This window comes from Furipterus horrens, unplaced genomic scaffold, assembly GCF_987537825.1.
Source record: "Furipterus horrens unplaced genomic scaffold, mFurHor1.1.pri manual_scaffold_1, whole genome shotgun sequence".
NCBI classification, from domain to species: Eukaryota; Metazoa; Chordata; class Mammalia; order Chiroptera; family Furipteridae; genus Furipterus; species Furipterus horrens.
The window spans coordinates 124,828,473-124,900,561 of record NW_028327171.1 but is presented as its reverse complement, the minus strand read 5'-3'; the positions used below and the strand labels follow the sequence as shown (position 1 = coordinate 124,900,561).

Sequence of the window (72,089 nt, the reverse complement as noted above, 5' to 3'; positions counted from 1 at the left end):
GGGGAGGGTTGGGGAGTGGGCAAGCGCACTTCTGCGCCTGCGCTCCTCAAGAATGTCCTATCACCCCCAAACTTTTCCCCCCTCTCCGCAGTTCACAAGAGAAAAATACAAAGGAAAAATTACGTTTTCACTTGTACAGCAGCACGCTGTCTCCCATATTCCAGCATCAATGCCACCTGGTCGAGTCCCATCTCTGCCAGCGGGCAGAGATCCGCTCTCCTCCCAATTCCTCTCTGTGGAAGCCTCTGGTCTCCCAAAAGCCTTTGTGTCCTTCCAGCCGCAGCTTGGGTAGCCACCCCAGTCAGGAATCCCGTTTCGTCCCCTTTTTCTTCCGCTATCCTCACTAAACATGTTGTTCCCAGATGGTTTTTCTCTAATCCAGCAGTGCCCAGGCTCGACTCCTGCCAGTGTCCAGCTGCTCACTGAGATGTTCTGTCTGCAATTAGTCCAAACTGCAGATGGGTCTCGGGAGCCTGAGAGCGCAGCCTCCCCTCACTCCTCTGCCATCTTCCTCCTAGGGTTGTGTTTTACCTTTTTAAATGTACTTGACTAAGGTTTAATTCAGATTTTTTATTCCTTGCCATTTGTAATTCATTCTTTATTTCTTAGATGATTTTATCTGTTTCTCAGTTTTTCTTCTATTTAATAAATCTCATTAAATATTTTTCTTTTTGTATATGTACTGATTGTTGTTCTTAATTTTTGAATTTCTGATTCTAGTGTTTTCTTCATTTTTAAATAAATGTATATCTCCAAATGTTTGAGATTTAGTTTAGTGTATACTGCCATGGTACAATGTTCTGCTTCAAAGCCATTTTTGGGGGTACTTATGAAATAATATTTTGTAATTTGAAATTTTTTATATTAGATTATATGATAAGTAGGAGAGACAGTATATAAAATGGTAGTAAAGTTCCTCCATCTCACCTATTCCTCCTGGTATATTTGTTTAGTAAATAAAGAAAAAAAATTATTACCAAATGTCTAACTAAATTAAGAATTATATTCAACTTTTTGGCATTTCGCGCAATGCTGCAGCAGAGAGACGTGGACCTGTTGCCCAGACGCTTGAATTAGCTTTAGCAGAAGAGATATGGAGGAGCCATAGAACATTAAGGATGAATTCAGGAAGACCCGAGACAATGGAGAACTTGCCTGCTCTCTACACTATTTTCCAAGGAGAGGTTGCTATGGTGACAGACTATGGAGCCTTCATCAAAATCCCAGGCTGTTGGAAGCAAGGTCTGGTCCATCGAACTCACATGTCATCCTGTCATGTGGATAAGCCCTCTGAGATAGTAGATGTTGGAGACAAAGTCTGGGTGAAGCTTATTGGCCGAGAGATGAAAAATGATAGGATAAAAGTATCCCTCTCCATGAAAGTTGTCAACCAAGGGACTGGAAAAGACCTTGACCCCAACAACATTATCATTGAGCAAGAAGAGAGGCGGAGGCCGTCCTTCCAGGATTACACTGGCCAGAAGATCACCCTCGAGGCCATCCTGAACACTACCTGCAAGAAGTGTGGCTGTAAAGGCCACTTTGCGAAGGATTGTTTCATGCAGCCAGGTGGGACCAAATACTCTCTGATACCTGATGAAGATGAGAAGGAAGAGGCAAAGTCTGCAGAGTCTGAGAAGCCTGACCCCACAAAGAATTCTAGAAAAAGAAAGAAGGAAAAGAAGAAAAAGAAACATAGAGACAGGAAGTCATCTGACTCGGACAGCTCAGACACTGAGAGTGATACAGGCAAGAGGGCAAGGCACACAGCAAAAGACAGCAAGGCAGCAAAGAAGAAGAAGAAGAAGAAGAAGAAACACAAGAAGAAGCACAAGGAGTGGGAGTGCAAGGAGTAGAGGGGGTGGTTGAGAGGAGGAGGAACCAGGAGCCTTGTGCCCTGCAGCCCTGGCTCCTAAAAGACCCAATAGTGAGAATATGGCCTCCCACCCCATGACTTCTCTCCCATGGGAGACAGTTTCCCCTTAAGCCGCAGGCAGGTTTGGGAGTTACATGTTAGAAGCATCTGCCTGAATGAGTTGTTTCCTTATCACTCCTGGTCCGTTTGCAAGTGACCCCTGCAGCTCACCCATCCATTCACCCAACCTTTTATTCAGCAGGAGGTCCTGTTACCCTCTCCAGCTGCCACTGCCAGAGCCTGATTCCTATACAGGAGTCCAGGCTAGAGCCACAGTTACTGCTGTGGAGGTGAGTCTGGCTGTAGTTGGAGAATAGAGCGATTGGCCCCTTCCCATTGGTTTGCCGTGGGTTGATTGGTGGGTGATCTCTGCTGCAGCCAACACAGGGGTAGAGGAAGGGAGACTGGTAGTCTGAGAGAACATGGTAAGAAGTGGTGCTCGCTTTTTCCATTTCCCCAACACGATTCTACTCTGCTAGAAGTGACAGCCTGTGGTTGCAGCCAGAAAACCATTGTTCACAGTGACTGAGCTTCTGTGTGACATTCTGCCAGACCGCCGAACCGGACAGCTCAAGCCAAGATCATCGCTTTACTTTATGTTTACTACTGTATGAGTCAGTTGGTTCCACTTCAGGTTGCTGCTTAAATTCCTGGCACTAAATGGAAAAAAAAAAAAAGAATTATATTCAACCGAGATGATGAATTACTGAATTAGTAAATGTCATGAGTCAGAATTTCTTTCAAAATCAGAATTCTTCTCTAAAGAAAAATGTTCTCAAATTAATAGTTTTCTACCTTGAAGAACTAGGAAAACAAGAGCAAAATATACCTAAATCTAGTTGAAGGAAGAACATAATAAAAGATTAGAGTGAAAGTAAATCAAATATAAAATAGGAAAACAGAAGAGGAAAATCAATAAAATAAAAAATTATTCTTTTAAAATAGCAGTAAAAGTGACAAACTTATAGATTGACCTAAAAGGAATAAAAATGCAAATAAAAACTCAAAATGTTTATTTCATTGTTTGACTCATCTTTTATTTAGAAATGGAAATAATATGGCCAATTATACAGTGTTCTTTATAATTAATGTTTCACACTAAAAACAAAACAATTCTTGCTTGCCAGAGTCAAGAGATATCATTGAAGATCCAGGACATTCCATAGGGACCCCAGAAATGTTATACTTTATTGAAAGGATTAAGATATAGAACGAAGTCTACTATATATCTTAACTAACAAAGCTTAACTAGATGTGAAAGGATTAAGCTGATATACAAGTAACTTAATTGTTTGCCACAAAATTTGACAATGTAGAGTATAAAGAAATACAACAAAATTCAGGCACACAACCTTCTAATATTCACAATATTCAACATGCAATCAAAAAATTGAGATACACAAAAAGGTAGAAAAATGTAACCCATAATTAGGAAAGCACTGGTCAATGGAAACAAACCCAGAAATGACAGAGATGATGGAACTAGCAAATCAGGATTTTAAAACAGCTGTTGTAAATATGCACAAAGACTTAGAAGAAAATTTAAATATATTTTCTCCTGTTATATTGTCTTGTTATGTTTTGATAATATGCATATAGTTTTTTATTTTGATGAAATCAAATTTATCACTTTTTTTCTTTTGACGTTCCTGCTTTTGATGTCATATCTAAGAATTCACTGTTCAATCCAAGGGCAAAAATATTCACCACTATGTTTTCTTCTAAGTTTCATGGTTTTAGCTTTTATAATTTGATCATTGATTATTTTGAGTTCATTTTTATATATGACATAAAATAGGGGCTTAAATCAATTCTGTTGGATATAGAAATTTAAGTTGTCCCAGAAATATCTGCTGAAGATAGTACGGTATATTCTTTACTCGTTGAATGGATTTGGCACCATGATCAAAAAATCAATTGTCCGTACATTTATGGGTTTATTTCTGGACTCTAAATTCTGTTCCATTTGTCTATATGTCTACCTTTATGTCATTACCACATTGCTTTGATTACTGTAGTTTTGAGGTAAGTTTTAACATCAGAAATTATGAGTTGTCCAGCTTTTTTGCTCTTTTTCAAGATGTTTTGGCTATTAAGGCCCTTTGCAATTCCATATAATTTGAAGATTGGTTTTTCTGTTTCTGTAAAAAAAAAAAAAAAAATTATTGGCATTTTGATAGAGATTGCACTGAATCTGGATCTCCAGGAAATGTTTATTTCACAGTTTTCTAGCAATTGCTTTATCCTCAGACTCGTGGAGTTTCACTTTAGTTGTGTGCAGCTTGTACTCAGCCAGAGTCAAGATAAACCTATGAAGAGTCTTATTTCTTCTGGAATTTTCATTTTACACACATATCTACTTTCCAGTATTCTGCCTCACAACTATCAGCTAGATCCACATCTCCAAGCCCTGACATGTGTTTTTCAACTCAGTGTGGCTGCCAGTGTTCGCTCACATTTTGTGTCCCTGCTCCGTAGTCTGGAAACTACCTCCTGGCAGTAAGCTGAGGCCATGACAGGGTTCACCTCACTGATTTTCCCTTTGTTTCAAGGGTCACATCCTATACTACCTGTTGTCTGATATTCTTTAAAAGTAGGTGCTTTGAACATTCTGCCCAATCTTCTCTCTCTCTTTCTCTTTCTCTTTTTGGGGGGTAGGGGACTGGAGGACAAATCTGGTACTGGTTATTTCACTAACGCTGCAAGTGTGTGTTCCTTTTTTGAAATATTATGAAATGACCTGTACGGTTATTGAGATTACATCTTATTCAAACCTTTATTCCTAATGCCTGTTATAGGGCTTGATACAGATTATGTTTCTAATGAACATTTTGAATTAGGTGTTTATCTGCCACATGTATGCAGTATTTTATTCTCCTTAAGAGTATCATTATGTGCTTGGCTCCTTGAACCTGGTAACCATAGACAGCTTATCTGGACCTCTGGGAACAGGCTGGGTGGGGAGAGAGAATAAGAGGGTCCACTAGGGGAAAATAAACTGTGCCCTGGGATTAAAACCTGAGAGCCACTTGTGCACCCAGCCACACCCCTCAGGAACGGAGGTCACAGGTAGAGCACTGAGGGTGTGTCATGTAACCAGACAGTATCTCAGCGAACTGCCTGGGGCTATGGTGAAGACATTTGAGTTTTGTTTCTACATTGCTTAGGTAAGCAAGCATGTGCCTTAAGCACAATCCATCCCCCACTCCAGGAGGTCCTGCTCGTGGCTGCAGATGCCCTGTCCTTCCCTCTGAGGCTGCCCTCAATGCTGCCTGAGACGCCATTCTTGCTGTTGCCTGAGAAGCTATGCAGGGTTTCCAGGGTCCCTTTAATTAGGCTTTTGGTTCTATCACTCTCTGTTGGTGGGTCCGTGTGGGCAACTCCGTGCATGCAGGACGAGGGTGAAGGAGAGGCAGAGCTGTTGGAGGTCCAGGGAGTCTCCCTAACCCAGGGGAGATGGCAGGAAGAGGAGGTTCTTGCACTGAGCACAGGCAAGGCTAGCAAGGTAATTGGATAAAGGGAAACGCCCTGCTACCCGCTACAGAGTACCAGATTGGGGATGAGATTAGTAGAAGGCAGTCACATGCACAATACAGTAGAAGTAAAATGGCAATAGGAGGAAGTGCTGGACCAAAAAAGCCTGTCAGTCTAGCCTGGAGAGAGAAGGGATTAGTTGGGCAATGGACCCACCTGAATATGAGAAAGCACCTGGTCCACCCCACACTCGAGATGATGTAGACCCAGATGAACAAAGAACACTTCTCTTGTGCATCTAGTGACTGCAGTGGCTGGTGCATTCGCAGGGCCTTGTGGTTCTAGAAGCCGCATGGCCAGTGGTGGCACCAGCCCCATACATGATTTCCAAGAGGGAACCTGAAGCCAGACAGCAGCCAGGGACGAGCTAAGATACCTGGATGACCACTTTGCAGTCACCTGCAAGCCCCAAAGGATGGTACTTTAAGTGGGAACAGGAACTCTGGACACTGCCTTTTGTTTTGGTCTGGCTAAAAATGACTGGGCTTTGCCCTGGTTTTCCAGAAGAGATGGGCTTTCAGAAAAGAATCAGCCATTCTCCTAGATTTCTGAATAAAAAAAAAAAACCTCTTTCCTTTCTCACCAGCCTCTGGCTCTCAAATTTGCCTTTTGGTGGTGGTGGGCAGCCGATCCCCCATTTTTGTTTGGTAACAAACCCAAGCTTGGTAGCATATGCGTTTAATCTGATATATTAGAAAGAGATTTTGTTTGTAATAAATCTTGTGTTTTCATGCTGATTCTTCCACAAAATAGGCACCTTGGGGAAGTCAAAATCATATAAGTTTTTAAAAATTCCTATGACAAGAGAATCCCTGCACTGCTTACCTCGGGAGGTTGCCGAAATAACAACAAAGACATGGCTCACTTTTAAGTAGTAAAATACAGAAGATTATAATCTCATTGGAAGTTGAACATATGCATTTATTTTGTTATCCTCCAATTCCACCCCATGTCAAAATTTTGATCAGTTCCCCACATATATGAAGTGCTCAAAAAAATGTCAAATTAATTCGAATGTATGCATAGGACTCAGTGAAATTTAAGTTATGTTTACTGTCTGTCATGTTATTTTGGATCAAAATGCTGAAACTAATGCTTACATAAATTTCCAGGTCCTTAGAGAGACATACTGCAAAAATGAGTGCCTACTAAGATTTTATTCCTAAAACAATCTCAAACAGCAGTGAGATTGCAAAAGAACTTGGGATACATTATTATTTTTGTTTTATTTGTTTTGGTGTGAAGCATTTGTTAATAAGAACATTGCAAAATTGGCCATATTATCCCTATCTCTAAATGAAGACTGAGCCAAGCAAAGAAAATTAATATTTTGAAAGTAGATGGTACTTGGCAATTAAACTTATCCAACCAAGTCAAAAGAACTTAAGAATATTCAAAGGGAAGAGCCATTAGGTCTAACATAGGAGGTGTATGCTTTAGAGACAAAAATGAAATGGCAAAGACTGTCAAGGTGAACTCTCAGAAATATCTGATGGAATATAATTGTTTCTTATGTTACCCAAAAGGGTATTTCCATATTGCTGACTTAACAGCTTTCTCTTCTTTGTTGGAACATTTCAGTGACTCTACTTTTTAAACTATGCAGTTCCCTGGAAACTTTGCACCTTATTGACTTTCATCAGCCTTCCAGCTGGTACTAAGGGGACATTTATCAAAGACCTTCTGTTGCCTAAATTGCTTTAGAATCATAGGAGGTCACTGCTAGGAGGGGCCTTGGAAAAGTAGTCCTTCCTGCTCATTTTCAGTTAAAGAAATGAATACCTAGAAAAGGACACTGGCTTTCACTGTGGCCTAGAGGTAGTAAGTGTCACAGTGAAAACCTAGTTTTCCTGTTATTTTACATTACCCTTTATGTGATAGAGGATGACATAGGATCAGCTATGCTAACACAAACATTTCTTGCTTCACTTTCTCTTTCCTCCTTCCCTACCTTCTTTCTTTCCTCTGTTTTTCCTGTGTTCTTTTTCCCTTTCATTAAATAAAATTATGTCAAATTACTTATTAGTTTTCAAGTAGTTTATGAAAATATTTTGTGTGTGTTTGTATGTGTGTGTTCGTATGTTAAATACATTACTGAGTTTTTGTGATGTCATTACAAGTTACAGAGTTTTAGGATGGAAAATGCAGATATTTTCATTCCATTTAGGGTCTGCTTTTTTGCATGGGGCAATCCTATGAATCAAAACTTATAATGGATGCCTAAAAACTAGTTTTCTTGAAAACTGAAGTGCCTTTTTCTACTTTCAAATTCACTTTACTTTGATATCAAATGAAACCTATTTGGTGTAGAAAATTAAAGTAGCTGCATTTTTCCTCAGCACAGAAAAATCTTTTATTTGCCTCTCACCCATTCCATTTTTCATGACAGTTACTGCATTTTCTTCTCTAAAACACAAACAAGTCAATGTAAGCCTGGCTGGCAGGCTAAAATGATTATGGGATACAGTAATTTGTGTTTGCCAAACAAAACAAAATTAATCACCACTGTTTAGAAACCCACAACAATAAATGACTATGAGAGGATATGTCTGGACTTTCACAAAATAGGTTTATCAAACACAGATAAGGCAGGAGAACATTGAATACCCTCAGGTATGGTTTGTAACTTTTAAATCTGCATAAAAATATAAACTATACATATGGTGGCTTAACTCCACTTTATTAATGCAAACTAAAGGCAGCTTAGCACTGTTGAAATGATCGTTTTAGTTATAGGTTCCCAGTGGGCAAGAATATATAATGAATGCTTATGTAAAGCTTGAAGTAACGACTTCAGAAATGTAACTTGCAGACCTCTAAGGATGGCTGGAAGATAACTTAACAATGAAATGGAAATCAGAAGAGAGTTGAGTTAAAAAAAAGCATATGCTGTATCTCTAGCCATCTGTTTCTAAGTGCATTATTCCTCCCCCCACCCACACCCCACCCCATATCTGAAATGAATACTTCCAAGACCTCTAGTGGGTGCCTAAAACTTAGGATAGTACTGAACTCTATACTGCTTTTTGTTTTCCTGTACATACATAACTTTTTAATTAAGGGAAGCACTTTACAACTTCTGTTTCGCATACCTGAATTGCCAGCATCACCAGTCTTGCTCTTTGGGGCCATTTTTAAGTAAATTTAGGGTGACTGGAACGCGAGGCTGTGATACCGTGACAGTCAGTGTGAAAACTCAGACAGCTACTAAGTCACTAACAAGTGGCGGTCATATTCAGCACGGACACTTCGGACAAAGGGGTGAGTAACATCCAGGGCAGGACGGAACAGCACAGTGTGAGAGTTCATCATGCTACTCAGAACAGCACACAATTTAAAATTTAAGAATTGTGTATTTCTGAAATTTTCTACTTAATATTTTCAGAGAGTGGTTGACCACTAATAACTCAAACTGCAGAAAGCAAAGCCACAGGGAAGTGGGACTACTGTATGAGCAGTGGAGATTGTTTCAGGGGTGAAGTTTTGTGTCTGTTTCCTTTTGTTTGGGGTTATTTTCCCCATCTATCCCAGTTGTGGGCTCTGTTAGGGAGCATATGGTCTATAGCTCTCTGCTATGAGAGGCTCTAGAAATCCATTTTCCCTCAGGGCAGATGTCTAGTTGCCCTAGTTGCCAAGAAGTGCTGCAGAAAATTTGGTCCTAATTTTACTAGTAAGGATTAAGTTAATTTGGGCATTTAAGGATTAAGACTCACTCTTTAGTTTATAGAATAAACTGACTTGTGTTTGAAACTCTTAGAAAAGCAGATGGATCTTTCCAGCTCAGCTGTCTGAAGCTCAAATTATTTTTTCCTTTTTCTCAATTACTTTCAATCTTTCCATGAAATGTGGTTTCATATATTTTATAGCTTGGGAGATCTTTAAAGCAAAGAAAAAAAAATGGTCCCTCCAGGTCAGGTTCCCTCAGAGCAGATCCTAAGATGGATATTTTTGTTTTGGTGAGTTATTAGGAGTGTGTTCACTCTCAGGTAGGAAACTTTAAGTGAGAGAGGGGTAGGGTAGGAGAAGAAGATTGACACCAATGTGGCTTCCCTTTGAGATAAGCTTCAGCTTGTTCCTATAATAAATTCTGAATAGTAATCACACCATATTGTTCTGCATTGAGGAAAGGGGGCTAGTTCATATAACCTGGTAACAGATATTGGCTACAGACAACTATCTCTTAGAACACTGGGTAGATTCCAAGGCATCTCTTTTTGAGGTGGAATCTCTCACTGGCTGAAAGTAATTCTCTGGGGTGGATGCAGCACTGATTGGTTAGCAAACAACATTCACTGTAGTAAAGAATATGTTCAGTGACCCACTGAAGAGGCTGTGGGCAGGACCCCAACATAGTCCACTAAAGAGAAACCAACTGATAGATACATCATCACTTTTTATAACTACATGATGCTTTGTATCATGGTATTTCTTTGAATGAATGTATTATATTTTATTGATCTAGCCCCTATTGATCAATACTGGTTTCTATATTTTTAAATTATTACCTCAACATACTATTATGAATATATTTTCATATTGCCCATATATGTATATATATAGGCCACAGTCAGAAATGCTGAATTAATGGATCAAAAAGTGTGTGGGCTGGTAATTTTCTTTGAATTTTTTTCCAAATTGCCCCTTATAGGTTTTAGCCAATTCACACTAGCAGTGTAGAAGGAAACATTTCCTTTATACACTCATTAGAGAATATCACCAAACTTTGTGACATTGTTACCAAGCAAAAAGGGGTTCTTTCATGTGGCCCCTTGGTGGAAGGCCCAACAATTAGTGTTGAGGAAAACAGATCTTTATTTACAACATTCCAACCTGGGGGCAGGGGGAATGTGAGCACTTCAGCTCAGAGCCCTGTTCTCCCACAGGACCCAGCACTTCTCTTGCTCCCCAAAAGGCTATAAGTAAAAAACATGCCCAGAAATTTCCTATTTCTCATCTGTCAGCTCTCTCCTTCAGGATCTGGGGTACAATGTCATCAACCTCATTGTAATAGTTCAGGAAAGCGTGTGCCATGTTGCATTGGATCATGGTGAAGCCAAGGTTTTAACAGTCCTTTCCACATGTACCGAGTTCCATTTCCCCTCCCAGGCAAATGGCTGCTGCCTTATTTTTAAATCCCTGACCGTGGCTGCGACACAATGGGTATGGTAACCAGTTCTGACCATTCGCAGAAACTTGCGCAGGGCCTGTAAGCACTGCTGTTACTATTCTATGGCCAAAACCCTTCCTATCTCCTTGGCCCCCTGGAAGGACCAAAACCATTTGCATAACTAAGACACTAGCTACCAGCTATAGATATGCAAAGACATCTCTTAGGAAACATGGCTGTGCTTCACTGAGTCTCCTCCCCCAACCCCAAACTGTAGGTTCTGGGTAATTTTGGGGAACCCTTTCTAACAATATGTGCCAATCAGATGAAAAATGTCCAGGCTATTTTGCAAAGAGAGTTTTCTCTGTCTGAAACTCTCTTATCTCCCCTGTCCCTGCCCCAACCCCCACATGCCCCACTAAATAAATCCTCATCCTTTCAAATTCCAATGAAGAATCTTCAAAGGAACCTTCTCTGACCCCCAGACTAAATTAGATGCTTCCATTAACACTCATAAGCACCATGTATTTTCATTACTATGTCTCATAACTGTTTGCATTTACATATTAGTTTCTTATTTAAAAACATCCTTTTTTTTTCTCCCTAAGATGGACAGTAAGTTATATTAAGGTAAGGGCTGTGTTTGTCATGTTTAAATCTGTGTCTCTAATAGATCCATTTATACTCTAATAAATACCTAGGGAATGAATGCAAAAATAAGTGAATGGATCACATTACTAAAAGTCAAACTGAGATCTGTTGGATCACAGAGCTCATATTCTATTACTATATTTTGCCAACATGAAATTGCTTAAGAGTTGGAAATTAATATCTTCTGCAATAAAGCCATGGAAAAATCTGCCTGAAATTTTGGATTACAGTTCACTTTTTCCTTTAATTTCTATAAAATTATATATTAAATATCTTAGCCAGCTTATCCCATCCTCCGGTACATCTCACTGTTCTCCTCTCAGTGACAAAGTCGTCTATCTTTTAGTAATTTGGATTTTCCATAATGGCTCTGCTTTGGGAACAACACACCATTTAAAAAACACCCTGGAAGAATGTGTTCCATGGCTTCCTGGAAATAATCCAAGTACTGTGCTCTGCTTAAGGGGCCAGGCTTCAAAGGTGAGATTTCTATTTTTCATACTGTGCTAGACTACCCTGTTTTGATATCTGGGAAGAATGATGACTCAGTCTTTTCATCTGCTTATTTAATTGACAAAAAAAAAAAGTAATGCAAAGAATACACATGCAACCTAAATGGAGATTTCCACGGAAGTGCTGCTAAAGTTAAGGGCTTCGGCTTTATGCAGAGTTAGAAATTTGCCTGGTGAGGAGGTGTCAGTATTGGGGGGATTTTTGGTGTGTTTTATTCTTTTTTAGGTTTGAATATAGCATAAAAATCAACCCATAATTCAGGCCTAACATCCATATTTTGAGGCTATAAGTTTTGACTGCCTGATAGTTAATGTTACTAATTTAGATTATCCAGTCCCCTACTGTGGGAGTCCAGTCCCCCAGAAGAACCCTCTGTCCTAAGAGTTCAGCGTCACCAAGCCAAAAAACGAAACTCAAGCTGAGTGCTCAGCTACACAAGCTTTTACTCAATGACCTGAAAATAGAGAGAGAAGTGGGAGTCGGACTCAAAAACAACTTGTCCAAGAGATGTATGAGGAAGATTACTTATAACGGTAAAATAGTGAGTTTCTCAGAATGGGTTGGTCTCTTCCCAAAATTGAGGTGCCACCCCTTTTCTTTCCTTATGGCACTAGTGAGTTGACATGTAGTATGTTAATGTATTGTAATCAGTGTATAATGAGGTTCACGGTCCTGGAGGTTAGAGCCAGAGCCATCTTGGTTCTGGCTGACTCTGGCCAGTTTTTGTTCTTTTATCCCTCTTCTTCCTCTGTTTTTTTCCTATAACTGAAAAGGAGCACACAAGGTTTCAACAGCCCAGGTTCTATAGCCATAGTGACAATGTGACTTTGTTACTTCTGAGATGGTTTCCTCTTGTACTTTGGGGCTCCTTAATTCTGCGGGACAGTGGGTCTGACTCTGTTCTACTGCAGTTTTCTCTTTGATAGGAAATGGTGGGCAGGAAAAAAAGGGGGCAGAGGTGGTATTTCTTGTTCTCTACAGTTTATAACAGATCTCAATGATGTGATAATGTTACCTTTTTAATGTAATATATTTTTAATTGCAACACACTGTCTCTTCCCACCTAAACCAGTAACAAATAATCCAGGACCATTTTAAATTGTATAAATCACCAGGTAAGTATAGTCTGGCATGGACAGAACATTGGAAATAATGGCTCATATAACTTCACTCATCTTTTAGCATTTGACATAGCAAATTGTACAGTTGTTCTTAGGAATTTAATTCAACTCACTGCAGTTTATGAGTTTGCTGTTCCTTTGTCACGCAACTCTTCACATTTTCATTGCCATCCCTCACTGGATGTCAAACTAACTCTTTGTATATTAGGAGTCTTAAACCATAGAGCTTGGGATCCATACCCTTGAGGTCCAAGGTCTCTTTTAACTGGCTCAAAACATGATTAGATAGCTTTTCTTCATTTCTCATTTTTATTTGTCCTCCCCCCACCTTTTCTTTTTACCTTTTCTTTCCTCTATGCTATTGCATCTCATTGCATTGTCACACTTTATTTTAAGTGGTAAAGTATTCCTTTGTTTAATATCACTTTCTGACTGCATAACTGCTAATGTATATTTTTATAATTGCATCTGTTTTGCTTCTTTCATAGAAGTAATTACAATACTAATTTTTTTATTTACATGTCTTTTAGTCTTCATAGGTCTCTCTTACTCATGAGATCAGGGGCTCTGTTTCTCATCTTCATTGCTGGTCCTGGCATAGAATAGTGCTAAAAAAATATTTGTTGAATGAGTAAATCCTTACATTTTGGTCACCTTCTGTTATTCTCTATTCCCCATTGTTGTGACCTAAATATTATTTATGGCAATCACTCTTTGCACAACTCTCTAGTAATCAGCCAAATTTTCTTATGATAGCCATTTTCAAAAATAAGCTGTATTGTATTTAATACTTCTGGGATATTGGTATGTGTTGAAGTTTCTTAGAGAAAAATTAATCTGCTAAACTTATACTTGTATCTGTTAGGGATCTTTGGTTGCTCTGTTAATTTTTATAAAAATGAATAGTGTTGGAAGATTATTGGGTCATTCATAATATTCATATATGGCAACACAGGGAAAGAATAAGGTAGATGCTAATGAGGCTTTTATTGTTATTGTTGTTGTCATTGAAGGATTGAGTGAAACTTTCCTACTTTTGGTTGCCTAAAAAGAGTGGGTTCCTGAGACATGACTGTGAAGCCAAAAAGAATACTGGATCAAGCCACACCAAGCCAGGAAGAGTAATAGTCTGGACCAGAGGAGGCCTTGTAGCATCTTTTAAATCATGATATGTTAACAGTCATTGCCTCCATCTACATATAAGATTGATTCAGGCAGCAGCTCATAGGAAGTCTATGTTCTACATCATCCAGATCACACAGTGACTTGCATACAAATGGTGCTAAATAAGCTTGTTGAATGTGTGACCAAGTGCTGTATCATACAGTTCTGGGCCCCTTGCTCTTATAAGTAGACACATGCCTCCAGAAATAGCTACACATCCATTATGCACCAGAGTCTTATTCCTTAGAGCCCTGTAAGATTTACAAAGGCCTGTCCTGCCCTGGTGCCCAAATATGTGGAGTGCAGCACTTAAACTCACTCTTTCTTTAAATAGAAAGCAGTTGGCTTTGCACCTCCACAGCCAGTTCTTAAATTACTCTTTCTGAATAGATTTAGCTAGTGTGGTAGGTAACTAAAAGGGAGAAGAAAATAAACGAAGGAACCTCTTTCTGTGGCTCTTTCAGGAGTTAACATGAAAAGATCACTGAGCCTGAAATGCATAATTTTTGACATGCCAACCAGTTAGAAATGTTACTCATTCCTGTTAGGTTGTTGTAATTACTGAAGTTGTAATTTCTACAAATAATGAAAAGGTTATGTGGCTTTGCTGGTGGTTTCTGTTGTTTCATCTAGGATTATTTAAATTAGTTAAAAGTACATATTTAAAAATCTCTAGGATAAAAATTTCAGTCAAGGATTCAAAGACTTCATATTGATTTAAGTTATAATTTGATTATAAGATTGATCCAGTTTATAATTGGTCATTAATTTGTGAGTGGTCAAAAACTTCTGTGACCTTCTGTGTTCTTAGTTAGAAATTCTATACAGCATGGGAACCACTAAACCAGGGGAAGATAGGGAAATGCCCTGGAAGAACATCAAGTTTGTTTGTTTATTTATTTATTTATTTTTGTAGAATCAGTCCATGTTATTTTCCCACTTGATACAAAGTACCTCTTTTGATGTTAACAAACTGGAAGTAATTATTCAGAAACCTTTAAAGCCCTATGGTGCTTATAGCAGTGCTTCTTCTATAGAAAGGTTGTAGGCACCAGAGGATTCCAAAAATTGTGCACCAATGTATGTGCACAGACACAAATTTTGTTAGATTCAGAAATGTTTCTTGTCCCATAAAGTTAATATATGTAGGCTTAAAGAATAAAACCAATTTTTTAAGGACATCAATGGCCATACTACGCAGTCCAATATTTATTCTTTCAAAAAGCGTTTCCTGAACACCTATTATGTGCTTGATATAATAGTAAATGAGTAACATGTGAGCTCTGTGCTTATGAAAGGAAATGAACTGCTATTAACAGATTGTATATTGATCTATGCGATCATTGTAGATAACACATACATATATACACACACATTCATCACACCAGACAACTAATAATCAAAATAAACATTTGGATTCTTTTTCTTCACTATATCTTGAACCTCATTTTCCAAATTCATTCTGATTTCCCTGAATCCTGAATTTTAGTGCCTTAATTCCAGTAGTGAGAGACACACAAGTACTTTGGATCTGAGGTCCGATGCATCAGATTGCTCAGAACACTAAGCAATTTTGACTGGGATTTTATTTTACTCATTCCTGAGACAACTACTTCTGTCCTTTTGAGGTAATGAACCAGCCCAGAGAATTTTAAAGTTTTTGGTCATACCCTCGTCCTGATCCCTGCACCCAGTTTTTGGACTAAAGTTACTCTGGTCAGTATAATTGAAAAGCATGGGTTTCCCTGGGAACTCAGTTCTTCTTCTGCATTACTTTTCTCAATCCTAGTCAGCTTTTAAGGACCCAGATCATAGTTCTTTTCATCTACAAAGGTTTCGTGGTTCCCTTTCCTTAGTTGAGCTACTCCATGTTTGTCAACATTTTCCCCAGGATCTCATAAGAGGTTTATTGAATATTTACCAATTTCCCTTGAAATTAAATACTAAGGAATAAGATTTCGTTAGTAGGGTAAAAATTTGTGTAAGCATTGTAATACTTATGATTACTTCCTCACCCTTCCCCCCCAAATTTTCACATCCATCTAGGAAATATCATCCTGTCGAGAATGTATAATCAACACTAGTTTGTGTCAGAATGACCCAGGCTAGGCAGGCTTACTAACACTCAGATTTATGGGTTCACCCCAGCCACTAACAAATGTATCTTTATCTTTTTAAAACTCTAAGTCTGTATTTGGATGTAATGTTAAAAAAATAAAAAAATTAATTTTAGTCAAAACTTTAAAAACTGTTTCTATAAATATTTTTTAATGTAATACTTATATTTTGTCTACATACCAGGTTTCCTTCTGGAGATTTACTAAGTATAGGTTGAGATTTTTCTTTTTTTTTCAAATAACTAAGACTGTATTAAAATATTACCAGAGAGAACCATATAGACTAATATATAATAAGCCTAAATTAAATATTTTTGATCAAAAAGAAATAGATGCATAGTTTTCACACAATCACCATATGAGTTTTAGCTATTTAATTTTTTATTATGATAAATACATTTATTCTCCTGAAAACGTCAAAAAAGTGACTTGTACTTTATGGGTCAAATATTATGGGCATATGTTAGGATTTGTTTAAATATGATCTAGTTATTGTTTTTGTTTTCTAAAGTTTTAAAGTATAACATTTAAATAGGTAGTTTGGTTTAAAATAAAATGGCATATTAAAATTAATATAGGTAAATTATAAATGATCATTAAGAACAAGGTAGATCAGATAAAAAGACAAATATATTGAAATAAAACTTTTATGCCAGAGGAAACAGGAAAACTAAAGAAAGAAAACAACTAATAAGCACTGAAAATATTTGACTGCAGAACTTAGACTAAGACAAATGGGATTAGAATGCAGAATAGAATTAAAGTATAATTTGATTCAACAATAAAGAAGTAGTACAATAATATAAGTTGAGAGGAAAAGGCAAAGGAAAGGCCGGCCTTAGAGCTGTTTCAAGCATAAAACCTAATAAAATAGAAAACTGTAACGTGCAAAGAAATTGAAGGCTGTGTGCTGCTTCTTATACCTCCTCCTTTTGTGTGTGTGTGGTGAAGAGGAGAGTTTTAATGTATTAATTAATGAGAAAAGTGTGGATTTATAAATTTCTCCTTGTAGATCAGTTCATTTTTGCTTTATATATTCGACCTGATACTTCTGTAACCACTCCAATTTTTTTTTAACTTGGTAATTGCAAAAACTTTAAAAAATACTGTCTCTCTCTTTTCTGCTTAAAATGGCTTGTTTGTTTTAAGGTGTTGATATAATTTGTTTGGAACCATTTAAGCTGAGGAAGATAAGACACTGGTGTCAACATTTATACTGGCAATAAAATCTACAAAATATGAATATTATTTTAACATGTAAAACAAGAATATTTTGTTTAAACTAGAATATACTTATTGGCTGTAAAAGAAAAAATATGAATTATTGTTTACTGAGATCAGGAATATTGTGGAACAAGCAGATTATGGAGAGAGGAATAAGAAGTTCATTTAAGTCTTATAAATATATTAGACATATAATTGAAAATGTAGAGGGAGATGGATAATATGAGTTGGGAGTTCACTGGAGAAGTCTGATTTTAAGGTATAAACTTGTGAATTTTAGCATAAGATGGAATTTTTCATGGAACTGGATTGGAAAAACCAAGGGATGAGCGTAAATAGAGCAGTAGTTCAAAGACTGAGCTATGATTCACCTTAACATTTAAAGCTTGGAAGATCGAGGGAGTCATGGTCAGTGAAATTAGGGGAAAACAAAAAACAAGACAGTACTGTTCTAGAACCCAAGTTAAGAAAATATTTCAAGAAGGGAAAGTAATCACATATGGCAAAGGTTACAGATAACTCAAGTAAAATGAGGAATAGAATTAATCATTGGGTTTTATTTTTTTTAATGTGAAGGTCATGGTTACCTTAACAACAACCGTGTTGTTGGAATGGTAGGTAGGAAAGCCTTTTGGCATCAACCTTGTCTTTTAGTTCACCAGTTCTCACTTCACTGGTTCTCAATGGCTATTCTCTGCACCAGCAACATCTGTATCACCAGGGATTTTGCTAAAATTAACATTTCTTTGCCCCAGGCCAGACCTGTTCAGTCAGAAACTCTGCCATGGATCCTCAGCCATGTGTGTTTTAACAAGTTCTCCAGGAGATTCTGATGTACACTGAGGTTTGAGAAGTACTCTTGATAAATAACAGCAAATCCTCTCAGAAAAGCTGTGACATTAGTACAGTTCATGTGTAATCTTCTGATTTTCAGCTTCTTGAGAATATGCTGTTACATTTTACCTTGATTAATTTCTATTTTGTAGAAATCTATTTGCCTCAACATATTATATTATAGTTCTGACACTGAGTTATTTATTTTTATTTTTTAATCTCTACTGTACGTATTTTTTCCATTCCCATTTAATCGCATTATACCCCCTACCCTGCCAGCAATTGCCACACTGTTGTCCACTACCATGAGTCCTTATTCCTTTTTTACTTTGATTTTCTGTGTGACTTGTAGCAGAGGTATTCAGGATGGGGTGTGTGTGTGTGTGTGTGTGTGTGTAGAGAGAGAGAGAGAAAGGGAATTAAATATAATATGTGTGCCCACTTATTGTATATATGATATATATCCTGTTGTATTATCTGTTTTAAAATATTTTTATTTTGAATTAATTTCATCTTAAAGAAAAAGTGCAAATCATAATAGTTTTATTTTGAATTAATTTTGAACTTAGAGAAGATGCAAATCAATGCACTCTATCCAGTTTCACCTATTATAACACTTTGTATAACAATGATCAAAATTAGAAAATTAACATTTGTATAATACTCTTATTTTTCTGTATAATACTCCTAACTAAACTACATCCTGTTTTCAAATTTTTACATTATTCCCACTAATGTTCTTTTTTATTATTGAATATTTTATTATTGTTCTATTACAGTTGTCCCAATATGTTCCCCCTTTGCTATCCTTCATTCAGCCTACGCCCCACTCCCACAGCCAATCCCCTTCTTGTTGTCCATGTACATGGGTCCTTTATACATGTTCCTTGACTAGTCCCTTCCCCTTCTTTCCCCCACTTCTCCCCCTCCACCCTCCACCCTCCCCTCTGGCACTGTCAGTCTGCTCCTTTTTACCATGTCTCTGGTTCTATTTTGTTCATTTGTTTGCTTTGTTCATTAGGTTCCTCTTATAGGTAAGCTCATATGGTATTTGTCCTTCACTGCCTGGCTTATTTCACTTAGCATCATATTCTCCAGTACCATCCACGCTGTCGCAAAAGGTAGGAGTTCCTTCTTTCTTTCTGCTATCTAGTACTCCATTGTGTAAATGTACCACAGTTTTTTGATCCACTCATTAACTAATGGGCACGTAGGCTGTTTGCAGCACTTGGGTATTGTAAATATCACTGCTATGAACTTAAGGGTGTGTAGGTTCTTTTAAGTTGGTATTTCAGCATTCTTAGAGTATAATCCCAACAGTGGAATTGCTGGGTCAAAAGGCAGGTCCATTTTTAGTTTTTTGAGGAAATTCCATACTCTTTTCCATAGTGGCTGCACCAGTCTGCATTCCCACCCACAGTGCACCAGGGTTCCCTTTTCTCCACATCCTCGCCAGCACTTGTTGTTTGTTGATTTGTTAATGATGAACATTCTGACCACTGTGAGGTGTTATCTCATTGTGATTTTAATTTGCATCTCTCTGATGGTTAGTGGTGTTGAGCATTCTTTCGTATGTCTATGGGCCCTCTGTATGTCCTCTTGGAGAAGTATCTGTTTAGGTCTTTTTCCCATTTTTAATTGGATTGCTTGGCTTCCTGGTGTTGAGTCTTACAAGTTCTTTATATATTTTGGAGATCAAACCCTTGTCTGAGGTATCATTGGCAAACACGTTTCCATTTTTTAAAATTATTACTTATTTATTTATTTATTTTGGGGGGTACCCCCACTCTGTAACAATTACCCCCCTCAGGCTTAAGACCCTTTACAATCTTATAAAGTACAATGGACAAAGGTCTCGGGCTCCTCTTGCTGCTTCAAGCTGGACATGGTCATCGTCCTACCTACCCTTGGGTCCAGAAATCCCTAATAAGAGCTTTTAACAATGAGGTTTTCTTTAGCTGTGCTGAAGTTTTTTAATTTGGTGTAGGCCCATTTGTTTATTCTTTCCTTTATTTCCCTTGTGCCAGGAGATATATTGGTAAAAATGTTGCTACATGGTGTATCGGAAATATTATTGCCTATGTTTTCCTCTAGGACTTTTATGGTATCATGACTTATATTTAAGTCTTTTATCCATCTTGAGTTGATTCTGGTGTATGGTGTAAGTTTGTGGTCTAGTTTTATTTTCTTGCATGTCCCTATCCAATTCTCCCAACACTATTTATTGAAGAGGTTCTTTTTACTCCATTTTATGGTCCTGCCCCCTTTGTCAAATATTAATTGACCATAGAGACCTGGGTTTATTTCTGGGCTATTCTGTTCCATTGATATATGTGTCTATTCTTATGCAAGTATCAGACTGTTTGATTACAGTAGCCTTGTAATATGGTTTGGTTAAGGTATTGCTATCCCTCCTATTTTATTCTGATGAGTCATATTATATGTAGATAATCTTGTAATATGTAGAAATCAATAAAAATGTTTGCAGAAAAAGAATATGTACCATAATTGACTGGCTTTAAAACATAAATTGGATCATTTTATCTCCTTCCTTAATACCCTTCATGGATTTGATCACTGTTCTCAGAGTTAAGCCCACGTCCTTCCCGTGGCCCATGAGCGCTGCCCTGTGTCTGCAGCCACATCTTCTGCTGCTGCTCACTGCAGCTCACTGAGCCTGGGCCGCCCTGAGCTTGGCTGTGTCCTCAGCCTGGAGCACTCTTCCTCCAGCGTTTTACTTGTCTGACTGTATAAAGGGAAAGTCCCCCTGAGATGACACAGCCCAGAGGGAAGCAAGCAAAGCTTGCTGATGTCTTAGAGCACCCAGGCTGTTAACTGCCTGACAACATAGACCTCTGCCTCCTTCACCCCCTGCTGTGCCCTGATATCTGGAACCTGCCCAGTATGCCCAGATCCTCCCCCTGGCCCATGTTGACCCATGGACCTTTTTCCCGTAAAACCACATTCATAACTGTTGGGAGTTCCCGCAGTAAAGCCCAGGTATGTACTACATCGATACACACTTCTCAAACACAGTATGCTCAGCTCCAATTCTGTGCAGAGGATGAGAAACAAAGTATCCAAAACATTTTTGTTAATCAAATCATCAAGTTTATTAAAAATTTAGAAAAACCAAGTACTTTATTAAAAACCCCCACAAATGTGGGAGCAAAGGGGAACAGGGGAGTGGAGAAGGGCCCCAGGAGAAAACAGTCCATGGAGATGCGGGATCCCTTCCTGGTGTGAATCGTGTGCGGAGAACGCTGTGGCAGCTCACACACCTCAGTCGTCCACCAGACCAGGTCCTGTCACCAGCACACATGGTGTGTACTTCTGGCACCATTTCACCAGCAGCTGTCTGTGTCCACCTCTGGTGCTGCCAGCTGTGCACAATTTTAAAGATTATGTTGGCTTGACTCTTGTCCTTTTGTGATGCTGCTTGTGAGTGGATGACCCACAGCAGATACATTTTAAGAACAACCTGAGGACCCTCCTAGCTAACCCTTGCCAGCCCAGGCTGGGGCCAGAGGGAGAGCCTGGGGTCCCACCATCACACTGTGGAGCCTAGAGGTGGTTGTCATCAGTGGTTCCTTCTTGGGCTCCTCCAGCATTGCTGCTGCTGCTGGTGGGGGTGGTGGGGGAGCCTCCAGGGTATAACACTGAAGGGCTGGACTAGGGGTAGCCATCCTGGACTCTTGGCGAGGTAGGAAAGTGCTGGTCCTGGACACCATGCTGGGTGGGGAAACAGCCATCCTCTCTTCTAGGCCGGAGGAGGACGTGGTGGACCTGGCTTCGGATAGGGGAAGGAACATCCTCAACCCCAGGGGGCTTGAGGGAAGGGCAGACTCTTTTGTGCTCTCCCCAATGCTGGAGACAGGGGTAGGGCAGGGCCTTACCCAGATGGTGCAGCCCCTCATCTTCGTTGTCATAGTTTTGGGGATCAGGTAAGTTCCCATGACCCTGTTGTATTTTTTGTGTGCCAATGACTCCTGAATATCCTGCTCTGTAAACCTCATGTCCTCCATTATGTCTGCCACCTGGGGATCAAGGTCACCCCAGGGTGGCTCAGTGTGTGGCCTCAGTTCCTCCCCCTGGCCATGGTGACCCATGGGTCTTGTAGTATGTCTTTCAAGGTTGGCCTTTCCCTGGGGTTGAGGGTCAATAATTTTTTTAAGAGATTTTGACCTTTGGATAGAAAGCATGGTACAGTGAGCTGTGCCCACTCAGGATCTTCTTCTTTTTCAGTTTCCCAAAGGTGTCCCCCTCAAATGGCAAAGCCCCCCACCAGCATCCTATACAAAACTACCCCCAGGCTGCAGATATCGACCTCTGGGTCTCTGTAGGGTTGACACCGGAAGATCTCTGGGGCCGTGTAGGGTGCGGTACCACAGCAAGTGGTCAGCTCACAGTTGGTAAATTCCTTACCAAAGCCAAAGTCTGCTATTTTGAGATTCCTCTCACAACCTACCAGTATGTTGTCGGCTTCAGGTCCCGGTGGACGACCGCTTTCTGGTGGCAGTACTGCAGTGCTGACACGAGCTGCCGGAACATGAGTCAGGCTGCTTCTTCGTCCTGTGGCCGCAGTTTACTAGATATCGGAGTAAATCCCCTCCGCTCATGTGCTCTAGGAAAACATTTCTCCTCAGTGGCAATCACCTCAAATAACTGGACGATATTTGGGTGATTTAAGCCCTTATTACAATGGACTTATTCACAATATCTAGATGCACTACACTGACTAATGGCTTTGACAGCCACCTCTGACCCTGTCAGTAAGTGGGAGGCCAGCCACACCGTGGCATAAGACCCACTGCCGATGGGGCGCAGGAGCACATAGTCGCCAATTATGCACTCCTGAAGGTCAGCAATGGTTTCAAGATCATGAGCCATGGAGGCTCCAAAAGAAGAACAAAGACGAACAAAAACAAACACAAAAAAGAAAAAGAGAAGAAAATTAAAAAGAAATAAAAAGAAAAACGAAAAGAAACACAAATAAGAAAAAATTTAAAAAGGAAAATAATAAAGAAAAAAGAACAAAATGCAAAAATGGCAAAATAAAAACAAAACAAAAAACAGTAATGAAAAGAAAAACTCGCAAAGTAAGGGCAAGAGCAAAGCTTTTAAGATCAAGCACAACAGGTCACCACGATCAGCATCCTGGACTCTAACGGACAAAATCTCAGCTCCGCCAGGGCCATATATACAGGATGGATTTGTAGCTGGGTTACAATGGCGCCTATGAGGTCAGAGCAGGGTGTGGACCAAGCATGGCTAGGGGTAAGCTAGACTGGTTTCCTCAATTTTTTGGTCTCACGACCCTTTGGCTCTGGAATAAAAAACAGGAACTCCCTCCCACCCAATGAGCTTCTTGTTTATGGGGGATATTAAAGATTGATCTTTACTTTAAAAGAAATAAAACTATGTAAGTTGCAAAAAATAAAATAAAATAAATGAAAACCTGAGTTTAATGACAGAGCAGTCTAATATACAGACACACAATTTATATGTAATTACATATGCTATTAGACATCATTATATATACATGTATATAAACACCATACATAAATACATATGTTTAATTTATCTACACACACACTTTCTCTTGGTGTGTCAATGTGTAATACAGGAAACAAAGTGAAATAGATTTTCCTTGTGCTTAAAGTTACCATGCTGGATTTAGTATAATTCAACAAATATTTATTGAACAACTGTATACTAAATACTAGCAACAAAGAGAAAACAAGATATATTGTTTCTGTCCTTAAGGCAGTTAGGAAAAGTAAACAGAAAAGTTCATTGTGTGACAAGATAGACACTAGCACTGCCATGACAACATTATGTCCAGGCTGCTGTGCATGACAGGTGTACAAACTGTTTAAAGTTGTACAAAGAATTTTAAAATGTACAGAGAATTGTTAAGAGAAAATTTGATGAACAACTTTGCATTTTGATGGGAGTTTCTCCTTGTGGATGATCATCATTTTTCTATAATAACCTTAAAACCCTACATTGTTTTTCTTAATTATACCCCTCACTAGATGTAATTCTTTTTCCCCTCCAGATCCTGACATTTTGTTATTCTGTGGTTAAAAAAATTGGGTCAGGCTTCTTGTTTTGTAAGAAGCACACCTTTTAGTGAATAAACAACACTTCCCTTACTCCAGCCCCAATTTTTTTGTTTGTTGACTTTGGTGAATTTTATAGAACTTAGCCCCATGTATGTTAGAGAGTGTCAGAAATTTTGTGAATCATTTAATAAATTATTATTTTGGTGCTCAACTTGAACATAATGATCATTATGTAAATTAATGTTTTCCAAACTGCTGAGTTTTGGTTAAGTCTAGATTACAGCAACGTGAATTATGATGTGCTTTATCATGTATTTCACTCATCAAAACCTTATTGGATTAGTGTGCAGGTAATATGGTGCATTTTCCTAATAAGTTGACTTGGCCATATCATGCCTAATCAGTTGCCTAGATGTGGAGTCTGCTGTGTTCTCTGAGGGACGTAGCTTTACTCGTAGGTTTGCATCAAAAACACCTACTCAACTAAGTTAGGTTTGTATTCAGAAATGTATACACAAGTGCATACTAATTTTTTACATTAGGTCAGATTATACACTTATTCTAAATGATTCATATACTTTTTTTTTCTAAAATTCACATGCCAGGTTTTGAAGAACAGCACAAAACTTTTATGGAAACGTTCTTACATCATTCTTGAAATGGAACCCTTATTTAGAAAAATTCCATGTGTTTTGCTGGACACAGTCACAATAAAAATGTTCTTTAGTGGGCATTTAAAGGTGTTGCATTTTCTGTTATGAAAGTTTTAGGCTGGAAGTACTTCTTTTCAGCTTTCATCATCACTGAACACCACACCATGAACTGTAGGGAACCACTCCTCATGGTTTAGGGAATTGTAGCCCTGGCCTGAGCATGACTGCTGCCGGCATTCCGGCTGTGCTCATCTTTAAGTCTCAACATAAGGCTGTGTGTGGAACATAACCAAAGACCACTCACAGTGTTTCCATGGGAATTGGATTTAAAGAATGCCTTTTATGGTTTAGAACTTGCTCTGCTTTCTTTATCATTAATATAACATAAACAATCTCTAGCAAGGAATGTATGAAACCTTGCATCTAATGCCAGTGTGGCATCAAGATGTTTGATAGACCCTGACACAGACTGGTTACTGTACCCTTTGTACTAGTACATGCTATATTTTACTGTCAACTGTAATCCTAACGCCTCCAAGCTATTGATGATTCATGAATCTTGACCTTATATCTCTCGCGTGTATCCTCCTCAATAAAAGGCATGAGGGATGAAGGTTTAGCTGCTGTTCTCCACTAGAGAGGCAGTCACCTTCCTTCCCCCAGACATAATGAAATGTCCTGGGTAAAAGTTTGTTCTGCCATGGTCATGAAGAGTCTGCTGGACAGAGCAGCTTCCAACCAAGCCTAGAGTGTGTGAGGCACATCCACCTCAATGAACAAAACCAATATATAAAATGCAAGTTTTCTTTCCTCCCACCTGTGAGAAAGAAAAGGACAACAGGGGAATGTAGAAATCCCTGTGGCATGGATCCAGGTCCCAGTGAGGTTACCATCCTGGTTTAACTCAGAAATAGAATCTGTAATATTAAAAAGGACAAAGGAGTAAGGGGAGTCTTCAAGGCACTGCAGCCACCTGAGTTTGGTCACAATAGATGCAGTGACTTTGAAGCTATATAGAAGCTGTTTGATGACAGAACTGATTCTGAGAGCTAAGGTTTCCATGAGCCTTTTGAAAATACTGTAAACCTCTCCATCACGAGCAGCCCAGGGCATTCTGTGTGCTGGAAGAGTCCTGTTCCAATGTGGAGAATGTCTGCTACACAGTCACTTAAATAAAGTTTCTTCATCAAGCTTCAGCAATGAGTAGTTCTTAAGATTCTAAAAGGCAGGCAAAGGAATGTTTCCAGGTGTTTCAAAGTGATCATTTTAGGCAGAACGCTTAGCAAATGAGTTGTTACTTTAGATGTGTTTACCTTTGAGGAAGTTCAGAAATTTAACTTAAACAGTGATGTGAAGTCCATAGTGAAATTGAATTTCAGGTGAGTATTCTGTCCTTTTCCATTTCCTCTGTGAAAAGACTGGTGCCATAGAGATGCGGCCATTCCATTTCAGGGACATTGTTGGAGACAGCGAGCAAGCTGGTTGCTACGTGTTCCCAACCCCTTGCTTCTGCGTTGTTGTCATTATTCACAGCCATTGTCATTTCATCAGAAATAATGAATGTAGACAAAGATGGAATTCACATTGTATTTTATTTCTCATTAGAATATTAGAATGATTATTTGACAGAGAGAAACTTGTGTAAGTTAAGTGTCAAAAATGTTTTCAGGATTTTATATAGATGCTAGCTATTATATAATAATTTTTGTGAAATTATGAACATTAAAATAGCAACAAACTCACAACTATCAACAACAGAACCTAAAAAATAAAAACAAAATCCAACTAAGCAAACCAGAATAGGAACAGAATCATAGGTATGGGGATCATTTGGAGGGTTATCATCTGGGAGGGGAAGGGGGATAATGGGGAAATGGTACAGGGACTAAGAAGCATAATTGTTTGGTATAAAATAGACAGGGGGAAGTTAAGAATAATATAGGAAGGGGTTAAGCCAAAGAACTTACATGTACAACCCATGGACATGAACTAAGGGGAGTGGGATTGCTGGAGGGAAGAGAGTGGGTACTGGGCAGAGGGAAAAAAATTGGGATTACTGTAACAACATAATCAATAAAATATACTTTAAAAATGCAGTTATACAATTTTTGACAAGAACAACACAGAAGTGATATTGTGTCTTTCTGAATACATTTTGAATTTTAGCACATTCAAAAGTTGCACTTTATTGTAATTTGTTTCACTGTATTAAAATCCATTTACTTGGTCTCTGGAGTACACTTTTATTATGTAAACTTGTTCTAGGTTAATCCTTATTACCTGCTTTCCAACATCTATTTTAATATTGACAGTGTAAAGTAGATTCTAACAGTTCTACATAAAATATAGCACAAAACCTAAGTAATTTGACAGGTGAATACAGTTAAGAGTAACAGAGTTCCAGTAAGTGAAGAATGGTCCCTCAGGAATTTCTCTGTTCTCTTCCTTGCAAGCCATGAGATCAATGCTAATTCTGCTTGAAAGTGGTTCCACCTTATTTGAGCATTAATACATATATTGATTTTTCTGGCTGACTTGCATTAACCATTCCTAAACAGACATTTCTCATATCAGAGTCCATGGCAGGAACACATACTGGGGCAATGGAAGTGAAAGTTCATGGTCTAATTTAACTGTAGATCCCTGAACTCTGCGTAGGCAAAGGGATTTCTTCACATTATTCAGTCTACCTTCTCAACTGACAACACTATTTTGTAGGAAATACCTTAAAGCACTTAAATATTTTCACTTGCTTGGTGTTTCCTTTGTGCAGGTACCTTTAAAGGACCTTCTGAGGGGAGTTGAGGTGGCTAGGGTTGCATAGTTTTGAATATTGGACTTTCATGTTCAATGTCAGATATTACTCACCCTTTAACAGAATAGAATTTCAAGAGAGGGAGAGAAACCAGATTCTTATTATTGCTTTATGTTCTGATATGAAAAGATCTGCCTAATAAATTGCTAAAACAAACACCAATTTTAGAGTAGTGGATGTCATGTCAAATAAAATTTTATATAAGAAAAATTAGACACATGAATCTTTTGTGAGACACAATTATTTTTTCCTTTGATATAAGAAGGAAACTCACAAGAACTTGATAGATGTTGTTACCTACAGGGAGGGGATGGAATGGATGAGATAGGATAGTATGTTGTCATTTAGATCTTTGTAACATATAAGTGGATTATTGGTTTAAGATCAAAAGTAACTAAAATTTAAGAAATGGATTAGTATTAGAAAACCAAACCAAGTCCAGTGTAACAAATTACAATCTCTTCTTTTTTCCTCCTGCAGTGGCATTCTAGGATGCCTCATGGACTGAGAGACCCCAGTGGGATTGGAGGATAATCTGCTCATTCACTATTCTTCCCATTTTGCCCTTTGGAAGGGAAGGAGTGATGGTCTTTTTTTTACTTCCCTTTCATTTATACTTCTTATTCTCCCTTCTCTGGATTTGGGGGAACTGAAGAGCAATAGAAGAAACAACAGTGCTCTAGTTAGCTGCCTGTAAGTTCTTTTCTCTTAGAAGTTACTATGTTTCTGGCTAAACCAAACTGGCCAGAGATGCCCTTTGAGGCAGGTATCTAAATGCTGTCTTTCCTGGAGTAATGTATGTGAGTACTCAAAAACAGAAAAGTCAGTGTTTGTGCTGCCTGTCACTACCAGAACCAGTAAGTAGAAACAAGGATTGAATCTTTATGGGCACTTCATTCAAATACCAGCAATCTGATAAGATGGCATGTTATGTACCCTAAAAATCATCCTAACATCTCATATCAAGCCAGCCTTTTTATAAGGAAAATAAAAAGGTAGGTAAGGAGTTTGGGAAAAGGTTATTCAAATAAGAGTTGCAATCCAACAGCAATTTGCCTAGTGTTTCTTTATCTATTGATCAGTGATGATTTATCTGCATCATGGACATTCTCTTCCTGAAACACATGGTGGCTCAGTTATCATCTTGATAACTTGCAGATCCCCTGGGGCACAAAGGTTGAATTGCTTGTTGACCTCTTGACATCAGGTAGATCATGTATTAAGTTCCTGGAACAGCTTTCCACATGTATAAATCACTAAAGCCTATCAACTATAACTATAGCTGAAATCTTTAACTCATGAGTTGCCTTATCAATCTTTAAGATACTGTGAAGAGCCCTCTCCACCATTCTCTGATGTGGGAGATTCTGGGTTGATATTTCTAACCCTTCTCTATTCCTGCCTCTTGGTGATGGGGTTCTCTTGCCCTTCCTCTTAGGTAGGATGCTTGCTGCACCACTCATGCTGTGCTATCCCACATAGTCTCCTTGACATATTGAAACTCAGTCATCTTTGCCAGACCAGAGAGCCATACCTCATCTCTGTTCTGCTAGCTTTGCTCAGTGGTTTCTTTTCTGCTGCTCATATAGGCTTAGAAGGCAGGTCAGCGAGTCTGCTACATTAAAAAAAAATTAAATCAAGAAATAGATGTCAATCAACCCATTTGTAGAGACTGTGAGTCTCAGTCTCTACAAATAAAATTTCTTGGAGCTTCTCTCCCCTATCATTTGGGCTAGAAAGTACTCTTCCATCTGTTTTTGGAATGGGAGGAAAGCTCCAGCAGTTATAGATAGCCAATAACTTGTATGATAATGCTATATCCTCTCTCTAGCTCTTTTAGTATTCAGGTACAGAATGGTATCTGGGATGGGAGTGGCTGAGATGGAGTAGCATAGCTTGTTTAATGGCCTTTCAAACTGTTCTAAAGATGACATTTTCCACTGGTTATTTGGGTTTTACTTTAGAGTAATGAGTACTTCATCCCTGTTTATCTTCAACATTGGTTTCTAGTCTCCAATTCTGGAGCAACAGGAAATATTTCAGTCAACAATCCAGATCAGATTAACCCCCAAAAAGTGTACATAGTGTGCCTTTTCCATGACAAAGCATAGTGTTGTGCAGATTAAGTGTCATAAATGTCTATTGAATGAAACAGGAAGTAAGAAAGAAAGCAGAAAAGGTAAATAAATGAATGATATAGTAAGTGTGTTTTGGGAGTAGACCACTTTATAGAATAATGCAAAAGGAATGTTTTTCAGAAGCATCACTTGAAGTTAAACAGGTGCATCTTACAGTCAATCCTAAGAAAAGTAACAGAGGATCTGATGGAGAGAAGGAAAGAAGGCATACATTTATGTTGGCATATTCCAGTGCTTCACTGCCTGCCTATCTAACACTCGCAACTTTTCATCCAATCACATTGGACAATATGCTATCCCAAGTTCTAGATGTTTTTCATAAGATTATGTTAGAATATACAGAGTAAAACATAATATGGTATTCCAGAGAAAAAGAATAAAAGCACTGGGCTTTGGAGTAATTTTAAGTTTCCAATATCAAAACTTAATATGTGCTAATTTTGCATAAATATTGTGCCTGGTTTGATTTTTTTGTTATAAAACAAAGTAACTTATGGTTTCATTATTACTAATTCATCTCCTACCAGGTCACTGTGAAACCTGGCCTGATCAGATCGATCCACAGTGACATTCGCAGCTGCTCAGCTGTCCCCTCTGTCAGCCAGGTGAATTCTCCCCATCCCCTGGGCAGCAGTCAAGAGTAAAGAGAGAGCATTAGCCACTCAAGCAGATATCTCTTACATAGGCATTTCTCTAGAAATGATAACCTTTTAAGAGCCAATTCTTCAGAGTCACAAATGTAGTATAATTTCACTAGCTGGTGATGGAATTAGCTATCTCAGAGTTGCCTCCTTCTTTGACATTGTCTGTTAGCAGACAAGTTGAAGCTAATTATAGTAGTAAGAATAGCTCCTGGTGAGACAGAGGCAATGCTTTTATTTGGATAAAGATGGTTTTTGTTTTTTGTTTTTTTTTGAAACCTTTCATGGCTTCTCTAATCTACATTATTTTTTGTTCCTTTGAATAACTTCAAGTGCATATTCTATTGCTTACATTTTTGTTGAATTAAATAAAATAAAAACTGTAAATTCTGTTGTGATTAAAAAGAATCATCCAACCAACTTTGGTTGAGTGCTAGGTACACAGTATTGACAGGTGATGAAAATGATCTGTCTAGTCAAAGAAGTTGAAAACTAAGAGGAGGACAGGCAAGGGAACTGAACCGACATTGTGGGGAGACTGCCTTGTGAGTGCACAGGAAGGATGAACTCAGACTGGGGAGTCAAGAAGCATATTTTATGGCAGATGATGCAGATCTTATCTGATCCCAATAGCATGCAATATCCTTGAACATTTAGAACAGCATCTGCAGTGAAAATTTTTTGAATGAATAGATAAATGAGTGAAGCATTTTATTTTTATACATAGTTTCATAAGCACCAGGATCTTAAATGGAATTATTATAAATCTGAAACTAAAAAGTAATCCAGCTTCAAGTTTTATAGGTGAAAATAATGTAAATTATTCTGGCAATCCCCTAAAGGTAACCTTCCAGTGCGTGACCAGACTTATAAACAAAAGTCCACATTAATTGTGATTCACCAGAAAGCTTCTTTAATAACCATCTGTTATGTAACATATGTTCTACCCTACCCCATCTTCTGTGAAAAGAGTATGAGATACATAATAATAATAATAACATATTGTGTTCCTACAGCTTTGCTGTGTAAAAAGCTCAGAAATAAAGGCTGAAAGCACAGAAGATGATGAATTAATATCAGAAAGCAACAGGATACAACTTCAGAATTATTATTAATAATAATAATAATAATAATATTTCACATGAAAGTGCTGCCAGAGATAAAATAAGAAGGTGAAACCTTTCCTTCTCTGTTTGAATTAAAATATCAGGGAAGTTGCATTTAATTTAAATGCATATAGTTCTGTTGCATTTAGATTTTGCTGTTAGTTTTAAACGATGACCTGTTCCTGTTCTAGACACAACAGCTCATGATAACACTTAAATAATGAATTCCAAAGGAGGATTGAAAGAGGAAAGAGAACTCATCTTTATTGAGGATCTAGTAGGTGCCAGGCATTTTACATTTATATTCCTCTTTTTTCTTCCCCCCCTTTTAAAAAAATGTTTTATTGATTATGCTGTTACCATTGTCCCAATTTCTTTTCCCCCTGCTCCCCTCCACCCAGTGACTCCCCTCCCTCCAGTTGTCGCCCCCCTTAGTCCATGCCCATTGGTTGTGGATACAATTCTTCTCAACATCTTCCTGTCTACTCCACTCACTCCTACTATGCTTCTTAATTCCTGCCTCATCTCCCTCCCTTTTCCCCCTTCCTGCTGACCTCCCCGCTATATGTTCCCCATACCTATAATTCTTTTTTCACTCTCGTTGCCTACTTAGTTTGCCTTTGTTTCAATTCCCTAGCTTCTGTTTGGTTGTTGTGATACAGTTTTCATTTTAATGTTCATAGTCTTGATCCTCCTTCTAAACAAGTCCCTTTAACTTCTCATATAACAGTGGTTTGGATCTAATGAACTCCTTCAGTTTTACTTTGTCCTGGAAGCACTTTCTCTGCCCTTCTATTCTGAATGACAGCTTTGCTGGACAGAGTAATTGTGGCTGTAGGTTTTTGATTTTCATTACTTTGAATATTTCTTGCCAGTCCCTTCTTGCCTGCAGAGTCTCCTTTGAGAAATCAGCTGGTAGTCTAATTGGGACCCCTTTGTACATAATTCTCTTCTTCTCTCTTGCTGCTTTTAAGATTCTCTCTTTATCTTTAATTTTTGACATTTTGATTATAATGTGTCTTGATGTGGTTCTCCCTGGGTCCAGTTTTTTTTGGAACTCTCTGTGCTTCCTGGACCTGTAAGTCTATTTCCTTCCCCAAGTTTGGGAAGTGCTGCTTCATTATTTTTTCACATAATTTTTCAATTTCTAGCTCTTCTTCTTCACCTTCTGGCAACCCTATAATTCAGATGTTGGCTTGCTTATAGTTGTCCCAGAGATTTCTGAGCTTCTCCTCATTTTCCTCATTTTTTGTTTCCTCTTTCTGCACTGGTTGGCTGTTTGTTCCTCCCCTACATTCCAATTTATTGATTTGATCCCTGGTTTTCTTTCCCTCACCACTTGTTTCATATGTGTTTTCATTCATTTCAGCAGGACTAGTCTTCATTTCTTCCCCATCTTGATTAAGTCTCGCTCTTATTTCTGTAAGCTGTCTTATAACTGTAGTTCTGAACTGAGCCTCTGAAAGGTTATTTATTTGTTCATCCATTAATTCATATATTTGCTTTCTGGTCAGCTGCATGATTGGGATCTATATCATTATCCTTGCCATCCCTGCAGTTTTTTGCTTCCTGGGCAGGGCTGTCACACCTCCTATGCTATAGGGGGCAGAGCCCCATGCACTCGTCACAACTGGGCGACCCTTCTCACCACACTGTGGCACTTTGTGTGGGGACCGGGGTTCAAGATGGATTCCTGCTGCTTTCTCTCTGCTGAGAGACCGGAAGCCTCCTCCTCTGTCCCCACCTCCACCAGGTCTCACAGTCCAAGGTAATGGGGGTCTGCCTTCCCCAGAGTTGGAATCACGAGCTGACAGGTCTGGTCTGCAGCCAGGGGTGCTCCCAGGCACTTCTCGCCTCCCCTTAAATATGGGTGTCTGTGCTTACCATAGTCCTGCTGCCCGTTGCTGTAGCTACTGCCACCAGCACAGCTTGACCTCTCCATCCAGGCTTCACCCCTCCTACCCATCCGGATGAGCACAACTTGTTTATAACTTTATATGTTGGACTTCCATGTAGCTTTATTTTCTGGAACTTCTGGTTATTTCTGGTTTTGTGGTAGTTGTAGTCCTTCTTAGTTGTGGAGGTAGACAGAGCGTGTCAGTCTAAGCCTTCATCTTGGCCAGAAGTCCCTCTTTCCCCTTTTTGTCTTCCTTCACTATGTTCTCTCCTTTCTTATGCTTCCCATTCTTCCTATAGTTGAGACTGTCCCATTGTCCCCCAATCTCTTCTCTCCCTTTATTCCTCAGTAATAGAACAATTAATGTTGGCCAGATAGATAGCTGCCCCAAATAAAGATTACTGTCCTTGGCCTTCCTTGCTGCTGACCATGGGAGGAAGTGAAGATGGTGTAGGAACTGTGATATATCCTTAGAGATGAGATGGCATGGATACTCCCTGCTTCCTTTCCTTTTTTCTACTGACCCAAATGTTCTAGAACAACTATTTTGAACTTTGAAATGAAAGATGTATATTTTAGGTTAATAAAAAAAGGAAATATAAGTAACCAGGATCCTGATAACAGACAATTCCTACCAACACTTAGATTTATGTGAGGAAAACTTTTTGTTTGAAGCACTGTTATTTTGAGTTTTGGTTACCAACTGCAAAACTAATATTAATGCATTTTCATTATTTTATCCACATTGGTTGCTTGATTTATTAGTTTATTAAACACAGTGGCCCACAGATAAAAAGAGGTAGCCACACAACAAACATCTGTTGAAAATTAATACACATGGATTTTTATATCTTCAACTACTTTATAGCTGTGTGATCTTAAGAAAGTCACTTTATTCTCTGACTCTAAGTTTACTTATTTATAAAATGATAAATTTAGACCAGTGCTTCTCAACTGGTGGCAATGCCTCCCCAACCCCCAGATAACTTCTGGAAATTTCTGGAGATATTTTTTATTGTCACAGTAGGTAGTGGGATACTACTGGTGAGTAGAGGCCAGGGATGCTGGTGAACATGCTACAGTGCATTCCACCACCCCTGTGACAAGGAATTATTCACCTCAAAATGTCAATAATGCTAAAGTTGAGAAACCCTGGTTTAAACAAAATATGTTGATTCCTTTCTAAATTCCAATCGTTTTATAAGATTGGAATTATACACTCATTAAGTGTATATTATAATTCCTGTGCTAAGTTTGATATTACATAAGGTAAAATCCCTAGATAATGAAACAAAAAATGGAAAATTTATCTTATGTAAGAAATGCTGTGGTGGGGCAGTTGCCAAGGTTGGCTAAATCAGCAGGAGTTATTCTATTGTTCTGCTCTGCTCCCCTCAATACGTTGGCTTTTCTTCAAGCTGGATCTACTTAGGGTTGTAAAATGGCAGCCATATTTCTAGATGCCATTTATGAAGGAGAAGAGAGTGACTTTGTCTTTCTATGTCTATTTCTATTAACAAGAAAAATTTTTTAAGATAATCCAAAAGACTTTTCCTAACAATGCATTAGGTAGAATATCTATTCTGCATTTTCTCATTGTAGATAACATCTGAGGACTGGGAGCTGCCATTTACAATGGGAAGTAGGTCCAGTCTGAGGATGAAGCCTATCAGCTGAGGATGGTAGGAAAAAAAAGATGAAAACAACCAGGGTTCTTGAGGACATCATTTCATTACTCAGTTAACTGACCTTAGAGATAACATACCACTGAAATGTTTATCTTGTAAAATAAATTTTCCTAAGTATCACCTGACCTCATTCACTCACAAAAGGAATGAGACCAGTGTTCACTTTAGATGGTGAATCACCCACTAAGACTGGGTGAGAATTCATCTCTCTGGAAGCATAATGCTACATGGAAAATGGTGGGTTCTCAAATGAAATCTGGTCTGTTAGAAATGACAAAGGGAGAAGAAGGTTGTTAAGTAGGAAATCTATAATAGTGTCTGCTGTTAATATTTACTATATGATAAACACTGTGTGGGAGCTGGAGTTTCCAGATAAGTATGGCAGGCTCCTTCTCAGTTGCCTGGGAATACATTGTGCAAAATGATTAGGGTGTGTTGTGAACTATAATACTGCTAAATAAAGTTTACCTTGGTAGCAAGCATGAGAAACTGTTGGTAGTGGAAATAGGATTCTTCCACAGAGTTGTGAGAAAAAATATTTTGATGATTCATGCATAGAATGATGTGAGCAATTGTGGCAAGATTTATTCAAACAAAAACAAAGGACTGCCCTCTGGTGCCCAATGTCTCATCCATGGCCAGGTGGCCTAGCTCCATCTTGGTGCAGAAGAAGTCCAGCCTCTGAGGCTTCAGGTCCACAATTGTTCTCACCAAGCCCAGAAGGGCTAGGACCCAGAGAGGCAGAACTTCTCTACCCCTCATTTCCTCATCTAAATATTTACCACTCAGGTTGCGCTTTGCTTTGGGTCTCACTTAAGCCTCTGCTTGGAACTGTGTGGCTGCCACACCCAGGTCCAAATGAACTAACCTCAGACCTTCGTTAAGTTTTGGTTTTATTTCTTTGAGTTTAGGAAGAGGTAATCTTTCTTTTAAACAAACCAATCTTTCTAATGCTTTGCAGGCTTGTGCTGGGACCTCCACCTTCCAATCCTTTTTTTGGATCTTTTCTGGTTCCATGCTCTTATCCTATCCAATCCTTTCCCCAGAATTTTTCAAGGCTAGACTCCTCCCTCTTATATCATCTGGATTCTGTTGTGGATGCCTCAGCCAAGGAAATTTCCCCTTTATTGTTCCTCCATCCCCTCTGTTATCTAGGGAAAAAACTGGTTATTCCCTGGAGATATTGGAAAGCCACTTCTTCCCTGCTGGGAATTAATAACAATTTGAGGATGGGGCTTTCCCCTGGGGCATCTAGGAGACTGTCATTTCCCAATTTAATTAAGCTTAGTCAGTTTTCCTCCTTTCTCTTTTGTTAATACCTAAAATAGCTGCCAATGGTAAGAAAACAGTTCAATATGAGTAGGTCAAACATACAAATGCATTTAGGAATTAAAGTAAGACAATTATAATGTTTTTGTCACTGTAACTTGGTAAAAAACTTTTTTTAAATTAATGAGAAATTTTCTAAAGAGAAGTAAACTCAAAAGGCAGAGAGTGTTTCTCAGATTCTTTCTGGAAAAAATCATTAAGATGTACATTATGATGGCATAAAAAATATATAAAAAGAGCTTCTGTGAAAAGCATTGTCGACACAGTTTGCATCTATACTGTTCCTCCTGTGCTTTTTATGACCTTTCATAATATATAAGGGTCCATTTTTATGTAAATACAATACATAGAGTTTGTTTTAGGATATAAAAGAACGTTGTATAAAATTTCCAAGCAGTTTGTGATGAAAGCTGCAGTGATTTTCATTTCCTAGACCACCCAGATGTAGCCAGTGAGGTTAGTGATATTTTGCCTGTTGTGCTCTATTTTGTTTCCTTGTATCAAGGGCTTAAATTCTGCATCTTTTGCTAGACTGAAAGTTTTGTGAGGGCAAACCTTTGAATATAAAGTGATCTATATTCTGCCTGTAAAAGCAGGAAATAAAGTAGGAATAGAAGGAAGTGAAAAGAAATGGCATCAAATAATCTTTCTTCTCAGTGATAGTGCTATAATTAAATAAAATTTTTGTCACTGAAATCTGTTTACTTTGAAATAGAGATTTTTAGTAGAATTAAAGAATGTTAAACCTAAACAAACTTTAGCATTTTAGTTTGAGTGTTTAATTTTTTTGGTAATCAAGGTAAAGACAAAGGAAGTAAAGTGAAGTGCTCCAGATCTCACAGATAATTGGATTGTAAAAGGAGACAAGATGCCAGAATGCAAATACCTATCTCTGAACAATTAAAATGCCAAACCTGAGGGCAAAGAAAACTGAGGTAGGACTCAGACTGTTAAGAGAGTTATTTCATTTTTTTTTCTCATTTTCTTGTGAATATTGAGAGGTTTGTTTTGTTTGTTTGTTTATTTTTTATCATCCCAGTACCTTAAAATTCTGTCATATACTTTTTCTTTTTAAATTTTTTATATTGTGAATCACTGAAACAGAAATGAAATGCTGCCAACTGAAATAAAAGGACTCTCTTAATAAAACTCTCTCTACTGTTTCATCCAACAGTGAAACCAGAACACTTAATTTGGCCAAGTTAAAGAGTTCTTAGCTGTAGTCTTTTTTTTTTTTTTCCCCTTTCTCTCTCTCCCAATTTTGCAGAGGGAGGCTTGAGATCTATTTTAACTTAATTATTTTTGACAGGCCAACTGTAGCAAACAGGATGAAATTATAACCTCTTAAGTTAATTGTTGTGATTATCTACTTAGCATAATGTGCCTGCCTGTCACATTGAGGACATGCCTGCTGTGAGGACACAGCTGGTAGGTAGTTAAGTATGAAGGGTGTGCCTTACCATTTTATTAAAAAATTTCAAACTATGGATGCTTTAGGGACTAAAACAGAAGAAGACCCGCACCTAAGTAACTGGTCAATAAATTAAAGTTTTCTGGAGATGAATGAATAACTAGACACTCTTTCAGTTTGATTCCTTTTTGTATCTTAAAAAACAGAAAGGGACTTGGTCAGGTGGCCCGGTCAGTTGGAGAATCATCCCATAAACCAAAAGGTTGTGGGTTTGACTCCTGGTCAAAGCATACCTAGGTTTTCAAGTTTAGTCCCTAGGTGGGACTCGTACAGGAGGCTACTTATCATGTTTCAATCTCACATTGATGTTTCTCTCTCTCCCTTTCTCTTTCTATAAAACCAATAATAAAATGTCCTCAGATGAGGATTTTAAAATAATAATAAAACAGAAAGGGAAGAGTAAATTAAAAATTTGGAGTTACATTAAAAGTCTTTTTCAAAGGGAATACCGTAAGAAGGAGCTGCCTAGGTTAGGGTAAAAATGTGGAAGGGTAGAGCATTTCATGAAGGAATTTGATGGAGTATAGTAGATAAAGAAACCAAAGTTATAGCTAAGTAACTACTCATTTGTATGTGTGTGTGTTTCTTTTTTTTTCTTTTTTTAAAAATTTATTTGTATTGTTTTTCTACTACAATTGTCCCATTTTTCCCCCATTGCTTCCCCCCCCCCCAGCCCATCCCTTCTCCCATGGTCATTCCCCACCCCGTTGTGTCCACATCCATGGGTTATTTATACTAGTTCCTTTACTAAACCCTTCCCCTACTTACCCTCCTCTTCTCCCTCACCTCCCCCATAACTGTTATTCTGTTCCTTGTTCAATTTTGTAGGAATTACTCTTGATAACTTCTTTATAATGGCAAGAGTGAAGTGGTCTTGCAATGCATAGAAATAAGAGCATAAAGGGCAATAAAAGTCATGGAAAACAAGAATGATAAGTAGAAAAAAACATAACTTGGAGAAGGAAACTTTTAAGACATTGTGTGTATCTTACTGATTTCATCAGACGACTCTTTTGTTTTTTATTTTGGTCTAAATAATTACTGGGATGAAGGACAACTGAGACATTTGTTACTTTTTTTTTTTCCTGAAGGGATAATCATGTCCACATTACAATTTCAATTTCTATTAGCTGGGGAAAAGGAGGATTAGGACTCATGATTATATATAGGTCCAGGACCAGGAAAGCTCAGGTCTAAAGGCTCTCTTGGTGTTTGCTGTGAAAACCAGAGGTTTCTCTTTATGGGTCCACCCTTGAATATAACCTTATTCTAATTGGCTTCAATATTATTTGTAAGTCAGAGATAATTAAAGTGTGTTCAAGACTTTAGAGAGGGTAACAAAAGTCAAACCTTTTCTTAGGACTTCCTGATACATTGCTTCCATGGTAACTGACCTCAGGAAATCTCAGTATATTTTTGGGCTTTTATAGCCCAATAACCTTGTCCAATTTTCTTACAAGAATTGATAAGTTTTACGTTTCTTCTAAAATATGGATGTTGGACTTAAGCAGCTTTCCATCATTTGGTACAGAGCAGAAGAGGAAGTTAAAATAATTTATAGGTGCTTAATATCTCACATCTTGAAAAAAAGTGGGCTTATTCTATCTAGATCAAACATGGTGGGTACATGTTACACCTTTGCTAACAGAAATGATTAATCCATTCATGAGTATGTATTTATTATTTTCTTGCTTTATGCCAGATAGTGTACTATTTCTTTAATCATACCTGCTTTTATAGGTCTCTGTTAACACAACAAGAGAGCAGGCCGAAGTTGTGGGTTTTATCTGTCTACTATATGTTAATTTAATATATTAATTAATTTGAGTATGTTGATAATAAGGCCAAAAAGGACAATTAAACTAAATTTTGTTTTGGCAAACTGCTTCAAAATATGTCAATTTTCTATGAGACATTGTATGTAAAAATGAGGTTAGGTCAGAGAGGCAGGGTCATCCTAGTTATTGAGAATGTGGACTATGGAGTCTAGTGGGCTGAGTTTGTATTCTTGCTGCACCATTTGCTTCCTGAGTGACCTTGGGAAAATTATTTAACCTCTTTATAACACAGTTCCCTTACTATTGAGATTAGAAGCATCATAGTGCTCATCCATAGTATTATCTGAAAGTTCAAAGAGCTAATACAAGAAAAATGCTGAGAAAAATATCTGGCCTATATTAAGGGCTCAGTAATCTTTAGATTCCTGGTTGTAATGGTCTCATTTTATATTACATGAGACTTTATTTTGTCCTTGAAAAAAATCCACTTTAGTAAGGAGTGGAACTCTAAATTAGAAAAGAATTGGATTAAATAGTTAATAGTAATTTTGAGAGTGAGGAAATAAGTGAGTTATTGTGAATCTATTATATGATTTTGCCTTCCAATATTCTTTGAGGACTGTCTCAAATCTATGGATAAGTGTCATTCCTCAGCTCCATACTTGTTCTTCTATAGTCTCTTCTCTATCAATGGAACTATAAGGCTGCTTGTTACATTTCAGACACATTTCTGCTAGATTCTGCCAATAGGAACTACTGGCAGGAAATTGGAAAGTGGGACAAAGAGAAAAGAAGGTGTCTTTAGACAGTGGTGGCAATAGAAATAGTGGTAACAACATCATCTTAGTATCAAACAACAGTGCTCCATGTGAGATTGGACACAACTGTATCTTCAACACAGAAATAAATTGTGTGAGGTGTGTCAGACTCTTCAGCAATCCCCTGTGTGAACATACCCAGTTATAGCATTAACCTCATCATTCTGAAACCAATGGCCATATAGGAAGACAGTTGATGCTTGACATCAGCTTGGAGGCAACACTTTGTGAGTTTGGCTACTTTCCTATAGAGTATATGTTTTGAACCCATGAAGAATGTATCATGCTGCTTCTTTCACAGTAAGAATGCAGGAGGCTAGAAGTTAAGAGTGGAGGCCAGAATGACTCATATTACTAATGTGCCTTATAATATACTCACAAATGTTTTCTTTGTAGTCTCACAATTTTGAACTTTTCTGGTTTAGGAGTTTTAGTTCCCAGGAGGAAAATTTCTAAGGATCACAATATATTTTCAATAAAATCAAAGTTGAAACTGCTCTCTAGTTATTTTGAGTTCTTCATGCAATTGAAATAAGAGGCAAATAATGGGGTTACTATAGAGGCTAGGGTTTATTTATTCTATTTATCAAATGGAAACAGATTGTTTTTGACAGAGGCAGGGCAACACAGAAACTGAGGGAACTTTCTGAGGTGCCTATTAGTACTTCCATGTACAGTAGTAAACATTAATGAAAGATTACAGAAATCCAGTGGAAGCGGGGCCAATAAGTTATCAGAAACTTCAAGAATAAATGTTTAGGTCAAACACCAGATAAAGAACACAGACAAGCTGGAGGTATTAGCTGATGCAAAAGAAATAAGGCACAGGTTGGAGATTAAGGAAGTAATAAATATCAACTACCTTCTTATAGATAGTTACAGAAATGGCGACTGTGGCAACTACTTATATTTTCTTTTTTGCTTGCTCTATGCATATTTTATATATTACTTTTTCCTCTTTCTTTTTCCACTATATTATGTAGAAGTGTTATAATTGTGTCTTTAGGTAATGTTATATTTAAGTGAGTAACTACATTGGAAACAATTAATATTATCCAATTATTTATTTATTTGACTTAATATGTGCTCTATTGAGAAAATGAATGAGTGTATGAGGTCAAACAGAAAAAGTCCAGCTATTTTAACATAACAAGAATGGTTTGCATGACATTGATGTAACCTGGCAGTCAAAGAAAGTGGACTGGAATGCACATGTGTGAACAATGATGGCTTCATTGTACTAGTCAGTGGGGGTGGTAGATGCCATTGAATGAGCATGTATACTGTGTGGTTGTCGCATTCAAAATGACTGAATGAGTAGAGCAATGAATCTGCATCAAACTTTGTGTTAAGCTTGAACATTTCTCCATGGAAACTATTTAGATGATTCAGAAGGCTGCAGCTATGGACAACTAATGACTGGCAGCTTCATCACAACAATGGACCTCGCTCATGCATCATGTCTCCTGCAAAGTGGTTTTGGTAAAACATCAAATCATCCAAGTCCCCCTACAGCCCAGATTTGGTACCTTGCAACTATTGGCTTTTCCCAAAACTAAAATCACCTTTGTAAGGGAAGAGATTTCAGATCATCGATGAGATTCAAGAAAATATGACAGGGCAGGTGATGGTGATAGGGAGAACTGTATGAGGTCCCAAGGTGCCTACTTTGAAGAAGACTGAGGCATCATTGTTCTATGTGCAATGTTTTTGAAACTTGTATCTTTGTCAATAAATGTCTCTGTTTTTCATATTTTCACATGGCTGGATACTTTTTGGGCAAACCTTGTATATTCATATTTATGAAGATTATCTGCTTTTTTGTGTGCTGAAAACTGATGTTGTTAGGAAGTTTAAATATGGGATGAATGGTGAATATAAAAATGAGCTTCCAGGGGTACTGTGCCAAATGGAGTCTATTCTCTAAGTTTCATAGTAACACTTTTATATTCTCTTCTTGCCTACCAAGACTGGAAGGCTATATACTATGTCTCTCCAAATTTCCTTGCCAGCTGACATCTTGTCATGTCCATCCAATGGGAGATATCAAAGTGACATTAGAAGGCAAGAGTAAGGAAGAGGCATCTTTTTCTAGCTTCTGGCAGTACTTTTTAAGGCGGTGGTGGTACCACCAGCAGAAAGAGTGGCAATGTTAGCAATGGTTATAGGCAGGCTGTCTGTGTCAGATGCCACCACAGCATTTTCAGTGAGACAGTGACCATGAGTTCAGGGTGGAAGCACACCTTTGTTTTCTCAGTCCTATGGAAGCTAACAGCCAACTTCAGTTACAAATTTTGTGATAAACATACCTTCCTCTTTAACTTTGTCTCACCTTTCATCTTTTTTAAGCCAAAACTTTGCATTAGATTTAAATTTTAAAGGTACCTGGAATTTTCATTCTTGGGTATGGACTAATACAGCTTTACATAGAGAATGCTTTCAATTTCACTCATTCCCTTGTCCTGCTGCTTGGATTGCTTAAGACTGTTATAGAACATGGTCGAGGTGACAGAGAGGGGAGCTATGGCACAAATTTAGCCCCATGTTTTTTGGTTTCTTTCTACCCAGGTCCAGCCTTCTATTCCTTATTGCCTTATTGTCTTTTCAGCCTGCTGAACAGAACCGAGCAGAATATATTTGAGAGAAATATCACTAATTCAAAGTACAATCAGTCCTATGTTGTTTCTAAAATCATTTTTTAAATTCTCTCCATCTCTCTGGTTTAGAAGATGGATCATAGCTCCACTTTTCCAGAAGCTTTTCTACTCTGTTTTTCCAGAGTTGGGGGTAAAATGTATAATACCCAGCTAAACTTTAATTTCAAATAAATATTGCATGTTATATCTATAATTTAAATATATTTTTTTGCTTCCGGCCAAGATGGAGGTTTAGATGGACACGTTGCATCTCCCTCCACAACTAAGAAGGAATACAACTACCTCAAAACTAGAGACAACCAGAAGTTCCAGAAAATCGAGCTGCATGGAAACCCAACAAAGATATGAAGAAGAAATACTCATCCAGACAGGTAGGAGGGACAGAGCCAGGGCAGAGAGGATGTGGTGTGGTGGTGGCAGTGGTGGCAGCAGTGGCAGGCTGGCAGAAAGCATAGTCACATGTTTTAAAAAGTTATGAGGGACACCTGGGGAGTACTCCCAGCACCAAATCAGACTGCACAGCTCATGGTCCCAGCAACAGGGAAAATAAAACTGCATTGCTCCTAACTTTCCAAACTAGTGGGAGTTGGGGCAGAGGAAGAAACTGCCAATCTCTCAGCAGAGTCCACTTATTTAAAGGGCCACCATGGTCCTAGAATGTCCACAGACCCGCCCACTCTGGGAACAATGGCCAGGGCAACAGCTAGAGAGGCACCAGTCCCATACGGAAGTGGGAGAACTACCTGGTAAAGGGACGAGTGCTGGGCAGGCGGCATTGTTTCCTCTCAGACCCTCCCTCACACATAGCGCCACAATGTGGTGATCCAGGTTGCCCTGTACTTATGAATACCTAAGGCTCCGCCCCTTACAATGTAATAGGTGTGACAGCTCTACCTAAGACACAGAGGCAAACAAACACAGGAGCCTATCAAGATGAGGAGACAGAGAGATATGGCCCAAAAGGGGAAACAAATCAAGGTTCCAGTGGGAGAACTAAGTGACGAGGAGAGAGAGCCAACCTAACAGATGCAGAGTTCAAAACACTGATGATAAAGATGTTCACAAGCTTGACAGATATGCTTAAGTATAGCAAATGCATAAGGGAAGAAGTAAAGGCTAAGCTAAATGAATCGAAGGAAAATCCACACAAAACCAGTGGTGAAGGGAAGGAAACTGGGGTTCAAATCAATGATTTGGAACATAAGGAAGAAAAAAACAGTCGACCAGTACAGAATGAAGAAACAAGAATTGAAAAAAAGGAGGAGAGGCTTAGAAACCTCAGGGACAACTTTAAACATGCCAATATCCAAACCATAGGGGTGCCAGAAGAAGAGGAAGGTCAAGAAATTGAAAGCTTATGTGAGAAAATAATGAAGAAGAACTTCCCAAATTTGGCAAAAGAAAAAGACATACAAGTCCAGGAAGCATAGAGAGTCTCAAACAAGCTAGACCCAAAAAGGACCACATCAAGACACATCATAATTAAAATGCCAAAGGTGAAAGATAAAGAGAGAATCTTAAAAGCAGCAAGAGAAAAGCAGAGAGTTACCTACAAAAGGGTGCCTATAAGACTCTCAGCTGATTTCTCACAAGAAACTTTGCAGGCAAGAAGGGACTGGCAAGAAGTATTCAATGTGATGAAAGGCAAAGACCTACAACCAAGATTATGCTATCCAGCAAAGCTATTATTTAGAATGTAAGGGTAGATAAAGTGCTTCCCAGAGAAGGTAAAGCTAAAGAACTTCATCACCACCAAACCATTATTATATGAAATGTCAAAGGGACTTAATTAAGAAAAACAAGATCAAAATTTTGAACACTAAAATGACAACAAACTCACAACTATCAACAACTGAATCTAAAAAATAAAAACAAAATTTAACTAAGCAAACCAGAATAGGAACAGAATCATAGGTTTGGGGATCATGTGGAGGGTTATCAGCTGGGACGGGGAAGGGGAAGAAAAGTGAAAATGATGCAGGGACTAAGAAGCATAATTTATTGGTACAAAATAGACAGGGGGAAGTTAACAATAATATAGGAAAGGGTGAAGCCAAAGAACTTACATGCACAACCCATGGACATGAACTAAGGGGTGTGCGATTGCTGGAGAGAAGGAGGGTCCTGGAAAGAAGGGAGCAAAGGGGGAAAATTTGATACTACTGTAACAACATAATCAATAAACTATACTTAAAATTATTTTTATTTATATGAAATTCAAATTTAATTAGATGTCTTGGATGTGATTGAAGTTTGTTATAAATGCCCCACTTAAGCTCCACTCAGACCTACTGAGTCAGAAATTCTGGTGTTGGAGCCCAGCAATCTGTGTTTTAACAAACCTTCCAGGAATTTGTTAACACAAGCTGGAGTTTGAGAACCACTGCCCTAGCATAGGGAAATGCAGAGCACCTCTAATGTTACTTCCTATTTCTCTACTAGTGTTGGAAGTTTTTACTTCTTAACTATATTATTTCCCACTCTATCTGTTCTAATCCAAGAATACTTCTTAATATAACTCTTTAGAAAGACACTACTAATTTATTTCCCAATCCATTATTCATCTCAGAGTTTACTTTCAACTTCTCATTCCCAACTTTTGGAATATAAAACTTACATTTTCTAATGTAATGCCTTATATTCTGAAATATTCATTCTTACAACCTGCTGTTTATTTATCTCTAAGTTTCCATCCAAGATGAATTTTAAAAGCCTAGGTGGCTAATGAATTAAGAGTTTATGTGTTAATGCTGTTTCCTGATACCATAAATGCACACTTGAAAGCACTGAAATTCATTGTCTCTAGTGGTAAAATGTTATGCACTGTGGACAGAAAGTTAAATAAGTTATTTTGGTTAAGAAAGATTTAACAGTGGCCTGCAAATCACATTGAAACAAGTAACCATTTATTTTGTCTATGTATAAATTGTGCTTTTGGTCTGTTGCCTTAGGGAAATCTGGGATATAAAATTCTTGGATGAATCCATTTGGATTGACTTGGAGATTTTGATAGAGGCACTATTTTAATTCCCTGAGAAGGAATTCTCAATTTTTCATATGTAAACAATTCTTGAAATAAAGTAATAAATTACGATGTGGCTTATTTACCATCAATACACACCCCCTTAATTAGTTGTTGACTGAATCAATTGCAAGACAACATTGGGCCAGGTAAACATTAGAAAATAAATGATAAAGGGTTCCTTGGCAAGGCCAGTTATAATGAATAAAATTGAAGTGATTTCTTTCTTACTGCAGAGGCAGGATTAATGTTTCCAGGACACATGCTTTGACTGCAAGAAGTATCAGGCAGAACATGGACTTAAGCATTGATCTCAAACAATGCAGACACTGATCAACCTCATTACTAATAAAGATATTCTCATTAAAACAACAATGAGATAGTATTTTTCATCAATATTATTGTTAATATTTAAAAAATGAACAAGGGATTACAGGTTATCAGAAGTGTAATGAGATCTAAAATCTCAGATTCTTCTTATAGAAATGTTAATAGGCATAAATTTTATGAAGATTAATTTGATTATCTACATAAAAATTTTTTCAAATATTCCCTCTGACTCACTAATTCAACCAATTGTGTTTGGTCTTAAATAACCAGAGATTAGGAAATACCCATGTACCAGAAATTTTCTTAAAGTTTTTAAAAATAGCAAAAATTTAGAAATGGCTAGCCTAAATGTGTAACAGTAATAGAATGGCTAAATAAATTATGGTGCTTATAAGACAGAATCATTATATTACTATTAAGTCATTTTTATATAAAATTCTTATAATGTGAGATGGAAAAGAAGGATAGAATATTAACCATTAAAAAAATCTCAACTTCACGTGTTTATAATAAAATGAGAGAGAATAAACATGAAAATTGTGATAATTACTCTTTCTAAATGATAGTTTTAATATCTGTCATCCTTCTAAATATATCTCCCTCTGTATTTCTAATATTTGGAAAGTAATACTATATTACACTTAAAATTGGAACTAAAGTTCTACACTAATTTTATTAAAAAGTTTTATTGAAATTTTCCCAGGAATCCCATGATTAGTCCAATAATTTATTTATTCATGATTTTATAAAACTAGCTTTCATTGGGTGCCTATTATATGCTAAGCACAATAATACACATGCACACATAAATTATCTCAGGTAGTGATAAATATTATGAGAACATAATGTAGGGCATAAAAAATAAAGAGTGATGGAGAAGGAATACCATGTTTTTTCTGAGGGGAGAGTAGGCCTTACAGGAGACTTACAGGAAATAAAGCAGCTAGCTATACAGCTCCCTGGAAGAAGAACATTCCAAGTAGAGACAAGAGCAAGATGGAAAGGTCTTTGGGTTGCCAGTGTGTCTGGCATGTTTAAAGTGTACAGAGAAGTCAATGTGACTGGAGAGAATTGAGCAATTGAAAAAAAGCAGAAGATTAAGGTGAAGTCAGAATATATAGGACCTTATAGGCCTTTAAAATTTTCATTCTTCTGTTAATGAGAATGGAAATCCAGTGGAAAATTCTGAGCAGAGGAGTGACATTATCTGACCAGTTTGAGAAGGATTATTCAACATAGTGAATAAATAGGCTTTAGAGGGAGAAAAAGTGGAAGAAAGAAGACCTGTTAGGAAGCTTGAAAGAGGACCGTTAGGAAGCTTTCAATACGATTCATTTGAAGGATAATGAAGGTTTTAACAAGGATAGTAACAATGGGGAAGTGAGACATGGTCAGATTCTGGATGTAGTTGAAAACACAGCCAATTATTTTTTTTTGATGGACTGGATGTAAGACACATGAGAGAAGTCAGGATCATGCCAAGATTTTGGTCTGACCAATTTGAAAAATAAAGTTGCCTTAATGAGATAGAGAATACTACAGGAGAAACACATTGATAGTCTGGGAGGGATGGACAGAAAGTCAAGAATTTTGTTTTGGATATGTTTAATTTAAAGTACCTATTAGACACTCTGGTGGGATATACAATCTACAGTAGAGGACAACTGGATGCAAATACCTGAAGTGTATGAAAGAGGATATAACTGGCAATTTATGTTTGGCCATGGCAATTCTACAAAATGTTTAAAGGGATGAGACTGGATGATCTACATGAAAGCACTGAATGCAGACAGAGAATGTATCTGAAGACTGAGCCTTAAGAGTTCCGATGTTAGAAGGTATGCAGGCAAACAGAAATTGTCGAAGGAGACAGCATCTGCAGCCCATGTGAGACCACTATCTAGGGTAGAGATTCTTGACTCTTAATGTACATATGAATCATCTGAGTATCATATTAAAATGCAAATTCTGACACTGAGTCATGGTGCCATTTGTGATTCTGCATTTATAGCAACAGGCTCCCAGGCAATGCCTATTCTTCTGGCCCTTGGACCACACATTGAATAATAAGAACCTACAGGAGAATGGCAGAATAAATTGATCAGGGGAATATTCTTGTATCTTTGACAAGTTCTAAAGATCCACTTAAAATTCATGATCATTAATTTAAACTGAGACTAGTCAGCACTGTTGTATGTTTCTCTAAAACCATTTAGCAATTTGGGTACAGGCGTAAAGTAGGTGCAGATCAGATTTAAATTGGGTTGCATTTTTCTAAGTAAGAAGGAGGGTGAGAAGGACAAAAGAACAGACACAGAAAGCACAAAAGAGCAGACAGAGAAAGCAAGAGAGTGACTGTAATGATGGACTGAAAATAAGAACAGAGAGAGATGAAAACATAAAGGGTTGCATGATCAATGGTGAAATTTTGGTAAGGTTAATGGATTGGAGATTGCAGTGGACTGGGAGAATGTTAGGGTTGGAAGATGAGAGACTGAGACAGACAAGTTGGAGGTATTAATAGAAGCACGACATGCTTGAGATAACAGAGAAATTGTAGTTATAGTCATTTCAAGGTCCGTGTTATGACCATAGTGGCCAATAACTAAGGTGTAATGATGACAAAGCTGACTAACAGAGTGGAAGATATTGGAAAGACAATCTATGTAGAAATAAACATCACTGAACATCGAAACAAAAAAATAATTGGGGGGAGAGAGAGAGATGAACCATATACTAAAATTTCAAGAAATTAAGGGCAATAGTTCTGAGATTTGCAGATGACTGCAATAGGGAAGGACAATGGTGGTAGAGAATGAGAGTAGTTAGTGAAGTTCAGAAATATTTTCCATTCTTCTCTTACAAGGTGTTTGGTAGAAATGCCCCAAAGAAGTTACACCTGTTCATAGAAATTACTAAAAATCATTCTGGTCCATTAATGTGGGCATAAGACGTTACCTCTGGAAGGCCATCTTCAAGAGCTAATATGCATCTCTATGTCTCTTTATCTCTGCCACAATGAGTAACTAGACATACGTTTTATCCATCTGGCCTCTACGTGATGATGACATAGAATAAAAACTTTCGCTTACTAGAGATGCATGCATTAGGTGAATGAGAAATAAACCTTTCTTCTTTTACGCCACTAAAATCCTGGATTGGTTGTTAGTGAACCATAATTAAGACCATCTTAATCAATATGCTTAATTTGATAGTATTAACTTCAAAGAAACTTGAAATTTTCAGAGAGAATAGCCTTGATGTGTTATGAAGAGCAGGGAAGTTAGCATTTCCTGTTCTAGGCTTAAAGTTACCAGCTGTGTGGGAAAGAAAAGAGAGAAATTATATCTTTAAAGGTGAGGAAAAAGATGATTTTGAGAATTTAGGGGATCTTTCTCAGCATGTGGGTATTTTAAAGAGGTAGTTAAATTGGGTCAGAATAGGGGAACATTTGGACAAAGAGTAAGGGATGCCCTGGAAGTCTTGCTGTAATCAACAGTATAGGGCAGAGTTCACCAAAGTTTTCCTCTAAAGGACCATCTAGTAAATATTTTAGACTTTGTGGATCGAGAGTCAAAGTTAAAAATATTATGGGTGTTTATATAACCACTTAAAATGTAATCATTAAAACATATTTCTAAACTTTCTTAGCTCTCAGAACATACAAAACCAGAAGGTGGGATGTAGTTTGCTGATTCCTGATGTAGAGCATGATGGATGAGATGCTCCCTTGGTTTTCCAAAATGTCAGCATAATCAGTATGTAATTACTGCTAAGTATGTTCTCACTAGGCTGCTTCTGCTGCCTATAACCTCCACTCCCTCCTCCTTTAACTGTCATTGCCAGCATCACAACAAACAATACAAGATTACTGTGATTCCTTCAACATTATCATTCCAAGTACTGCAAGCATTACCTACTATTACTGAGTGCTTGCTTTTTTCTACATAGAATCATTAGCTCATTTATGGTTTACCATAATCCTGTGAAGCTGGCAGTATTATTTTCATCAAAGAACTGAGAAAAAATGTGACTTAGAAAAATTAAGTTGTGGTCTGGAACGAGAGATTGGGGACCGTGAGACCGCCTTCGTATAGTGGTCTCTGCTGCCTGTGACAGCGGTCTGCTTGAGCAACCAGAACTGGAACACAGAGGTGCACAACATTTTCAGCAAATGGGGATTGCATCTGGTCCTTTGGAATAGAGACTCATATGAGGCTTCCAGGGCCAGTACCCAACAAGCCCAATGTTTACGGTTTCAAAACTATATATGATCAGATGTACAATAGTTTCCTAAAGAAAGACAAAGAACTCTTACATGAAGGATGGCACTTTACACATGTTGGACAGAAATAAGCAATCAAGTCCCAGCCTGAAGGGTTGCAGAACTGCAAACACCAGTTCTACCTGATCCTCACCTACAAAGAGACAATGTAGGACCAGGTGGTGGAAGATCTGAATTCCAGAGAGCAGGAGACTTGCCAGTCAATGTACGTGACCAACATGCCATCCAGGACAACCAAGAAGAGACCACCCTGGGGGTGTTCCTCCCCTGTGAGCTCTGCTAGTGCATTCATACAGAACTGGAGAGCCAGAAGGCAGAGCTGCTGCTAAAGTTCCAGGAAAAGAGCCGGTGGACCTTCCTGCACATCATCTGCTTCTACTGAGCTGCCCTCAAGCCACCTTCTTGTGCTTCCTCTTGTTAACACTTGTTATTTCCTGACCCCTGTTTTGACTCTAATGGCTGTTGCACTGTAGATCAGGTTGAGAAGACAGGCATAAGTGCAGATCCACAACCATCAATTTAGTATCCCACTCTTACTTACAAGTGCAATCTTGATTATAAAGTGTTTTTTCTTTAACTAAGACAGAAAAACATGGTTTATAGTTCATTGCAGCTTAGTATATCTGTGTATTTTCATTGTGCATTCTTCCCCTCCCCCTTGTCTGGCTGGAATGTACAAACATCTACTGGGAAAGAACCTGTAATTGTCCAATGAACAGATACTACTGGTCAAAAAAAGGAAAATCAAATTTCTCCAATACTTGTATTATTGGTAAAAATGCAAACAACATTCCCTTCCTCACATAATGTCACATCTAAAAGTTATATTATGTTACTCTTTAATGTAGTTCTCCCTTTTCAAGACATTAGGTATGTTTCAACTTCCCCTGTTCAGAAGGAATGCTGTACTGGTAGCAAGAAAGATGAGCTATATAATCGGCTCTAAATGTTATGAATCCTGTGACTGTTGGTACATTGAAATGTTCTTCTGTCCTGCCCTTTTCTGACCTATGTTATAATGTCCCCTAGATTGGTTGACACTGGGCCTGAAACAGCTGCCCTTATGTTAGTTTGATCTTATGAAGTTAGTACTTGAGGTTTTAAATATTTAAAATCATAGGACAGTTTAAAAAAAGAGAGGACTGATCAAATGAGAGGTATGTGACCTCAATTTCTTCTATCTATTTGAAATTGACTTTGATTTCCTAAAGGAAGATAAAAAAGATTGAAACTAAAATAGAAAAGTATACTTTTGTTATTGCCAGATAATGTGTTTGAGCTACCTGACCTATCTCAGAGAAGAGAAAAGCCAGTTGAATAATATGATGAGGTCTATTGAAGATGACTAGTCAAGCAGATAAAACACAGTAGGATAACCATGATAGGATAGGATAACTTCTGTTAACATTTGCCGTGCATTCACTTTATGTGCAGTTTAAAATAACAGCAACAATGGAATAATACTATTTATATTCTTGCAACTTGCTTATCCTCTTAAACATTATTTTCTGGGCATTTTTAAATTTGCATGCATCTTTATTAAACACCTGTGACAAAAGTTTACATAGTGTTATATGATATGAATGTAATTTATATCTACATATACATCTAAGTAAACTCCTTTTTGATATATAGGCTATTTACAATTTTCATGTGTTAGCATTTCAATTATGTGTTAGTATTTGCAGCTATTTATGATTATTTTCTTGGAACAATTTCCTACAGACTGAATTTCTTATTAGAGCTTAAAAGTCAATAATTTTCTTAAGACCCGTGTAATCACCAAACCAAAATTATTAATTATACTTCCTTGAAGTTTAAGGAAGTATTTCAAAATATTTTTTTAATCTGGTTTACTTGAGTGGGAGTGGAGGGGCAGGGTAACATTGGAATGAGAAATGGTAATAGGTGAATTTCCCAGATAACAGATACTTTATTTTCTAAGTTCTGACATTTTCTAAAACAGTCACAGATTTAGAGTCATCAATACATTGAGTTTCTTTCAACTATGCTAATTATTCTAGATATTCTATATATAATACATTGTGTAATATGCATACATGATATTGTATTATCTCAATAAATTGTGGGTGATGGTTACTGTGTATGGTAAGTGGCAAATTTTCTTCTGTGGATGCTTAGGTTTCCTTTAATGCTTTACCTTAAAATAATTTTATCAAATGATAATGATCTAATTAGTGACAATCTATTTCTAGACCCTCTCCTTTCTACTGCTGTATTCTTGAATGTCCATTTGGGTTTTAGTACCATAAGTAAGTAATCATCTTTTAAAATTAAATGTCTTCAAGTGACAGGTATAAATAATTTTGGTGACGTATGTGAATAGAAAGTGTAGTTTTTTTTAAGCAACTGATTAAGTAGAAAAGTTATATGTAAATGAGTTTTTTAAACTGAATTTTTAAAAATTCAGTTTTATGCTATAAGATGCATTACATGTACTAAAGAAAAAGTTTTTTAAAAGATTATTTAATAATACTTTTAAGTAATAATTAGATATTTTCTCAGATCTAGTCCAGTACCAGTGTTCTGTGAAATTTAAAAAAATATTCCACATATAGAGGACTCTGGGATTTCACAGACAGTGTTCCAGTAAGTGACAATTCTGTGCAGCTCATGGTGCTATCCTAGAGAGCCACAGGGGACAATCATTGCATTTTCATTATGGATATTTCCAAACTGATGAGATTTCATAAATCATGAGACTTTAAACATGAACAAGGAAAGAACATTTGTTTGAAAAACTTTTAAAGACTGCTCTCCAGGAATAAAAGTGAAAAGTAAAAATACATTGAAAAGATTGATCAAGAGATCTGATTAATATATTTTTCTACCATTTTGGGGTCAAATACCAGACATTTAATGGAAGACATTGTATAGGTTATTAAATACTAGAGCCAGAAGGAGTCTTAGAAATCAATTAGTCCAAGTCTTCCATTTTATAGATGATAAAGATGAGATCCAGGGACTTTCTAAAGGACATTAGTGGATTGTGACAGGTCTGGAATTAGATTTGAGGGTTCCTGTTTCTCAATCTCAAGCTTTTTCCACGTGTTGGTTTTAGTTTGAGACACATACCTATGCAAATACTGGGTTTGTACTTTCACTGAAGTATTATATTTGGTTGATTCCTCTTGATGTTTGAGTGAGTACGCTATATTAACCACCTTTACTCTCTAAACCCAGGTGTTACTCTGTGAAGGAATAGACTGCCTTACTTAATCCCCTTTTGTCATCTAGTCTTATTTTCTTTTTAACTGCTTGCAAGCCAATTTTTGTTAGGGGCAATTTTAGGCCCTGCCTGTGATTGAATTTATATGCTCTTACTTCCACTTACCTTTTCTTTTTGTCAGCTCCGACACATTCTCTTTATTTTCATTGTCATTAGATATTTCATTTGTTGGGCTCTTTTGTTACTTGTAACCTATCACTGATTTTATTATTTTTCTTCAGTCTCAGGCTCATTTTGAGTAATGTGTTTTTCTTATCCTCTTTTCTCCAAGGGAAACAAAGAGGAAAAACAATACAGGGGGGAAAACATCCTTTTTGCAAAGAGGGAAAGCTAATCTTAGTTTAGTTGGCACTGTGGTTTCTTTTCTTCACCATCTTTAGTTTTGTAAAAACCTTTTAGAATAAGTGAAGAGTAATCTCCCAAATTCCAGATTGTACCTAAATTGTCAGACATTTTCCAGTTACTAAGAGGGTTCTTTAATAATCCTTTTACCTACTTAAAAATATTTCATAAGAAACCAGTCAAAATAAGTCAAAATAGGACTTCCAGCCAAGATGGAGGCTTAGACAGACACACTCGGTCTCCCTCTACAACTAGAGAGGAATACAACTACCTCAAAACAAAAGATAACTAGAAATTCCAGAAAATAAAACTACACAGAAGCCCAACATACAAAGTTATAAACCAGTGGCGCTCGTCGGGCAGGTAAGAGGAGTGAAGGTGGGCAGTGCTGTTTGCGATAGCACCAGGGACAGCGGCAGGGAGAAAAGTCCTGACTGCAGTGGAGCCCTGGCAGCTCGAGACCCCAGCGCTGGGAAAGGCAGTACCCACATTGCCTCGGATGGTGAGGCCCAGAGGGCGGGAGGACAGACCTGAGTTTCCCAGCAGAGGATAAGGGCAGAAATGCATCTTGGACCCCAGCCCCCACACAAAGCGCCACAGCACCGCAAAATAGGTTGTGGATCACCACTGGTCACTGGGTTGTGACGACAAAGGGCGACAGCGCAGCGAAAAGGGTTGCGGATTGTCGCTGGTCACTGGGTTGTGACGAGTACAAAGGCACTGCCCCCTATAGCCGGCTCAAGAAAGCAAAACGCATCTGCCAGAATGAGGCAGACAACTATAGAAATCCCAGTGGCACAGCTCATCAAGCAACAGATGAAGAATCTGACAGATGAACAAATAAGAAACCTGTCAGAGGCTCAGTTCAGGGCCATTTTTATCAGGAGGCTTACAGAATTAACAAAAGATCTGGAAAAAGACAAGAAAGGATTGAAAAACACTTATACTGAAAAGAACAAAACCACATATGAGACAGATGGTGAGGAAACAAAGTCCAGAGTTCAAATCAACAAACCGGAACATAGAGAAGGAACCAACAGTCAACCAGTGTGGAGAGAGGAAATAGGAAGCAAGGAAAATGAGGAGAGGATCAGAAACCTCTGGGACAGCTATAAGAGACTGAACATAAGAATAATAGGATTGCCAGAGGGCGAAGAAGAACTAGAAATTGAAAAATTACGTGAAAATATAATAAAGCAGAACTTCCCAAACTTGGGGAAGGAAATAGACTTACAGGTCCAGGAAGCACAGAGAGTTCCAGAAAAACTGGACCCAGGGAGAACCACACCAAGACACATTATAATCAAAATGTCAGAAGTTAAAGATAAAGTTTCTGCTCATCAAAAGAAAACATCAGCAAGATGAAAAGGAAACCAACCATATGGGAAAACATATTTGCCAATGATATCACAGACAGGGGACTGATCTCCAAAATATATAAAGAGCTTATACAACTCAACATCAAGAAAACAAACAACCCAATTAAAAAATGGCAAAGGACCTGAACAAACACTTCTCTGAAGAGGACATACAGAAGGTCTATAGGCACATGAAAAAATGCTCAACATCATTGGCCATCAGAGAGATGCAAATAAAAACCACAATGAGATACCACCTCACACCAGTCAGCATGGCCATCATCAACAAATCAACAAGCAACAAGTGCTGGCGAGGATGTGAAGAAACAGAAACCCTACTGCACTGTTGGTGGGAATGCAGACTAGTGCAGCCACTATGGAAAACAGTATGGAATTACCTCAAAAAACTAAAAATGGAACTTCCATTTGAACCAGTGATTCCACTGCTAGGATTATACCCGAAAAATCCTGAAACCCTAATTCAAGAGAACTTATGCACCCCTATGTTCATTGCAGCACTATTTACAATAGCTAAGTGCTGGAAACAGCCTAGGTGCCCGTCTGTGGATGAGTGGATCAAAAAACTGTGGTACATCTACACAATGGAATACTATGTAGCAGAAAGAAAGAAGGAACTCCTGCCATTTGCGACAACATGGATGGAATTAGAGAGAATTATGCTTAGTGAAATAAGCCAGGCAAAGAAAGCAAAATACCATATGATATCACCCAATACAGGAAACTAAAGAGCAACCCAAATGAACTAAATAGGCAAAGTCTAGAATAGTAGTCAGTAGGGGGAAGGGGGGAGGGAGAGAAGGGGGATAAGTAAGGAAAGGGTCTAGTCAAGGAACATATATGAATGACTCATGGACATGGACATGGGAGAAGGGATGGGCTGGGAGAGGGGAGCAATGGGGGAAAAATGGGACAACTGTAATTGAATAACCAAAAAATAAAAATTAAAAAAAAAAGTTAAAGATAAAGAGAGAATCTTAAAAGAAGCAAGAGAGAAGAAAAGAATCATGTACAAAGGGGTCCCAATTAGACTATCAGCTGACTTCTCAAGGGAGACCCTGCAGGCAAGAAGGGACTGGCAAGAAATATTCAAAGTAATGAAAATCCAAAACCTACAACCACGAATACTCTATCCAGCGAAATTGTCATTCAGAATAGAAGGGCAGAGAAAGTGCTTCCAGGACAAAATAAAACTGAAAAAGTTCATTAGTTCCAAACCACTATTATATGAGATGTTAGAGGGACTTGTTTAGAAAAAGGAGGATCAAAACAATGAACACTAAAATGAAAACTGCATCACAAGAACCAACAACAGAAGCTAGGGAATTGAAACAAAGGCAAACTAAATAGGCAACAAGAGTGGAAAAGAACTATAGGTATGGGGAACATATTGGGGGGAGGTCAGCAGGGAGGGGTAAGAGGGTAAGGGAGAGAGATGATACAGGAATTAAGAAGCATAGTAGGAGAGAATGGAGTAGACAGGAAGAGGCTGAAAAGAACTATATGCACAACCAATGGACATGGACTAAAAGGGGGGGATCACCAGGTGGAGGGGAGCAGAGGGAAGGAAAATTGGGACAACTGTAACAGTATAATCAATAAAACACATTAAAAAAATAAAACTAAATTAAATTAAAAAAAGAAACTAATCAAAATAAGTCAAGAAATAAAATTAAGGGGAATTTTTACTAATAAATGGATCCTCTTTTATTACCAATACTTTTAAAAATGTGTGACTATATGTGAAGCTTATTAAATAACACATCAATTTATTCATAATAAAGATTTCTTTTAAATAAATCATATTAAGAGACTGGCTGACCGTTTTGATATTTTTGTTGCCCAAGATATGTTTGAAAATAATTTCTGAGCCACACAAGAAAAGCAGTCTTTACTTTATAATGGCATCACAGTTTCTGACTCTTAGCCCCCATCATGACCTAAATGACCTTGACATGAGGGTAACCTTAAAATCACCTTGGAATATTTATAAAAATCAAATATAGAGCACAGAAATGAAAAAGGTTTGCACTCAGTGATGGTCTATAATGACCTGCTATAAATGATTTTTTACATGCCTAAAGATACATATTAGCCTATGCATATGCCTTCACCATGGGAGATGTCTGTGGGACCATGTCTTTGGGAACAAATGCACATTTTTCCATCCATCAGTTTAATTGCACTTCTGAGATTGCATAAAACAGATGAAAATCTTCTCTTATAGTTTTTTCTATCCATCTTTTGGATGGATCATGCCATCTTGTATATTTATATCTCTAAAGTTACTTTTTATAATGATTCACAGAATTCTAAATAAATAGAATTTATTCATAATTTTAAGGCTTGCCTCACAAAATATTACCACCTTATCTTCAAAATCAATATCAGTGTAAATCAGTGGTTTCAGAGTCTTTCTTTCTTTCTATCTCTTTCTCCCACCTTCCATCTCCTCACCCCTGCATCCATTCATTCCACCTCCTGGGTTGTCTAGGTGCTTCTGCATGAAGTTCATCTCTTAACACTAAAAACCTACTACTTCAGCTTTAATTTACTCAAATCAGTTGCTTAAACTACAGAACTTAGAATGATCCTTGAATTATCTCTTTTTCTCACACCTTATGTCCAACTCATCAGGAAACTTTGTGGGTTCTACCTTTAGATTCTTCTGCTGCAATCACACTGAAACAAGCTATCATATTTCTCATTTAGATTATTGCATTTACTTCCTAACTAGTCTACTTGCTTCTACATTTAATCCTAGTATTAATAGGGAGGCTAGAGTGAACCTTTTGGGGTGACAGATCATGCCATGGCTTTTCTCCACACCAATGACCTCCCATATCACTCAGAGGAAAAGTCCTTGTAATGGCTTATGGGTCCATCCTTGATATGCCTCCCCACTATTTCTCCAATCATATCTCTTACCATTCTTGCCCAGTCTCAATTCCCTGCTGTTTCTTGGATATGTCAAACATTGTCTTGTCTTAGGTCTTTTCCACATACTATTTTCTCTGCTGGAGATCGTCTTACTTTGAATGTGTACATGGCTACCAGAACATTTTCCTGAGGAGCAGCTCAACTGTCACCTTATTAACCCACAGAGAGTTATACTACCGGGGTTGCTCAGCTGCCCTGAGGTGACCTCCTCCTTAAAATAGCACCGTCCTTTGCTATACTTCCTGTTCCTTCCCACTTTGCTTTCTTTATCCCACCAAGAGATTTGTTATCTGAATATATCTGTTTATTCATTCACTGTCTTGATCATGCCTCCAAGAATGTAAATTCCATGAGAGGAAAAACTTTTGCTTAACACATAGAAAGTGTTTAAGAAATATTTGTTGAAAGAATAAAAAATGAATGAAAGAAACTATGTTAGTAATGTGTTTAAATCATAATCTTTGGTGTAACAAATGCTTACTTAGGGTTATGCTCCTGCTGATGCTCTGCTGTGCCTTGAATTTGCATTTTTGCTTAATGAATAACAGAGCAAGCATGGAAACCTCCTCCCTTGGGAAGATAAGCACACTGACATGGACCCTCCTTCCCTTCTTCCAGGATATCTTAATAACATAAACACTTGTTCACCTGGGCTCTTAAGGTAGTATTTTGTTATCACAAAATTATTGTTAGATATTTTATCTCTATGATTTACATCTCATTTTACTAAGCCATTGATTAAAACCAACAAAGATATAGCCAATGACCTAGCTGCTATTTGTGATACACTGTGGAGGGGAAAAAAACATGGCAAGGTATTACAACTAGCAAGTGGCTGAAAATCTGGATTTCACACTGAACCTTCCTAGACTATAAGGCCTAGGCTTTTGCTTTAATGCCTCCCAACAGAAACCTGAATAACCTGTAATATGTGCCTGATAGTATCTAGATGGATTTACAATTTATTGGCAGCACAGAGAGGATCATTGGATCAGGACCATGTTTTTCTCAGCCAGGTGCAAAGACTTTCTTGATCCCACTTGTCATTCAGATCTGGCTTTGACTTTGGATTAGTAGTTATTTCAAGACAATTTATGGTGTAAGCAGTTATATCCTTGGGAATCTATGGCCTTTTTTTCCTGTGATTAAGAAATCTTCAAAATCTTAGTGGCTTACAAAATGATTATTTGTTTTATTCTCATTATATATACATGTGGTTTGGTTAATTTAGACAGAACTTTGTTGGACCAGACTGAACTCCAACATTCTGGCTGAGTTAAGGCCTGTGTCTTCACTCACTTCAACATATTCTTTCCATGGTGGATCTCAGGAGGACAAGAGAGAGAGCTATACATGTGATGGCTATACATCCTCAGTCCAGAATTGCCCATTGTTACTTGTACCAACATTCTTCTGGCCAAATAAAGTTGCCATCAATGGCATGGAAATGTGTTCTCCCCCAGCCTGGATGCAGAATTCTAACACAGGGAGGGAGAGAGTGAAGATGTGAGAATAATGTGGAAACCAAGTGTTGACTCCAAAACCCATATTGGCATGGCATGGCTTTATCTACCTGACATGAAAGTAAAAGCATTTATCTCATAGATATCTAGTGAAGATAAAATGACATAATCTATATACAAACTGCAGGGGGTGCTATCTGGCATCACAAATAATCAACAGCTTTTGTTTTTTAAGCTGCATTTTTATTTTTTTTATATCATTAGTCCCTTCAGTGCATGCAAATCAACAGATTCCTAAGCATTTATTTTACCTTTAATAAAAAGTATTAAATAAATACCTATTGAACTGCTACTCTGCATTAGCCTTGCACATCAGTAACTAAATCTGTTTTTTATTTGCTTTCATGTGTAGTTTCTAGATATTTGCATATTCAGATTCCTGGTATATGATTTATTCTCTAACTTGCCACTGTTAGCTTAGCTTCTGACCGGGGCTTTGCCTGAGTATATGTGAGTGGCTTAATTGTTTTTATTTATAACTAAATTTGTGAATTTTAATTACACATAACTTTTTGGTTTTTGTACTCTAATTTGTCATTTCCCTATTATTTAAACTTCTTTCTGTTGCATGCCTCCCCCCAAAACGAAGCAAAAAACAACAAAAAGTGCAAACTGGCTTAAGCAAAAGGGCAGCTTACCTGAACATTCCAGGGGTAAGGGCAAGTCATTACATGGGTTAGAACAGGTCATTTTGGAGTAAGAGAAAATCTCAGGACAGTTTATGTCAGAATTCAGTTTCTCTCTTTTCTTGTTCCTGGCATCTATCTGGCTGATTTGGCTCTATGCTCCTTCAGAATCCATTTCCCCTTTTTGAAGCAAGAGTATCTCAACTGCTCTACACTAAAAGCTAGCTGATTACCCCATGAACAGGCATGTTGTTTTATGTAACATATTTTGAGCATTCTTGACAGACTGTTGGCTATTTATCAATGACAACTATTTATTGGTTAAAAATGGGAAGCAATAATATTCATCTGTCTAGTTTTCTCTTAAAGCCATTTCCATGATGATGATGGATGCAATTATATTTTTTATTTTGGTCACTCCTGATAAACAACAAATTTAAAGAAATAAAAATATCTGAAATACAAAAAAACAATATTTTTTAGATGTTTATTCTCAAGTTTAATTTCCTCTTAACTGACTGTATGGAAAAAACAAATCTATCACTGAATTGACTAGCATGGATTGAAAATATATTTTAATTGGCTTAAGCCTAAATCCCATTCTCTACTCTGGATTTGAGGACTGACTCAGCCTCATCTATGTTCATGGGCTAAAAGTAGGGGAAGGATGATTCTCAAAAATCAACATTGGGAGGCAAAAACAATAATAAAAACAAAATATATATATATTTAATACACTTCTTTATTTTCTCTATTATTTTTTAATGTGCTGGGCCTAAAACATACTCACTGAAGTAAAAATTCAGCAAATAATGAGATGTATTTGTATAGACAGAGGTCCGTGTGTTTTACAGGTTCCTCTCCCCTCTCCATCTACCCAAATTCTCAACAATAAACTTTATTGGATGACTGGAATTAACTACATATATTTATTTCATTGCACAGAAACTTTAGATTTTGTCTTGGGAGCTTTATGTATTCCAGTGCCAAGTGAACAGTATTTACTTTTTGCAAAAATTTAAAATCAGGCAAATATGTTATTTTTGACTAGCTGTGCTGCCAATAAGGATGAAGTTGCACAACATTAATATTATTTTATGTCTGTTCTTTAGGTAGTTCATTGACTTACAGTTTTCAGTAGTTTATGGAAAGTATCATCTTATTCCTCCTCCTGGTCCTCTGATTCCAATGAACTATTTGTATATTATGGTCAACTTTTTAGTACCTAATACCAATCATGGTGATACTAATGTTAAAACACATGTGTGCAACATTGTACTTTGTTGAACACTTTCTCACCAATTCTTTTATTTAAACCTCATAAAGATTCTGGGAGGCAAGTATTATCAATAATTGAAGAGAAAGGTCCTATAAAAGGCCATACAAGGATTGAGAGGTTTAGGTTATCTGACTTCACATTTAATATTCTTCCCACTAGCACTATTCTATGGTCTAAAAATAACCAACCAACCAAACAAACAAAAAGACAACTCATCTTAGCCAGGGGCCTTAAAAGAAAAAATGGATACTTATATACATTTGGAAAATTATGATAAGTGAAATAAGAAATATTACCCACCTTTATCTTTGAAGTAAATTTCATTAATAAAACCACTTACTTCAAAAAAAGCAGAATACATATATGTATATATATATTTTAGAAGTTTGAAAGGGTTATGTGGAGCTTCCAAATCAATTAGTTTACATGCTCTGCTTTTTATATTCACCATTAATGTACTGTTAGAACAGATTATATCTTAGGAATTTTGCCATGTATTAGAAATAATAGGCTTTGTAATTATTATACAATTCATGTTGGAAAATTACAATGCTAGATGATAAATCATTACAACCATATATAACCTAGTCTTGCTTGCCTAGACCAGAACCAGTAAAGTATTTTCAATACCATTCTTTTGCCTGTGAATGAAAATGTTTCATTTATTTAGTTCTTATTAATCTGTAAAATTGAGATACTTAAGTGCTATTGTACACATAAGATCATGGAATCTTCTTCATTCTAAAGGTTATTTATTCTTTTTGGTAAATTACTGAAAATAGCTACTAATTTCTAACTTAATTATAGCACAATTCATTGGGAAATGATTTTGCATACCACTAAGTTAATTCAAACTTATAATAAAATTGTTGTTAGTTATTTTTGTATGAATAAACTTATAGAATAATTTCCCCAAAGCATTATGTTTTGTTTTTTTTGTTTTTTTTATTTAATAGTTTTATTTTTCAAAATGTACAGCTCGTGGGACCTGTTATTTATGCATCTTCACCAATAGCTGGTGCATTCCTACCTTTGGTGTTTCTGGTGTAAATTACTTGAGCTCTGTGCTTTGAAACTAGTTTAATAAGTCCTTTACTAAGGAGCTCCTGAAGGGCTGCCCTGACCAAGAAACTGCGGATCTTCAGTTGCTCAGAGACAACAGCCAGGATTATAAGCTTGTAGTTCAGAACTTCTTTACAGAGTTTATCATATGTTGCTTTGTCAAACAAGACTAGGTTATTGAGTTTGTCCCAAACTTTGCCTTTGGACCACTTCTTCTTTTTGGCCTTGCCCCCAGATTTGTTCACTGGGTCTTTGTCTTACTTGGCTGACTTTCCAGCATCTTTCTTGTCATCCTTGGGCAGCATAGCGAAAGTTCTGGAGCAGCTGCTACCACTTTTTCCTGAGAAGATGTCTCAAAGTATAGTTTTGTTTTGTTTTTTCTAAGCAGTGCTTGCTGATTGTTGGCAGTTCAGACCCCTAAATATGGATATTTGGTGATAATTGTGAGGAGTGGAGACTGCATTATCTTAATCTGACAGAATAGAAGAGGTCTCAGATGAAAGAGAGAAAAAAAAATTTTAAATTTCCTGTGAAAAACAACTCAAAGCAATAAATGTAATTCCAAATATATGTAAGCATATCTGAGCAAATGAGCCAGCAGCTGCAACTGTGTGGCAGCAACAGAGATTCTAGGAAGCCTCCACCCTCCTCTTATGCTATCTTAAACAATATTCACATGGTTGGGACACCAACTTATAGAAAAGTAAGATGTGCAGTAAGAATATTAATGAAAGCTTCATATGTTTTTCTTTTGTGACCCAGATAACCCTAACATAAGCAACATACAGTGCCAATTTGATTCCTCTGTTACCTGAAAATTAAGTGCATATTATTAGAATTTCTTTATCCTTAGAGAAATGTAGGATTTAGGGAAAAAGATATTTTTCCACGTGAACATATTTATATAGGGTGATAAAGTTAAAAATAACTTGAAATGAACACATAAATGAAAAAACATGTATCAGTTTCCTTGACAAAAAAAGACTAAAAGAATACATCTCCACCAAACCAGCATTGCAAGAGATAATAAAAGGACCACTTTAAGAAGAAGAAAAAGAGAGAGAGAGAGAGAGGAACACCAGTACAAAGGAAAAGTACCTAAAAATAATAACCTCAAATGTAAATGAATTAAATGCTCCAATCAAAAGACATAAGGTAGCTGAATGGGTAAGAAAGCATGACCCACATATATGCTGTCTACAAGAGATCCACCTCAGAACTAAAGATCTGCACAGACTGAAAGTGAAGAGATAGAAAAAAGTATTTCAAGCAAAAGGACATGAAAAAATAAGATGGGGTAGCAGTAATTATATCAGACAAAATATATTTTACAACAAAGTCCATAATAAAGAGACAGAGGACATTTTATAATACTTAAGGGAACAATCCATCAGAAGATATAATGCTTGTTAATGTATAAACCCAACATAGGAGCACCCAAATATATAGGGAAAATATTGGAGGACTTCAAGAAGGATATTGACAGCAACACACTAATAGTAGGGGACTTTAACACTCCACTGTCAGCAATGGACAAAGAAACACCAAGGATATTGAGGCATTGAACAACATTCTAGATCTAATGAGCTTAATTGATATACACAAAAGTTTTCACCTCAAAAAAGCAAAATACACAATCTTTTCAAGTGAACATAGAACATATTCAAAGATAGACCACATGGTAGGACACAAAATAAGAAAACTGAAATTATATAGGCATCTTCTCAGATCACAGTGACTTGAAACTGAAAACCAACCTCAAGGAAAAAACTCAAAAATATTCAAATTCATGGAGAATGAATAACATGCTATTAAAAAATAAATGGGTTAACACTGAAATCAAGGAAGAAATAAAAAAGTTTCTGTAAACAAATGATAATGAACACATAACATCCCAAAAACCTATGGAACACAGCAAAGGCAGTCCTAAGAGGAAAGTTCATAACTATACAGGCCTACCTAAAAAAGATAGAAAAATCTCAGATAAAAAAATCTAACCCTACAGCTACAAAAGCTAAAGGAACAACAACAAACAAAGCTCTGAGCACAGAGAAGAAAGGAAATCATCAAGATCAGAGCAGAATTGAATGACATAGAGATTAAAAGAACAATTCAAAAGATAAATAAAACCAGGAACTGGTTCTGTGAAAAGAAATAAAATCAACAAACCTTTAACCACACTCATCAAGAAAAAAGAAGAGAGGACCTAAATAAATAAAGTCAAAAATGAAAGAGGAGACATCACCACCAATATGACAGAAATACAAAGGACTGTAAGAAATTACTGTGAACAAATATATGACAAGAAATTTGACAACCTGGATGAAATGGACAAATTTCTAGAAACATATAACCTTCCAAAACTGAATTAAGAAGAAGGAGAAAACCTGAATAGACCAATAACAACTAGTGAAATTGAAGCACTAATCAAAAAATTCCCAGCACACAAAAGCACTGGAACAGATGGCTTCACAGGAAAATTTTACCAAACATTAAAAGGAGAACTAACTCTTATCCTTCTTAAACTATTTTAAATAATCCAAGAAGAGAGAAGACTCCCAAACTCTTTTACAAGTACAGTATCACTTTAATTCCAAAACCAGGTCAAGACACAACAAAGAAAGAAAACAACAGGCCAATATCGCTGATGAACATAGATGCTAAAATCCTCAACAACATATTGGCAAACAGTATCCAGCAACACATTAGAAAGATTATTCACCACAATAAATTGGGATTCATCCCAGAGATTCAAGGATGGTTTAATATTCACAAATCAATAAATATAATACACCCCATAAACAAAATGAAAGACAAAAATCACATGATCATATCAATCGATGCTGAAAAAAGCATTGATAAAGTACAGCACCCACTTATGATAAAAATGCTTAGCAAACTGGGAATAGAGAGAGCATACCTCGACATAATAAAGGCCATCTGTAAGAAACTTTCAGCTAACATTATACTCAATAAACAAAAACTAAAAGCTATCCCCCTAAGATCAGGAAGAAGACAGAGATGTTCACTCTCTCCACTTCTACTCAACATAGTAGGAGTTCTAACCACAGAAATCAGACAAGAAAAAGAAATAAATGTATCCAAATTGGAAAAAAGGAAATAAAATTGTCATTATTTGCAGATAACATGATAGTATGCATAAAAAAACCTATAAACTCCACCAAAAAACCACTCAACCTAATAAGTGAATTTGGCAAAATAGCAGGGTACAAAGTCAATATTCAGAAATCGAAGGCATTTCTGTATACCATCAATGAAATATCAGATATGGACTACTAGAAAAAATTCTCACTTACTATAGCAACAATCAAAAATAAAGTACTTAGGAATAAACATAACCAAGGAGGTAAAAGACCTATACTTGGAAAACTACAGAACACTAAAGAAGGAAATTAAAGAAGATACAAATAAATGGAAGCATATACCATGTTAATGCATGGGAAGAATCAACATCATTAAAGTGTCCATACTACACGAAGCAACTTATGTATTCAAGGAAATTCCTATTAAAACACCAGTAACATATTTCACAGACCTAGAACAAATACTTCAAAAATTTATATGGAACCCCAAAAGACTGCAAATAGCCTCAGCAATTTGAAAAAAAGGAACAAAGTAGGAGGAATCACAATACCTGTTATCAAATTATACTATAAGGCCACAGTAATAAAAACAGTCTGGACTGGCATAAGAACAAGCATATACATCAATGGAACAGAATAGAGAACCCAGAAATAAACCCAGTTCTCTGTGGTCAATTAATATTTGACAAAGAGGAAAAGAGCATAAAATGGAGTGAAAATAGTCTCTTCAACAAATGGTGTTGGGAGGACTGGACAGGAACATGCAAAAAAATGAAACTAGATCACCAACTTACACCATACACCAAAATAAACTTAAGATGGATAAAATACTTAAATGTAAGCCATGACACCATAAAAGTCATAGAGAAAAGCATAGGCAAAAAAATCTCAGATATCCCATGTAGCAATATTTCAGCAATATATCTTCTAAGGTAATGGAAATAAAGAAAAGAATAAACTAATGGGACTACATCAGACTAAAGAGTTTCTGCTCAGTGAAAGAAAACATCAACAAGATTAAAAGGGAACCAACCATACGGGAAAACATATTTGCCAATGATACCTTGGACAAAGGTTTGATCTCCAATATATATAAAGAACTTATACAACTTCTCTGCAAGACAGACAACCCAATTAAAATATGGGAAAAGGACCTGAACAGACACTTCTCCAAGGAGGACATACAGAGGGCCCATAGGCATATGAAAGAATGCTCAACATCACTAGCAATCAGAGAGATGCAAATTAAAACCACAGCGAGATACCACCTCATACCAGTCAGAATGGCCATCATTAAGAAATCCACAAACAAGAAGTGCTGGCAAGGATGTGGAGAAAAGGGAACCCTAGTGCACTGTTGGTGGGAATGCAGACTGGCGCAGCCACTATCGAAAACAGTATGGAATTTCCTTAAAAAGCTAATAATGGAACTGCCTTTTGAACCAGCGATTATACCCAAAGAATCCTGAAGCATCAGTTCAAAAGAACCTATTTACCCCTATGTTCATAGTAGTGTTATTTACAATATCCAAGTGCTGGAAACAGTCTAAGTGCCCAACTGTAGATGAGTGGATCAAAAAACTGTGGTACATTTACACAATGGAATACTACACGCAGAAAGGAACTTCTACCTTTTGCGACAACATGGATGGAACTTGAGAGTATACTTAGTGAAATAAGCCTGGCAGCAAAACATAAATACCATATGATCTCACCTAATACATGAAACTAATGAACACAACAGACAAATGAGCAAAATATAACCAGAGGCATGTAAACAAGGAACAGACTGATAGTGAGTGGCCAGAGTGAAGGGGGAAAGGGGAAAAGAGGGGAAAGAAAAGGAAAGGTCTAGTCAAGGAACTAATATAAATGACCCATGGACATGGACAACAGGATGGGGATTGACTTTGGGAGTGGTATAACCAGGGGAGGGTAGAGCAATGGAGGGAAAATGGGACAACTATTGTAGAAAAACAATTAATAAAACGATAGAGATGGAGAGAAAGGAGCCCAAAAAAGCCACTTCCATCATGCTGACTCCTATTCTGGGAAATGGATTTAGTTTATGAAAATTCTATTTCAGGGAGAGAGGTCTAATTAATGTACTTTTCTTGTTTGTTTGTCTGTTCATTTCTAGTCATTCATTGTGGTCTTCTGCACTACTTTATAATCTTTTGAAAGCCTTTGTTCCTTTACAAAATGTGAAGATATCATAATACTTTCTTCTTAATACTTGAAATTTAGATTTGGAACTCAGAAAACAATTCATAATTTCAAATATGCATTATATTTATTATGTTTCTATAAAAATAATAGATGATTCAGCAATTATTTATTTATTTTTCTCTAAAGACAGTTTGTCTTTATTTTCCTCTTTATTACTTCTTTCTTTCACCTTCCCTCTTTATAGAGATGTAGTTTTTCTTATAAAAGAAGGTATCAAAAAATTTACCCTAGATGAGAAACTATAGAAGAAATGCAGTTTTGTTGTTTGAATACAGGTATATTTTTCAAATATACTCTTTATGGATGTACATTTTGGGAGTTATAAAGCTGGTTGTAAAAGGCTAATAGTGCAGAATTTTGTCAGAACCTTGCACCTTCCAAATATAACTTAGAATATGGATTGGGTACCCACCTACCAACATTAAAAGCAGGAAACTGAGGGGACCTATGACTGCCAGTCAGGTAGAGGGGCATCATAGACAGAAGCTAAATAAGGTCTGTTGTCAACACATACAAAATGTAGGTGAGTGATAAACAGACAGAGATGGAGAGATGTACCAGGACAAAGAGACACATCTTCCCCATCCACCCTACAAAGTTACTGCTGACCTGTGGTCCAGCTGAGTCCATCAGGTCACTGTCAGGGACCCAGTCTGGGCTTTTCTGTGTGCCCACCATTGGGTGCATATCCTTTCTCAACGCCAGAGAGAGGTGGGTTGAACACTGTGTTATAGTATCAGGAACCTCAGGAAATCTCCAATAACCTACTTCTTTGCCCCAAATCATATCTAGGTCTCTGGCTAACGCCTGCCTTCAGAACTTTATCACATAATATCCTCACTGCTTGAGGGATACATCCAAAATTCAAACTAAACAAGTCACTTCTCTGTGAGATCCTTCTACAGCTCTCGCTTGCTTGCAGGATACATGTCAAACTCCTGGAGTGAAGCACAAATGCCTTTTCATTTGCCTCTGTGTTTTTGGTCTTACCTACCATTCCCTCTATCAGCCTCTATATATTCTAGCCATAAACACTAGTTGTTTTTTTTTTTTGTTTTTGTTTTTTCAGATTTAATGTGTTTTATTGATTAAAATATTACATTTGTGCCACTTTCCCTTCCCTCTGCTCCCCTCCACCCGGTGGCCCCCTCCCTCCAGTTGTCCCCCCCTTTTAGATTATGTCCATTAGTTGTGCTTACAGTTCCTCCCAACCTCTCTCCGTCTATTCCATTCCCTCCTACCATGATCCCCAATTCCTATATCATCTCCCTCCCTCTCCCCACTCCCCCTCCCTGTTGGCCTCCCCCCACTATGTTTCCCTTACCCACAGTTCCTTTTCCACTCTCGTTGCCTGTTTCGTTTGCCTTTGTTTCATCTCCCTAGCTTCTGTTTTTTAAACCAGTCCCTTTAACTTCTCATATAACAGTGGTTTGGATCTAATGAACTCTTTCAGTTTTATTTTGTCCTGGAAACACTTTCTCTGTCCTTCTATTCTGAATGACAATTTCGCTGGATAGAGTATTCGTGGTTGTAGGTTTTGGATTTTCATTACTTTGAATATTTCTTGCCAGTCCCTTCTTGTCTGTAGGGTTTCCCTTGAGAAGTCAGCTGATAGTCTAATTGGGACCCCTTTGTACATAATTCTTTTCTTCTCTCTTGCTGCTTTTAAGATTCTCTCTTTATCTTTAATTTTTGACATTTTGATTATAATGTGTCTTGGAGTGGTTCTCCCTGGGTCCAGTCTCTTGGGAACTCTCCTTGCTTCCTGGACCTGCAAGTCTATTCCCTTCCCCAAGTCTGGGAAGTTCTCCTTTATTATATTTTCACTCAATTTTTCAAGTTCTAGTTCATCTTCCTCATTCTCTGGCAAACCAATGATTCTTATGTTGGGCCTTTTATAGCTGTCCCAGAGGTTTCTGATCCTCTCATTGTTGCTTGCCATTTCCTCTCGCTGCATTGGTTGACTGCTTGTTCCTTCTCCATATTCCAGTTTGTTGAAATGGACTCTGGATTCCTCACCATCTGTCTCGTATGTGGTTTTGTTCCTTTCGTTATGAAAGTTTTTCGCTTCTTTCATATCTTTTTCCTGCTCTTTTGTGAATTCTGTAAGCCACCTGATAACAATGGCCCAGAACTGAGCCTCTGACAGGTTTCTTATCTGTTCATCTGTCAGGTTCTCTATCTGCTGTCTGGTGAGTTGTGCCACCGGGATCTCTATATTTGTCTGCCACATTTTGACAGATGCGTTTTGTTTTCCTGGGCCGGCTGTCGGGGGCAGGGGGCAGTGCCTGCGTACGCGTCACAAATCAGCGACCGCCGGCGCCTGCCTGTCAGCGACCTATTTCGCAGCCCTGTGGTGCTTTCTGTGGGGGCGGGGGTCCAAGATGGATTCACACAGTTATTCAGCTAGGAGACCGGGATCCGTCCTCCCGCCCCCCTGGGCCTCACTGTTCAAGGCGATGCTGCGGCTGCTCCCCAGCGCCGGAGTCGGGCACCCCAGGGGCTTGATTGGAGTCGCGCACGCCAGGGGCTTGATTGCCTCCAGGATTTTTCGCCGCCCCGTCCCGCCGCTCCGCAAACAGCTTTGCCTTCTTTAACTCTTACCTGCCCAAATGGCACCGCTGGTTTATAACTTCATATGTTGGGCTTCCGTGTAGCTTTATTTTCTGGAATTTCTAGTTATCCTTTGTTTTGAAGTAGTTGTATTCCACTATAGTTGTAGAGGGAGACCTAGCGTGTCCATCTAAGCCTCCATCTTGGCCGGAAGTCCCATAAACACTAGTTTTGTCTGGAGGCACATATTCTCAGCTCAAGAGTAATTTCCTGCATTACTCCCTGGCCCCAGGGTCTGATGATAAGCAGCAGCTCATTTCTCGTGACACAACTTATCCATCACCTCTTTGCTGAACTTAATCTGATTCACTCATTGCTTTCATATGTACAAGAGAAGAGCAGATATTCTTCCTCTTTCTTCTGTACTTTCAGTTTTTTCATGACCTGCCTACATGGAACTAAGTTTCATGAGGTTCAGAGCAGAGACTGTGCCTGTCTTGTTTGCCATCATATTACAGGTGCTTGGCACTGGGCCTGGTATATAATAAGCTCTCAAATTTTATTTGAATGAATAATTGTGGGTAAACACTACATGCTAATACAAGGTGCTATTTGAATTGGTGTAAAACTATATTTGTAGTTAATTTAAGTAAAAAAATGACATTATATAATGTTTTCTAAAATATTATAAATTTCAGAATCATTACAATCTAAAAAAAAAAAAAAATGGGGAAACTCTGGTTTATGCCAGAGGAGGAAGCTTCTGTATGTGAAGTCTTAATCCTTTTTTGGTGGAGAGAATGCATATGAAGAGGATGAATGTAAGCCTGATACCCATTCCCCATCTACTTGTCTGTGATCTCCCTGAGGGCAATAGCTACATCCAGACTGGTTCTTTGGACCTTAGTGCCTACCTCAGCAAAAAGTAA

General features: G+C 37.6%; 1 protein-coding gene and 2 pseudogenes across 2 annotated transcripts; 2 read left to right on the top strand and 1 right to left on the bottom strand.

Annotated features, from left to right (window-relative positions):
• Positions 1–1,018: 1,018 nt before the first annotated feature.
• Positions 1,019–2,440, top strand: LOC150021891 (zinc finger CCHC domain-containing protein 17-like). Of its 2 annotated transcripts, XM_090266823.1 has the most exons (3): positions 1,019–1,837; positions 2,118–2,205; positions 2,395–2,440. In XM_090266823.1, exons 1-3 carry the CDS (start codon positions 1,119–1,121, stop codon positions 2,398–2,400), a joined length of 813 nt encoding a protein of 270 aa, XP_090122949.1. In that variant the 5' UTR covers positions 1,019–1,118; the 3' UTR covers positions 2,401–2,440. The 2 variants fall into 2 exon arrangements, with proteins under 2 accessions (XP_090122949.1, XP_090122941.1); XM_090266815.1 differs by having other exon boundaries at positions 2,118–2,440.
• Positions 2,441–23,409: 20,969 nt separating this feature from the next.
• Positions 23,410–51,258, top strand: LOC150021890 (RNA polymerase II subunit A C-terminal domain phosphatase SSU72 pseudogene; annotated as a pseudogene).
• Positions 51,259–63,207: 11,949 nt separating this feature from the next.
• LOC150021889 (small ribosomal subunit protein eS25 pseudogene) lies at positions 63,208–63,579 on the bottom strand (annotated as a pseudogene).
• Between the last annotated feature and the right edge of the window lie 8,510 nt (positions 63,580–72,089).

Bases quoted from the DNA above. Each gene is read 5' to 3' on its own strand.
- LOC150021891 (XM_090266815.1), top strand. From the start codon at position 1,119: ATGAATTCAGGAAGACCCGAGACAATGGAGAACTTGCCTGCTCTCTAC. The intron at 1,838-2,117 runs GTGGGAGTGCAA...TTTATTCAGCAG, and splicing joins CACAAGAAGAAGCACAAGGA to GAGGTCCTGTTACCCTCTCC.